The 72,089-nt window shown below is 38.5% G+C and overlaps 1 protein-coding gene and 1 pseudogene across 1 annotated transcript; one reads left to right on the top strand and one right to left on the bottom strand.

The window, feature by feature from the left end:
• Positions 1-27,744: 27,744 nt before the first annotated feature.
• Positions 27,745-28,404, bottom strand: LOC107633323 (protein FAR1-RELATED SEQUENCE 5-like). Its single transcript, XM_016336964.1, has one exon. The coding sequence runs from the start codon at positions 28,402-28,404 to the stop codon at positions 27,745-27,747; it is 660 nt and encodes a 219-aa protein (XP_016192450.1).
• A 24,604-nt stretch (positions 28,405-53,008) lies between these two features.
• On the top strand, positions 53,009-53,652 carry LOC148571534 (uncharacterized; annotated as a pseudogene).
• The last annotated feature ends 18,437 nt before the right edge of the window (positions 53,653-72,089 follow it).

Raw genomic sequence — 72,089 nt, forward strand, 5'->3', positions numbered from 1 at the left:
CTCAACTCAAAACCAAATCAAACCTGCTCAATCATCATAAAACACTACCACACCCAACATCTTACCATTTCATATCATTCTCTTCAATTTCACACCTAAATTACTCAACCATTACACCATATATCACTATCAATCCATAATTCCCAATTCAATAATAAATCCACACTCATAATCATCATCAACCAACAACAACCAAAACAACCAAAACAAAACCTCATCAATTCCGGTAATCATTACCAAACAATATCTAATATTAACCAAATCCATCATAAAACTCATCAACACCAATAACCAACAATCAAAGTCATCATCAATATTGATGAGCGGATAATTTATACGCTTTTTGGCATTGTTTTTAGTATGTTTTTAGTAGAATCTAGTTACTTTTAGGGATGTTTTCATTAGTTTTTATGTTAAATTCACATTTCTGGACTTTACTATGAGTTTGTGTGTTTTTCTGTGATTTCAGGTATTTTCTGGCTGAAATTGAGGGACTTGAGCAAAAATCAGATTCAGAGGTTGAAGAAGGACTGCTGATGTTGTTGGATTCTGACCTCCCTGCACTCAAAGTGGATTTTCTAGAGCTACAGAACATAAAATGGCGCGCTTTCAGATGCGTTGGAAAGTAGACATCCAGGGCTTTCCAGCAATGTATAATAGTCCATACTTTGCCCAAGTTTAGATGATGCAAACTGGCGTTCAACGCCAGCTCTCTGCCCAATTCTGGAGTTCAGCGCCAGAAAGGGATCGAAAACCAGAGTTGAACGCCAGAAATGGATCAAAACCTGGCGTTCAACTCCACAAATGGCCTCTGCACGTAGAAAGTTAAAGCTCAGCCCAAGCACACACCAAGTGGGCCCCGGAAGTGGATTTACGCATCAATTACTTACTTCTGTAAACCCTAGTAGCTAGTTTATTATAAATAGGACCTTTTACTATTGTATTAGACATCTTTGGACGCCTGGTTCTTAGATCAAAGGAGCTGGCCATTCGGCCATGTCTGGACCTTTCACTTATGTATTTTTAACGGTAGAGTTTCTACACTCCATAGATTAAGGTATGGAGCTCTGCTGTTCCTCAAAGATTAATGCAAAGTACTACTATTTTCTATTCAATTCATCTTATTTCGCTTCTAAGATATTCATTCGCACTTCAACCTGAATGTGATGAACGTGACAATCATCATCATTCCCTATGAACGCGTGCCTGACAACCACTTCCGTTCTACATTAGATTGAATGAATATCTCTTAGATCTCTTAATCGGAATCTTCGTGGTGTAAGCTAGAATGATGGCGGCATTCAAGAGAATCCGAAAGGTCTAAACCTTGTCTGTGGTATTCCGAGTAGGATTCAATGATTGAATGACTGTGACGAGCTTCAAACTCATGATTGCCGGGCGTAGTGACAGACGCAAAAGGATAGTAAATCCTATTCCAGCATGATCGAGAACCGACAGATGAATAGCCGTGCCGTGACAGGGTGCGTTGACCATTTTCACTGAGAGAATATGATGAAACCATTGACAAGGGTGATGCCTCCAGACGATTAGCCGTGCCGTGACAGGGCATTTAGATCATTTTCCCGAGAGAAGACCGAAAGTAGCCATTGACAATGGTGATGTATCACATAAAGCCAGCCATGGAAAGGAGTAAGACTGATTGGATGAAGATAGCAAGAAAGCAGAGGTTCAGAGGAACAAAAGCATCTCTATTTGCTTATCTGAAATTCTCACCAATGATTTACATAAGTATTTCTTTCCTTATTTTATTAATTATTTTCGAAAACCCCATTACTATTTTATATCCGCCTGACTGAGATTTACAAGGTGACCATAGCTTGCTTCATACCAACAATCTCCGTGGGATTCGACCCTTACTCACGTAAGGTATTACTTGGACGACCCAGTGCACTTGCTGGTTAGTTGTGCGAAGTTGTGAACCATGGTATTGGCATCATGTTTTTGGTGCCATTACCAGGGAAAGAAAGAGCGATGAATTTTACATAATCAAAGTGTAATCACAATTTCTGCGCACCAAGTTTTTGGCGCCGTTGCCGGGGATTGTTCGAGTTTGGACAACTGACGGTTCATCTTGTTGCTCAGATTAGGTAATTTTCTTTTTGTTTTCTTTTCAAAAATTTTTCAAAAATATTTCAAAATTTTCTCACCTGTTTTCGAAAAGAAAAAAAGAATTTTATTCAAAATTTTTAAAGAATGAATTCTAGTGTTTCATGAAGCATGTGAAGCCTGGCTGGCTGTAAAGCCATGTCTAAATTCTTTTGGACTGAGGCTCCCACTCATAAGTATATGAAGTTGGATGAAATATCAGCTGTTGTATACATGAGAGGTATCTATGTTTGCTGAAGCTTGGCTGGCCATTGGCCATGTCTAGTGTTTTGGACCGGAGCTTTCATTGAAAGCTTGGCTGGCTAGTGAGCCATGTCTAATTCCTGGACTGAAGCTTTAGACTAACATGGCAAGATTCTTGGAATTCATATTAAAAGTTTTGGAATCCTTATTTTTTCTTTTACAAATAATTTTCGAAAAAAAAAATCCAAAAAAAATTAGAAAAACATAAAAATCAAAAATATTTTTCTGTTTCTTGTTTGAGTCTTGTGTCATGTTATAAGTTTGGTGTCAATTGCATGTGCATCTTGCATTTTTCGAAAATTTTCATGCATTCATAGTGTTCTTCATGATCTTCAAGTTGTTCTTGGCAAGTCTTCTTGTTTGATCTTTGCATTTGCATGTTTTGTGTCTTTTCTTGTTTTTTCATATGCATTCTTGAATTCTTAGTGTCTAAGCATTAAAGAATTCTAAGTTTGGTGTCTTGCATGTTTTTCTTGCATTAAAAATTTTTCAAAAATGTGTTCTTGATGTTCATCATGATCTTCAAAGTGTTCTTGGTGTTCATCTTGACATTCATAGCATTCTTGCATGCATTCATTGTTTGATCCGAAATTTTCATGCATTGCATCATTTTCATGTTTTTCATAAAAATTCAAAAAAAATATCTTTCCCTTTTGCTCTCTTAAAATTTCGAAAATTAGATTTGACTTTTTCAAAAATTTTTAAAAATCTAGTTATTTTTATGAGTCAAATCAAATTTTCAATTTAAAAATCTCATCTTTTTCAAAATCTTTTTCAAAATCTTTTTCAAAAATCAAATCTTTTTCAAATTTCTTAGTTATTTTCGAAAATTCTAAAAATATTTTTCAAAAATATTTTTCTTATTTTTATATCAAATTTTCGAAAATAACATAATCAATTAATGTTTTGATTCAAAAATTTCAAGTTTGTTACTTACTTGTTAAGAAAGATTCAAACTTTGAGTTCTAGAATCATATCTTGTGATTTCTTGTGAATCAAGTCATTAATTGTGATTTTAAAAATCAAATCTTTTTCAAAACTAATTTCAATCATATCTTCTCAAAAATATCTTCTTATCTCACCTTTTTCAAAAATTTGATTTCAAAATATCTTTTCTAACTTCCTAACTTCTTATCTTTTCAAAATTTGTTTCAACTAACTAACTAACTTGTTGTTTGTTTTTTATCTTTTTCAAAACTACCTAACTAACTCTCTCCCTCTAATTTTCGAAAATATCTTCCTCTTTTTTCAAAATTTCTTTTTAATTAACTAATTATTTTAAATTTTTATTTTAATTTTCGAAAATTACTAACCTTTTTCAAAAACTATTTTCGAAAATCACTAACTCTTTTTTCAAAAATAATTTTCGAAAATTCTCTTCTCTCTCATCTCCTTCTAATTGTTTATTCATCTACTAACATCTTTACCTCACTCACAAAAAAAAAGAGGATCTCTATTATTATTATTTTTCTGTGCCCTCTTCTTTGTCATATGAGCAGGAGCAAGGACAAGAATATTCTTGTTGAAGCAGATCCAGAACCTGAAAGGACTCTGAAGAGGAAACTAAGAGAAGCTGAATTATAACAAACCAGCAAGCACCTGTCAGAAATTATCAAACAGGAAAAGAAGATGGCAGCCGAAAATAATAATAATGCAAGGAGGATGCTTGGTGACTTTACTGCACCTAATTCCAATTTACATGGAGGAAGCATCTCCATTCCTGCCATTGGAGCAAACAACTTTGAGCTGAAACCTCAATTAGTTTCTCTGATGCAGCAGAACTGCAAGTTTCATGGACTTCCATCTGAAGATCCTTTTCAGTTCTTAACTGAATTCTTGCAGATCTGTGATACTGTAAAGACTAATAGAGTAGATCCTGAAGTCTACAGGCTCATGCTTTTCCCTTTTGCTGTAAGAGACAGAGCTAGAGTGTGGTTGGACTCTCAACCCAAAGATAGCCTGAACTCTTGGGATAAGCTGGTCACGGCTTTCTTAGCCAAGTTCTTTCCTCCTCAAAAGCTGAGCAAGCTTAGAGTGGATGTTCAAACCTTCAAATAGAAAGAAGGTGAATCCCTCTATGAAGCTTGGAAAAGATACAAACAATTGACCAAAAAGTGTCCTTTTGACATGCTTTCAGAATGGACCATCCTGGATATATTCTACGATGGTTTATCTGAGCTATCAAAGATGTCATTGGATACTTCTGCAGGTGGATCCATTCACCTAAAGAAAACACCTGCAGAAGCTCAAGAACTCATTGACATGGTTGCTAATAACCAGTTCATGTACACTTCTGAAAGGAATCCTGTGAGTAATGGGACGCCTATGAAGAAGGGAGTTCTTGAAGTTGATACTCTGAATGCCATATTGGCTCAGAACAAAATATTGACTCAGCAAGTCAATATGATTTCTCAGAGTCTGAATGGAATGCAAGCTACATCCAACAGTACTCAAGAGGCATCTTCTGAAGAAGAAGCTTATGATCCAGAGAACCCTACAATAGTAGAGGTAAATTATATGGGTGAACCTTATGGAAACACATATAATTCATCATGGAGAAATCACCCAAATCTCTCATGGAAGGATCAAAAGCCTCAACAAGGCTTTAATAATGGTGGAAGAAATAGGTTTAGCAATAGCAAGCCTTTTCCATCATCCACTCAGCAACAGACAGAGAACTCTGAACAAAATACTTTTAATTTAGCAAACTTAGTCTCTGATCTATCCAAGGCCACTGCAAGTTTCATGAATGAAACAAGGTCTTCCATTAGAAATTTGGAAGCACAAGTGGGCCAGCTGAGTAAAAGGATCACTGAAATCCCTCCTAGTACTCTCCCAAGCAATACAGAAGAGAATCCAAAAGGAGAGTGCAAGGCCATTAACATAAGCACCATGGCCGAACCCAAAGAAGGAGAGGAGGACGTGAATCCCAAGGAGGAAGACCTCTTGGGACGTCCAGTGACCAATAAGGAGCTTCCCTCTGAGGAACCAAAGGACTCTAAGGCTCATCTAGAGACCATAGAGATTCCATTGAACCTCCTTATGCCCTTCATGAGCTCTGATGAGTATTCCTCTTCTGAAGAGAATGAGGATGTTACTGAAGAGCAAGCTGCCAAGTTTCTTGGTGCAATCATGAAGCTAAATGCCAAATTATTTGGCATTGATACTTGGGAAGATGAACGTCCCTTGTTCACCAATGAACTAAGTCATTTGGATCAACTGACATTGCCTCAGAAGAGACAGGATCCTGGAAAGTTCATAATACCTTGTACCATAGGCACCATGATCTTTAAGGCTCTGTGTGACCTTGGTTCAGGAATAAACCTCATGCCACTCTCTGCAATAGAGAAACTGGGAATCTATGGGGTGCAAGCTGCTAAAATCTCATTAGAGATGGCAGGCAATTCAAGAAAACAGGCTTATGGACAAGTAGAGGACGTGCTAGTAAAGGTTGAAGGCCTTTTACATACCTGCTGATTTCATAGTCCTAGATACTGGAAAGGAAGAGGATGAATCCATCATCCTAGGAAGACCTTTCCTAGCCACAGCAAGAGCTGTGATTGATGTGGACTGATGAGCGGATATTTTATACGCTTTTTGGGGATAATTTCATATAGTTTTGAGTATGTTTTAGTTAGTTTTTAGTCTATTTTTATTAGTTTTTAGGAAAAATTCATATTTCTGGACTTTACTATGAGTTGTGTGTTTTTCTGTAATTTTAGGTATTTTTCTGGCTGAAATTGAAGGAGCTGAGCAAAAATCTGATTCAGGCTGAAAAAGGACTGCTGATGCTGTTGGATTCTGACCTCCTTGCACTCAAAGTGAATTTTCGGAAGCTACAGAACTCGAAATGGCATGCTTCCAATTGCGTTGGAAAGTAGACATCCAGGGCTTTCCAGAAATATATAATAGTTTATACTTTGCACAAGGATAGATGACGTAAACTGGCGTTCAACGCCAGTTCTCTGCCCAATTCTGGCGTCCAACGCCAGAAAAGGATCAAAAGCTGGAGTTGAACGCCCAAACTGGCATAAAAACTGGCGTTCAACTCCACAAATGGCCTCTGCACGTGAATTGCTTAAGTCTCAGCCCAGCACACACCAAGTGGGCCCCAGAAGTGGATCTCTGCATCATCCATCATAGTCTACTCATATTTTGTAACCCTAGGCTACTAGTTTAGTATTTAAACAACTTTTAGAGACTTATTTTGTATCTCATGACATTTTAGATCAAAACCTTGTATTCTCTGATGGCATGAGTCTCTAAACCCCATTGTTGGGGGTGAGAAGCTCTGCTGTGTCTCGATGAATTAATGCAAGTATTTCTGTTTTCCATTCAAACACGCGTGTTCCTATCTAAGATGTTCATTTGCGCTTAACTGTGATGGAGGTGATGATCTGTGACACTCATCACCTTCCTCAAATCATGAACGTGTGCCTGACAACCATCTCCATTCTATATACGATTGAATGAGTATCTCTTAGATTCCTTAATCAGAATCTCCGTGGTATAAGCTAGAACTGATGGCGGCATTCATGAGAATCCGGAAAGTCTAAACCTTGTCTGTGGTATTCCGAGTAGGATTCAAGGATTGAATGACTGTGACGAGCTTCAAACTCCTGAAGGCTGGGCGTTAGTGACAGACGCAAAAGGATAGTAAATCCTATTCCAACCGGATCGAGAACCAACCGGTGATTAGCCGTGCTGTGACAGAGCGCGTGAGCGTAGTTTTCACTGGAAGGATGGAAGGTAGCCATTGACAACGGTGATTCACCAACACATATCTTGCCATAGGAGGACGTGCGTGCGTGAACAAGAAGACAGAGGAAAGCAGAGATTCAGAAGACAAAGCATCTCCAAAACTCCAACATATTCTCCATTACTGCATAACAAGTAACCTTTAATCCATGCTCTATTGTTTATTTGCAATTCAACTGATAAACATAATTGACTTCCTGACTAAGATTTACAAGATAACCATAGATTGCTTCAAACCAACAATCTCCGTGGGATTCGACCCTTACTCACGTGAGGTATTACTTGGACGACCCAGTGCACTTGCTGGTCAGTGGTACGAGTTGTGAAAAGTGTGATTCATAATTCGTGCACCAAGTTTTTGGCGCCGTTGCCGGGGATTGTTCGTGTTTGAACAACTGACGGATTGTTTTGTTGCTTAGATTAGGAAAATTTTTCTTTTTGGTTTAGAGTCTCTTATTATTGTTCTTGGTTAAAAATATCCTTCTTTAAAACAAGTGTTACATTTACTGCCTAGTTGGCTAGAGCATTAGTCCAAGCCCGTGGTAGTTGGGTACACTCTTTTTAAAAATCTTTTTCATAAATAATATTTTCTCTATTTAATCCTGTGCCAAACTTTAAGTTTGGTGTTTTCTTGTTGATTTTCCTTAAAATTTTCGAAATATTATTCTGGTTTTCTAAAAATTTTAAGTTTGGTGTTCTTCCTTTGTGTTTTTGTATCTTGATCTTAAAATTTTTAAGTTTAGTGTTCCTTGGTGTTTTCCCTCCAAAATTTTCGAAAATAAGGAACCCCAGATCTAAAAATTTTAAATCCTGCGTTATCTTATTGTTTTTCTCTCTCCTTCAAAAATTCAGATTTTTATTTCAAAATTTAAAACCTTTTTCAAAAATCATCATATCTTTTTCAAAATCTCCTAACTACTTTCTCTCTCCTCACTTTTTCAAAAATCTTTTACTCATTTTTATTTATTCTATTTTGATTTATTTTATTTTCGAAATAAATTAATAAATAAATAAATAAAAATATTTTTTCTATTTTACATCATCTCCCTTTCTCCATCATGGATCTAAGCGGAAATGAACAGTCCAAGAGGACTCTGGGGTCATATTCTAACCCTTCTACTGCTTCATATGGGAGTAGCATCTGCATACCCTCCATTGGAGTCAGTAGCTTTGAGTTGAATCCTCAGCTCATTATCATGGTGCAGCAAAGTTGCCAGTATTTCGGTCTTCCACAGGAAGAACCTACAGAGTTTCTGGCACAGTTTCTACATATTGCTGACACAGTACATGATAAAGAAATAGATCAGGATGTCTACAGACTATTACTGTTTCCATTTGCTGTAAAAGATCAAGCTAAGAGGTGGTTGAATAACCAACCTAAGGCCAGCATAAAGACATGGAAACAGCTGACAGAAAAATTCCTGAATCAGTACTTTCCCCCAAAAAGGATGACACAGCTAAGGTTGGACATCCAAGGCTTTAAGCAAGGAGAAAATAAATCTCTTTATGATGCCTGGGAGAGATACAGAGAGATGCTACGAAAATGCCCCTCTGAAATGTTTTCAGAGTGGGTTCAGTTAGACATCTTCTACTATGGGCTTGCAGAAGGAGCTCAGATGTCTCTAGATTACTCAGCTGGTGGATCTATCCACATGAGAAAGACAATTGAAGAGGCTCAAGAGCTCATTGATACAGTTGCCAAGAATCAGCATCTGTACCTAAGCATCAACCCTTCCAGGAATGAAGAGATTAAAACAGTAACTGCTGAACTCAGTCCTGTAAAACAAGCTGCTGAATTCAATCAGCAATTGGATTTTCTAACAAAGCAGCTAGTCGAATTTAAGGACAGGTTACAAGAGACAAGGATAGCTAATATACATATGGACGAACAGTTTAAGCAAACAAAGCAGCAGCTATCAAGGCAAATAGCAGAAGAATGCCAAGCAGTTCAATTAAGAAGTGGGAAAACATTAAATACCCCACCTCAAGGCATCAAAAATTCAAGAAATGAGCAACCCACCAAAGATTCACCTGAGGACAATAAGAGCCCAGGAAAAAATAATTCTGGCGCTAAAACGCCAGAAAATGGGTGGAAGGCTGGCGCTGAACGCCCAGACCATGCCCAAAACTGGCGTTCAACGCCAGAAATAAGGCAGAATTGGCGTTCAACGCCAGAAATGGGCAAGAATCTGGCGTTGGATGCCCAAATAGGGCAAGTTCCAGCGTTAAACGCCCAAAATGGGCATATTTCTGGCATTCAGGCGCCAGGAACAGGCAATGAGCTGGCATCTAACGTCACTCCAGCTTCTAACTCTGGAACTCAATTGCCAGTGAGAGATCAGACACACATAAATGCTGATAAGAATCCCTCTAAAAAGGCTTCTTCAACCACTTCTGTAGGCAATAAACCTGCAGCAACTAAGGTTGAAGAATATAAAGCCAAGATACCTTATCCTCAAAAACTCCGGAAAGAGGAGCAAGATAAGCAATTTGCTCGCTTTGCAGATTATCTCAGGACTCTTGAAATAAAGATTCCATTTGCAGAAGCACTTGAGCAAATACCTTCTTATGCCAAGTTCATGAAAGAGATCTTGAGTCATAAGAAGGATTGGAGGGAAACAGAAAGAGTTCTCCTCACTGAAGAATGCAGTGCAGTCATTCTGAAGAGCTTTCCTGAAAAGCTTAAAGACCCTGGGAGCTTTCTGATACCATGCATATTAGAAGATAATTGCACCAAGACAGCTTTATGCGATCTTGGGGCAAGCATCAACCTAATACCTGCATCCACTATCAGGAAGCTTGGCTTAACTGAAGAAGTTAAACCAACCCGGATATGTCTCCAACTTGCTGATGGTTCCACTAAATACCCATCAGGCGTGATTGAGGACATGATTGTCAGAGTTGGGCCATTCGCCTTTTCCACTGACTTTGTTGTGCTGGAAATGGAGGAGCACAAGAGTGCTACTCTCATTCTAGGAAGACCCTTCCTAGCAACCGGACGATCCCTCATTGACGTCCAACAGGGAGAAATAACCCTGAGAGTCAACGATGATGAGTTCAAGTTGAACGCTGTCAAAGCCATGCAGCATCCAGACACATCAACAGACTGCATGAAAGTTGGTCTTATTGACTCTTTGGTAGAAGAGATCAACATGGCTGAGAGTCTCGAATCAGAGTTGGAAGACATCTTTAAAGATGTTCAGCCTGATTTGGAGGATTCAGGGGACATGAAAGAGCCTCTGAACTTTCTTCTGAAAGAGGAAAAACCTCCTAAACTCGAGCTCAAGCCACTACCACCATCCTTGAAATATGCATTTCTGGGAGAAGGTGACACTTTTCCAGTGATCATAAGCTCTGCTTTAAATTCACAGGAAGAGGAAGCACTTATTCAAGTGCTAAGAACACACAAGACAGCTCTTGGGTGGTCCATAGGTGACCTTAAGGGCATAAGCCCAGCTAGATGCATGCACAAAATCCTATTGGAGGATAATGCCAAACCAGTGGTTCAACCACAGAGGCGGCTAAATCCAGCCATGAAGGAAGTGGTGCAGAAAGAGGTCACCAAGTTACTAGAGGCTGGGATTATTTATCCTATTTCTGATAGCCCCTGGGTGAGCCCTGTTCAAGTCGTCCCAAAAAAGGGAGGCATGACAGTGATTCATAATGAAAAAAATGAACTGGTTCCTACAAGAACAGTTACGGGGTGGCGCATGTATATTGACTACAGAAGGCTCAATACAGCCACCAGAAAGGATCATTTCCCTTTACCATTCATAGACCAGATGCTAGAAAGACTAGCAGGTCATGATTATTACTATTTTTTGGATGGCTACTCAGGCTATAACCAGATTGCAGTAGATCCCCAGGATCAGGAGAAAACAGCATTCACATGTCCATCCGGAGTGTTTTCTTATAGAAGGATGCCATTTGGGCTATGTAATGCGCCTGCAACCTTCCAGAGATGCATGCTCTCTATTTTCTCTGACATGGTGGAAAAATTTCTGGAAGTCTTCATGGATGACTTCTCAGTATATGGAGACTCATTCAGCTCCTGTCTTGATCACCTGAAACTTGTTCTGAAAAGATGCCAAGAAACTAACCTAGTTTTAAACTGGGAAAAGTGTCACTTCATGGTGACTGAAGGAATTGTTCTTGGGCATAAAATCTCAAACAAGGGAATAGAGGTGGATCAAGCAAAAATAGAGGTAATTGAAAAATTACCACCACCTGCCAATGTTAAGGCAATCAGAAGCTTTCTGGGGCATGCAGGATTCTATAGGAGGTTTATAAAGGATTTTTCAAAAATCGCAAAACCTCTAAGCAATCTGCTAGCTGCTGACACGCCATTTGTGTTTGACACAGAGTGCCTGCAGGCGTTTGAAACGCTGAAAGCTAAGCTGGTCACAGCACCAATCATTTCTGCACCAGACTGGACGTTACCATTTGAGCTAATGTGTGATGCCAGTGATCATGCCATTGGTGCAGTATTGGGACAGAGGCATGACAAGCTTCTGTATGTCATTTATTATGCCAGTCGCGTTCTAAATGATGCCCAGAAAAATTACACAACCACAGAAAAAGAATTACTTGCAGTGGTTTACGCCATTGACAAGTTCAGATCATACTTAGTAGGATCAAAAGTGATTGTGTATACTGATCATGCTGCTCTTAAATATCTACTCACAAAGCAGGATTCAAAACCCAGGCTCATCAGATGGGTATTGCTTCTGCAAGAGTTTGATATAGAAATAAGAGACAGAAAAGGGACAGAAAACCAAGTGGCTGATCATCTGCCCCGGATAGAGCCAGTGGAAGGGACGTCCCTCCCTTCTCTTGAGATCTCTGAGATGTTTCCTGATGAGAATTTATTCGCCATTCAGGAAGCACCATGGTTTGCCGATATTGCAAACTATAAAGCTGCAAGGTTCATACCCAAGGAGTACAACAGGATACAAAAGAAGAAATTAATTACTGATGCAAAGTACTACTTGTGGGATGAACCTTATCTCTTTAAGAGATGTGCAGACGGAATTATCCGTAGGTGTGTGCCTAGAGAAGAAGCACAGAGGATCCTGTGGCATTGCCACAGATCTCAATATGGAGGCCATTTCGGAGGTGAGCGAACAACCACCAAGGTCCTCCAATATGGCTTCTATTGGCCCACACTTTATAAAGATTCCCGAGAGTTTGTACGTAATTTTAACAGTTGCCAAAGAGCTGGTAACCTGCCTCATGGTTACGCCATGCCTCAACAAGGAATCTTGGAAATTGAGTTGTTTGACGTATGGGGAATTGACTTCATGGGACCTTTCCCACCATCATACTCAAACACTTATATTCTGGTGGCAGTTGACTATGTATCAAAATGGGTTGAGGCTATTGCCACACCCACCAATGATACTAAAACAGTGCTGAAGTTCCTCCAGAAACATATCTTTAGCAGGTTTGGTGTCCCTAGAGTACTAATCAATGATGGGGGCACTCACTTCTGCAATAAACAGCTTTACTCTGCCATGGTTCGGTATGGAATTCGCCACAAGGTGGCCACTCCATATCATCCACAAACCAATGGGCAAGCTGAAGTCTCTAACAGAGAATTAAAGAGAATCTTGGAACGGACAGTAAATACCCGTAGAAAGGATTGGGCACGGAGCTTGGATGATGCTCTGTGGGCTTACAGAACAGCATTCAAGACCCCTATAGGGACCTCTCCATACCAACTCGTGTATGGTAAGGCATGCCACCTGCCCGTGAAACTGGAACATAAGGCCTACTGGGCAACCAGATTCCTAAACTTTGATGCCAAATTAGCAGGAGAAAAATGATTGCTCCAGCTAAATGAGCTAGAGGAATTCAGATTCACAGCTTTCGAAAATGCCAAGCTTTATAAAGAAAAATAAAAAAAATGGCATGACAGAAAGCTTTCATCTAGAATCTTTGAACCAGGACAGAAGGTCCTGTTGTTTAACTCTAGACTCAGGCTATTCCCCGGGAAACTGAAATCCCGGTGGAGGGGACCATACGTGATTACAAGTGTATCACCATATGGTTATGTGGAGCTTCAAGATATTGATTCTGATAAGAAGTTCATTGTCAATGGACAGAGAATCAAGCATTACCTTGAAGGCAACATTGAGCAGGAATGCTCAAGGCTGAAGCTAGATTAAAAGCTTAGCAAGGTCCAGCTAAAGACAATAAAGAAGCGCTTGCTAGGAGGCAACCCAGCCATGGGGCAACAATCCTCTAAGCATTTTTGCCCTATTTCTATTTTTATTTTTATTTGTTTATGTAGAGTTCATTGACAACAAGGTAAATAATCAATAACAGAAGACCTCGGCACACAAAACAGAGAAAAAGAGCTCATTGGCAAGAAAACGCCAGTGAAAGTATATTTTGGGCGTTCAACGCCCAAAATGGGCATCCACTGGGCGTTGAACTCCAGTAATGGTAGCAATCTGGGCGTTCAACGCCAGAATGGGGCATCCACTGGGTGTTGAACGCCAGTAATGGCAGCAGCTGGGCGTTGAACGCCCAGGAGAGCAGCAATTGGGTGCTGAACGCCCAAAACAGGTAGTGTTTGGGCGTTCAAACGCCAGGAAGGCAGGGAGGAGCCAAATTCATTTTTTCCACACGTATTTCCATTTTAATTACAAATTTTATGCTTCAATGCATGATTTTTACATGAACATGTCAAGAACCCTGATTTCTAAAATCCTTAATTTCTAAAAATCCATCTTTCCAAATTCAATCCAACTCTTTTCAAATCTTTTCTGAAAACAAATCTATCTCTTTCACTCAAAAATCTTTTCAACTAATCCATATCTTTTTCAAATCTCCATATTATCTTTTTCAAAATTCAGATTTATCTTTTTCAAAAATCTATCATATCTTTTCAAAATTAAACTATATCTTCTATCTTATCTTTTTCAACTCAATCTTTTTATCTTATCTTTTCCAATTTTTCGAAAACCCACCCCCTCCCTTTAAATTTGGGTTCGGCCTCCCTCCTCCTCCATCAACAATTGCACCTAGCTCTCCTTCTACCCCTCTCCTTTCTTTTCTTTTGCTTGAGGACAAGCAATCCTCTAAGTTTGGTGTGTTTATCCGAGATCACTAAGATCATGGCTCCTAAAGAAAAACAACAAGCACAGGAGGATCCCATCAAGAAGAGAGCACAGGAATTCCTCTCAGAGATCCCTCAAGCTGAATACTGGGAGTATCTTGAGACGTCCGTCACTAAGATACGGGAAGCTATGGAGCAAATAATAAAAGAACAGAAGGAACACAGTCAAATGCTGACCTATATGTTTAAAGAACAAGAGGAGCAGGGGCGTGACTTAAGGGAACTGAAGCGCCAAAAGTCTTCTCTTGTAGGACCAAGCACCCCAAGGATCAGAGGAACCCCCGTGCCCCCAGAATAAAGGTTGTTAATTTCCAATTTCTGCCTTAACTCTGTGACAGTGTCCTTATAAAAGTTTACCTTAGAAGTCATATAGTAGTAATTAGTATCTATTTTGATTTTATCTCCAATTAAGCTATAGTTTATTTTTCTCATCATCAGCAAACATGAATAAAGTAGTAGATCTTTTGAATAAGAGGCAATAAAATTTCGAGTTTAATAAAAGAAATTCTAATTAGTTAAATGTGGTGGCAATGCTTTCTGTCTTCTGAATGAATGCTTGAACAGTGCATATGTCTTTTGAATTTGTTGTTTAAGACTGTTAAATATGTTGGCTCTTGAAAGAATGATGAACATGAGACATGTTATTGATAATCTGAAAAATCATAAAAATGATTCTTGAAGCAAGAAAAAGCAGCAAAGAACAAAGCATTCAAAAAAAAAAAAAGAGAGAAAAAGCAAGCAGAAAAAGCCAATGACCCTTAAAACCAAAAGGCAAGGGCAAATGAAAAGGATCCTAAGGCTTTGAGCATCAGTGGATAGGAGGGCCTAAAGGACTAAAATCCTGGTCTAAGCGGCTAAACCAAGCTGTCCTTAACCATGTGCTTGTGGCGTGAAGGTGTCAAGTGAAAACTTGAGACTGAGCGGTTAAAGTCAAGGTCCAAAGCAAAAAGAAGAGTGTGCTTAAGAACTCTGGACACCTCTAATTGGGGACTTTAGCAAAGCTGAGTCACAATCTGAAAAGGTTCACCCAGTTATGTGTCTGTGGCATTTATGTATCCGGTGGTAATATTGGAAAACAAAGTGCTTAGAGCCACAGCCAAGACTCATAAAGAAGCTGTGTTCAAGAATCATCACACTGAACTAAGAGAATCAATAACACTATCTGAATTCTAAGTTCCTATAGATGCCAATCACTCTGAGCTTCAATGGATAAAGTGAAATGCCAAAACTGTTCAGAAGCAAAAAGCTACTAGTCCCGCTCATCTAATTAGAATCTGAGCTTCAATCAAAAACTCTGAGATATTATTGCTTCCCAACCTATTAGTCTTCTATTTTATTTATCTAGTTGCTTGAGGACAAGCAACAGTTTAAGTTTGGTGTTGTGATGAGCGGATATTTTATACGATTTTTGGGGATAATTTCATATAGTTTTGAGTATGTTTTAGTTAGTTTTTAGTCTATTTTTATTAGTTTTTAGGAAAAATTCATATTTCTGGACTTTACTATGAGTTGTGTATTTTTTTGTAATTTCAGGTATTTTTCTGGCTGAAATTGAAGGAGCTGAGCAAAAATCTGATTCAGGCTGAAAAAGGACTGCTGATGCTGTTGGATTCTGACCTCCTTGCACTCAAAGTGGATTTTCTGGAGCTACAGAACTCGAAATGGCATACTTCCAATTGCGTTGGAAAGTAGACATCCAGGGCTTTCCAGCAATATATAATAGTTCATACTTTGCACAAGGATAGATGACGTAAACTGGCGTTCAACGCCAGTTCTCTGCCCAATTCTGGCGTCCAACGCCAGAAAAGGATCAAAAGCTGGAGTTGAACGCCCAAACTGGCATAAAAACTGGCGTTCAACTCCACAAATGGCCTCTGCACGTGAATTGCTTAAGTCTCAGCCCAGCACACACCAAGTGGGCCCCAGAAGTGGATCTCTGCATCATCCATCATAGTCTACTCATATTTTGTAACCCTAGGCTACTAGTTTAGTATTTAAACAACTTTTAGAGACTTATTTTGTATCTCATGACATTTTAGATCAAAACCTTGTATTCTCTGACGGCATGAGTCTCTAAACCCCATTGTTGGGGGTGAGGAGCTCTGCTGTGTCTCGATGAATTAATGCAAGTATTTCTGTTTTCCATTCAAACACGCGTGTTCCTATCTAAGATGGTTATTTGCGCTTAACTGTGATGGAGGTGATGATCTGTGACACTCATCACCTTCCTCAAATCATGAACGTGTGCCTGACAATCATCTCCATTCTATATACGATTGAATGAGTATCTCTTAGATTCCTTAATCAGAATCTCCGTGGTATAAGCTAGAACTGATGGTGGCATTCATGAGAATCCGGAAAGTCTAAACCTTGTCTGTGGTATTCCGAGTAGGATTCAAGGATTGAATGACTGTGACGAGCTTCAAACTCCTGAAGGCTGGGCGTTAGTGACAGACGCAAAAGGATAGTAAATCCTATTCCAACCGGATCGAGAACCAACCGGTGATTAGCCGTGCTGTGACAGAGCGCGTGAGCGTAGTTTTCACTGGAAGGATGGAAGGTAGCCATTGACAACGGTGATCCACCAACACACAGCTTGCCATAGGAGGACGTGCGTGCGTGAACAAGAAGACAGAGGAAAGCAGAGATTCAGAAGACAAAGCATCTCCAAAACTCCAACATATTCTCCATTACTGCATAACAAGTAACCTTTAATCCATGCTCTATTGTTTATTTGAAATTCAACTGATAAACATAATTGACTTCCTAACTAAGATTTACAAGATAACCATAGATTGCTTCAAACCAACAATCTCCGTGGGATTCGACCCTTACTCACGTGAGGTATTACTTGGACGACTCAGTGCACTTGCTGGTCAGTGGTACGAGTTGTGAAAAGTGTGATTCATAATTCGTGCACCATGGACAGAGGAGAATTAATCCTTCAATTGAATGAGGACAACCTTGTGTTTACAACTCAAGGATCTCTCTCTGCATCCATGGAGAGGAAGCATAAAAAGCTTCTCTCAAAGCAGAGTCAAACAAAGCCCCCACAGTCAAACTCTAAGTTTGGTGTTGGGAGGCCACAACCAAACTCTAAGTTTGGTGTTAAACTCCCATATCCAAATTCTAAGTTTGGTGTTGGAGAGTCTCCACAATGCTCTGAACATCTGTGAGGCTCCATGAGAGCCCACTGTCAAGCTATTGACATTAAAGAAGCACTTATTGGGAGGCAACCCAATTTTTATTTATCTAACAATATTTTTCTTAGTTATATGTCTTTATAGGTTCATGATCATGTGGAGTCACAAAATAAATATAAAAATTGAAAACGGAATCAAAAACAGCAGAAGAAAAATCACACCCTGGAGGAAGCATCTGCCTGGCGTTCAACGCCAGAACAGAGCATGGTTCTGGCGCTGAACGCCCAAAATGGGCAGTATCTGGGCGCTGAACGCCCAAAATGGGCATCATCTGGGCGCTGAACGCCAGAATGGCACCCTGGAGAAGAGCTGGCGCTGAACGCCCAGAACAAGCATGGTTCTGGCGTTCAACGCCAGAAATGGCCAGTAAATGGGCGTTGAACACCCAAAATGGGCACCAACCTGGCGCTGAATGCCCATAGTTGCGTGCAAGGGCATTTTGCATGCCTAATTTGGTGCAAGGTTGTAAATCCTTGAACACCTCAGGATCTGTGGACCCCACAGGATCATCTCAGGATCTGTGGACCCCACGGGATCATCTCAGGATCTGTGGACCCCACAGGATCACCTCAGGATCACCTCAGGATCTGTGGACCCCACAGGATCCCCACCTACCTCCACTCACTTCTTCTCATCCCTCACCACTCTCTTTCACACAATCACATCTACCCACTCTTCCCCATAAACCTACCTCATAAACTCCACCTACCTTCAAAATTCAAAACCAATTTCCCACCCAAACCCACCCTAAATGGCCGAACCTTAACCCCCCCCTATATATAGCCCTCCATTCTTCCTCATTTTCACACAACACAAACCTCTCCTCTCTACTTGGCCGAAACACACTTCACCCCTCTTCTCCATATTTTCTTCTTCTTCTTCCTCTATTCTTTCTTTTATTGCTCGAGGGCGAGCAATATTCTAAGTTTGGTGTGGTAAAAGCATAAGCTTTTTGTTTTTCCATTACCATTGATGGCACCTAAGACCGGAGAATCCTCTAGAAAGGGGAAAGGGAAGACAAAAACTTCCACCTCCGAGTCATGGGAGATGGAAAGGTTCATCTCCAAAGCCCATCAAGACCACTTCTATGATGTTGTGGCCAAGAAGAAGGTGATCCCCGAGGTCCTTTTCAAACTCAAAAGAAATGAGTATCCGGAGATCCGACATGAAATTCAAAGAAGAGGTTGGGAAGTTCTAACAAATCCCATCCAACAAGTCGGCATCCTAATGGTTCAAGAGTTCTATGCCAATGCATGGATCACCAAGAACCATGATCAAAGTAAGAACCCGGATCCAAAGAACTACGTTACAATGGTTCGGGGGAAATACTTAGATTTTAGTCCGGAGAATGTGAGGTTGGCGTTTAACTTGACCATGATGCAAGGAGATGAACGCCCCTACACTAGAAGGGTCAACTTTAATCAAAGGTTGGACCAAGTCCTTATGGACATATGTGTGAAAGGAGCTCAATGGAAGATTGACTCCAAAGGCAAGCCGGTTCAACTAAGAAGATTGGACCTCAAGCCTGTGGCTAGAGGATGGTTGGAGTTCATTCAATGCTCAATCATTCCCACTAGCAACCGATCTGAAGTTTCTATGGATCGAGCCATCATGATTCATAGCATCATGATTGGAGAGGAAATAGAAGTTCATGAAGTCATCTCTAATGAACTCTACAAAATAGCCAAAAAGTCATCCCCCATGGCAAGGCTAGCTTTTCCTCATCTTATCTGCCATCTATGTTACTCAGCTGGAGCTTTCATAGAAGGAGACATTCCTATTAAGGAAGAGAAGCCCATCACTAAGAAAAAGATGGAGCAAGCAAGAGAGCCCATTCATGGAGCTCAAGAGGCGCAGGAAGCTCATCACCATGAGATCCCGGAGATGCCTCAAATGCATTTTCCTCCACAAAACTATTGGGAGCAAATCAACACCTCCCTAGGAGAATTAAGTGCCAACATGGGACAATCAAGGGTGGAACATCAAGAGCACTCTATCATGCTCCATGAAATAAGAGAAGATCAAAAAGCAATGAGGGAGGAGCAACAAAGACAAGGAAGAGACATAGAAGAGCTCAAGGACATCATTGGTTCCTCAAGAAGGAAACGCCACCATCACTAAGGTGGATTCATTCCTTGTTCTTATTTCTTCTGCTTTTCGTTTTCTATGTTATGTGCTTATCTATGTTTGTGTCTTCATTACATGATAATTAGTAGTTAGTAACTTTGTCTTAAAGTTATGAATGTCCTATGAATCCATCACCTCTCTTAAATGAAAAATGTTTTAATTCAAAAGAACAAGAAGTACATGAGTTTCGAATTTATCCTTGAACGTAGCTTAATTATATTGATGTGGTGACAATGCTTCTTGTTTTCTGAATGAATGCTTGAACAGTGCATATGTCTTTTGAAGTTGTTGTTTAAGAATGTTAAATATGTTGGCTCTTGAAACAATGATGACAAGGAGACATGTTATTTGATAATCTGAAAAATCATAAAAATGATTCTTGAAGTAAGAAAAAGCAGCAAAGAACAAAGCTTGCAGAAAAAAAAATAGAAAAAGAAAAAGCAAGCAAAAAAAGCCAATAACCCTTAAAACCAAAAGGCAAGGGCAAATAAAAAGGATCCCAAGGCTTTGAGCATCAGTGGATAGGAGGGCCTAAAGGAATAAAATCCTGGTCTAAGCAGCTAAACCAAGCTGTCCCTAACCATGTGCTTGTGGCGTGTAGGTGTCAAGTGAAAACTTGAGACTGAGCGGTTAAAGTCAAGGTCCAAAGCAAAAAAAGAGTGTGCTTAAGAACCCTGGACACCTCTAATTGGGGACTTTAGCAAAGCTGAGTCACAATCTGAAAAGGTTCACCCAACTATGTGTCTGTGGCATTTATGTATCCGGTGGTAATACTGGAAAACAAAGTGCTTAGGGCCACGGCCAAGACTCATAAAATAGCTGTGTTCAAGAATCATCATACTGAACTAGGAGAGTCAATAACACTATCTGAACTCTGAGTTCCTATAGATGCCAATCATTCTAAACTTCAATGGATAAAGTGAGATGCCAAGACTATTCAAGAGGCAAAAAGCTATAAGTCCCGCTCATATGATTGAAGCTATGTTTCATTGATAGTTTGGAATTTATAGTATATTCTCTTCTTTTTATCCTATTTGATTTTCAGTTGCTTGGGGACAAGCAACAATTTAAGTTTGGTGTTGTGATGAGCGGATAATTTATACGCTTTTTGGCATTATTTTTAGTATGTTTTTAGTAGAATCTAGTTACTTTTAGGGATGTTTTCATTAGTTTTTATGTTAAATTCACATTTCTGGACTTTACTATGAGTTTATGTGTTTTTCTGTGATTTCAGGTATTTTCTGGCTGAAATTGAGGGACTTGAGCAAAAATCAGATTCAGAGGTTGAAGAAGGACTGCTGATGCTGTTAAATTCTGACCTCCCTGCACTCAAAGTGGATTTTCTGGAGCTACAGAACTCAAAATGGCACGCTTCCAATTGCGTTGGAAAGTAGACATCCAGGGCTTTTCAGAAATGTATAATAGTTCATACTTTTTCCAAGTTTAGATGACGCAAACTGGCGTTCAACGCCAGCTCTCTGCCCAATTCTGGAGTTCAGCGCCAGAAAGGGATCAAAAACCAGAGTTGAACGCCAGAAATGGATCAAAAACTGGCGTTCAACTCCACAAATGGCCTCTGCACATAGAAAGTTAAAGCTCAGCCCAAGCACACACCAAGTGGGCCCTGGAAGTGGATTTACACATCAATTACTTACTTCTGTAAACCCTAGTAGCTAGTTTATTATAAATAGGACCTTTTACTATTGTATTAGACATCTTTGGATTATATTTTGATCATCTTAGGATCTTAGGATCATCTTTGGACGCCTGGTTAGATCAAAGGGGCTGGCCATTCGGCCATGCCTGGACCTTTCACTTATGTATTTTTAACGGTAGAGTTTCTACACTCCATAGATTAAGGTGTGGAGCTCTGCTGTTCCTCAAAGATTAATGCAAAGTACTACTATTTTCTATTTAATTCATCTTATTTCGCTTCTAAGATATTCATTCACACTTCAACCTGAATGTGATGAACGTGACAATCATCATCATTCCCTATGAACACGTGCCTGACAACCACTTCCGTTCTACATTAGATTGAATGAGTATCTCTTAGATCTCTTAATCGGAATCTTCGTGGTGTAAGCTAGAATGATGGCGGCATTCAAGAGAATCCAGAAGGTCTAAACCTTGTCTGTGGTATTCCGAGTAGGATTCAATGATTGAATGACTGTGACGAGCTTCAAACTCGCGATTGCCGGGCGTAGTGACAGACGCAAAAGGATAGTAAATCCTATTCCAGCATGATCGAGAACCGACAGATGAATAGCCGTGCCGTGACAAGGTGCGTTGACCATTTTCACTGAGAGGATAAGATGAAACCATTGACAAGGGTGATGCCTCCAGACGATTAGCCGTGCCGTGACAGGGCATTTGGATCATTTTCCCGAGAGAAGACCGAAAGTAGCCATTGACAATGGTGATGTATCACATAAAGCCAGCCATGGAAAGGAGTAAGACTGATTGGATGAAGATAGCAGGAAAGCAGAGGTTCAGAGGAACGAAAGCATCTCTATTCGCTTATCTGAAATTCTCACCAATGATTTACATAAGTATTTCTATCCTTATTTTATTAATTATTTTCAAAAACCCCATTACTATTTTATATCCGCCTGACTGAGATTTACAAGGTGACCATAGCTTGCTTCATACCAACAATCTCCGTGGGATTCGACCCTTACTCACGTAAGGTATTACTTGGACGACTCAGTGCACTTGCTGGTTAGTTGTGCGAAGTTGTGAACCATGGTATTGGCATCATGTTTTTGGCGCCATTACCAGGGAAAGAAAGAGCGATGAATTTTACATAATCAAAGTGTAATCACAATTTCTGCGCACCAAATATCCATCTTCAAATCTCAACACACACCAACTCAACTCATCAATAATCATCATCTAACAATATGTATCTCATCACATTCAAATCCATTCTTCCTACTAATAGTCATCCACCATCAATCATAGCTCAACATCAATAATTCTTCCTCATGCAACATTAACTCAAAATCAATACCATTCAATATCATCACCAACCACAAGATTCAAAACCCACAATCATCATCATAATATATCATCACACATCATAATCATCAATATCCTTCAACAAGCACCATAAACATATATTATACATTCCAACAATCTCTATAATCCTCTTCATCATACAACATAATTTCATAAATAATTAGGCATACACCAACATCATTCAATCCTATCTTATGGTCCACTAGCCTAAGTTTCCAGAAACATTACATATTACATAAAGAAAATCAAAATCATACCTTGACTGATTCCTAATATGCACAAAACACCACTTTGAGTCCAAACAAGCTTCCAAAAAGCCAAGCCAACTCCAACAAGCACCAAAACTCAAACTAACATCATGTAACATACAAACATCAAGCCTAGGGTTTACAAAATAACTAAACACATGAGTTTAGTGAAACCTTACCTTGTCCAATGATATTAGGAGTAAAATCCAATAAGTACTCGCTACTAGAGATCACCTAAATAAGCAAAATCACAAAATCTACTCAAAAACCAAACCCCCAAAATGCAGAAAGTTAGGGCAGGAAATTAAGATGTGAGCTTCAAGTTCTTACCATATTTTCTTAGTTAGGATTGAAGAGCTCTACAAGAGCTTCGCGTGGCCGCAAACGGCTCGTAAATCGGAATTCCGTAGCTCAAGTTATGGCTCCCGAAAGGTGATGATGAATAGTAACATCACCTCTTCTCCTCTCTTCTCTCAAACCGCGCCTTTCTTTCTCTTTGGGCTGGAAAATGAGCTCAAAGCTCATTAAATGAGCATATATATGGTGAGCCTTGTGCCCAGTTTGGGCTCGGTCTAACTCGTTAGCGTTTTTGGTTCTTTGACCCACTTTGGGCCAAAACCTTTAAGATTAGTGCCCGATTTTCAATTCTAAATTATTTTTGTCCTTTCAAAACAACAAATCGATATTCAAAATCTTATTTTCCCAAAATACACGGTACTGGACGGATTAAAGCTGGTACTGCCAGCTTAGGCACCAGTACGCATTTTTTCAAAAACTTTTTGCAAAAGATACATTTTCCAACTTAGAAAAATTCATTGAAATCAAATTTCACCTTTATATTTTCAAATTAAAACTTCTAAATTTTGAATCTAGTCCGGGCACTTAAAAATTATTATTTCATCAAAACGGTTATGCCGGCTCTTACATTGAGGGCGAGAGTGGCGACGGAAGAGAGAGGTCAGATGGGTTCTGGTTTTGGGTTCGGGCACCGGCCAGGGGATGTAAGTGAGGGAGAGAACGACACTTTTCTTTTTTAAAAAAAAAACATAACCTGGTTCGGGTTACATGAACCGATCTGAATCACTGGTTTTTATAGAACCGGTCAGATCAAACCGATTTTTACCGGGTTCACTGCTTAAACAGTTCGGCAAGTGGCTCGATCCGGCTAGATAACTGGGTGATCGAATTTTCGATCGAATCAGCCGGGTCGAATTGAATTTGATAACTATGGTTGGGAGTTAGTATTTAAGATAAAGAGTTTGGAGTTTAAGATGTAGGAATTTGACTCTAAGGTTAGCATTTATAAGTTCATAATTAGGAATTTGACATTTATAGTAATATTTAATAATTAATAGTATCTTATAAGTAAATAATTTATTTTATCTTTTTTTTAAAGATATTCTATTAAATTACTAATACGTTACAACTTGATATATGATTAGAAAAATAAATATTAAATAATCTTATATATAAGAATAATGATGATCAATGATAATAAGTAAACAATTTATTTTATTTTTTTTAAAAAATGTCTTAATAAATTACCAATATATTACTACTTGATATATATGAATAATAATAAATATTAAATTATCTTATATATATAATAATTATGACAATGACTAAAAATAAATAATTTATTATTTTCTTAAAAATACCTTATTAACTTGCTAATACGTTACAATTAAGTTGTTATTACAAGGATAAATTACTCATTTAAATTGTTTGAAAATTATAATTATTAGAATATAACTTTTGAACATTGTAGACGTAAATACAATTTTTATATTATTATAGAAATCGTAGGAGGGTACAGTGATTTCAGAAATACACGTAAACTACTACAGAGGGTGTAACGATTTACTTTAGAATGCGTGTCAAGAGAAACTGCTACACCTTATAGCAGTTTTTTGAAGAAATGCAACAATAAAGGAACCGTGGTATCCCTATAGTGATTTCTTCACAAATGGCTCATTGCATAAACTGCAGTACCCCCTACAGCGGTTTACATGTGCCTATAAATTCGCCAGACACAGTAGCAAATTCTTCATTTCAATTGAAACTAAAAATTTGAGAGAGAGAGAGAGAGAGAGAGAGAGAGAGAGAGAGAGAGAGAGAGAGAGTTGTGAATTGAGAGAAGAAGGAAAAGACTTGGAAAGGATTTGACCACTTGAGATTCCTAGAGGCGCCATTTTCAAGCGAGACCATGGCGGATGAAGGCAACTTGTACCGATTCAATGGCGTTGTTCACATTACCGGTGGCATCAATGAAGAAGTAAGTTTATTTTCTTTTAAGTATTAAAGTTTATAACGTAAAATGTAGTATTTAGAGTGCAGGAATTAGAATACAGAATTTAAAGTTTGTAGCTTAGTATTTGAAATTTAAAATTTAAAATTAAGGATTTAAAATTTTAAATGTAGAAGGTTTGTCCTTTAGTATTTGAGATTTAGGATTCAAATTTTAAATATCGAGTTTAAGGTTTGTAGGTTAAAATTTTAAATATAGTATTTGAAAATTAAAATTTAAAATTTAAAATTTTTAATTTTAAATTTAGAAAGTTTGTAGTTTGGTATTTGAAATTTAAGACTTGAATTTTAGATATAGAATTTAAAGTTCGTAGTTTATTATTTAAAATTTAAGATTTAAATCTTAAACTTTAAATTTTAAAATCTAGGACTTATAAATTTAAAAGTTGGAGATTTTTTACTTGTTTTAAAGTACATTAAGATTTGTTTCAAATTTTTATGTAAAAGTTCATACGTATTATTTCTCTATTTTAATAAAATTAGTTTTAAAAATAATGCTAAGAGAACTATATCTAAAAATTTTAGTTAAGATTGGATAGATAAGACACTCTACTTATTATATCGGATTATAAATTATGGTTTAGACTTGTAAATATTAGAATTTAATTTAGGTGTGGTTATTGTTCTCACATCATACAACCAAGTAGGTGTATTTATAGCGTTCGAAGGCAACAGAATATGCCTTTTTCATGAAAGAATCATACCTTATTTGGAGAGGGCTGGTTTGATCTACTTGGCTAGGCTGAACACGCGTTGGTTCTGGTTGGATGAGCCACTGGTCAGCGCATTCATTGAGAGGTGGCGTCCTGAGATGCACACCTTTCATATGTCGTTCAGAGAGTGCACCATCATGCTGCAGGATGTGGCAAATCAGTCGGGGTTTTCCGTCGATGGAAAAGCTGTATCTGGGTGCCTCAAAGACTTTGACCAGTTTATGGAGGATGGCAGACCGGCTTGGGAGTGGTTTCAGGGGTTATTCGGTGAGTTGCCACCGCTGGATAAAGTCAAGAAGTTCACAGTCCACTTTCCATGGTTCCATGAGAGGTTCAGGATGCTACCAGTGGATTCGAGTGAGGATACTGTACGCATATACGCATGTTTTCCACTTAGTTGTTTGGGGACAAGAGTGAAAATCCGATACATATTCGGGGGTAACCATTTGTGGCGAGGCTTGATGAGATGGGCACTTACAGCTCATGTATTCACACTTCCGAAAAACTTCACTGACAAGGAAACAAAACATGCATATCTTCGTCCGACCCTGTCACAAATGTTTCATACTTCACACCAGTTGACACAACCGCAATAGGAATTTTATAAAACAACTTCTTCACCCATTTTGTCCCACACACCCCTACCTTTTGAAATATACTCGTTTTTAGCTCTGACAATGTATTTGATGACCGAACAAAAATACTCACTGGTTCTCTATCAGTAAACTTAACACCATGTCCTTTACTTTTTTGAATTTTCCCAGAATAATACAGTAGAACTAAAAAACTCTCTTCAATATTCATTTGTGAATTTGTGAAAATGATAATCTACTACTATACCATTGCCTCCTGCTTGGTATTTATAGGCATTTTTTATATGAAGAAACTGTTATAGGCCCACACAGTTTCAGGGCTAGCCATTTGTGAAGAAATCGCTATAGGGGTACCGCGGTTTCTTCATTATTACATTCCTTCAGAAATCGCTATATGGTGTAGCGGTTTCTCTTGACACGCGTTCGAATGTAATGTTAATGTGAATTCCTGAAACCACCATACCTTCTCGCAGTTTCTATAGTAATGTAAAAATATTTGCGTTTGCAATGTTCAAAAATTGTATTATGATAATTATGATTTTCAAACGACTTAAATGAGTAACTTGCCCTTATTACATTTATGAGATATGTATTTATTGTTCAACTAATTGCCTTATTGTCAACCCCGGAGATGAATTTGTGGTGAACAATCACTTTATTATTTAATTAATTCTTTATTATTTGAACTGGCAAAGAATTTTGACAAAAAAAATTTTCACCGTAATAATTGATAAAGCAATTTCAATAATCTAAACAAAGAAATTAATTTAGATAATTCCACTTATGAAACAATAAACATGTCATTATATAAGGCTAAATTTTTTTTGTATGTTCTTTATGTCTTTTGCAACCATTCATTCTCAAAAAACCCGTACTCAAATATCAAGTTATGCTATCTTCTCTCAAACTCTTTAGAAAAAATTTTTCATACATTAGGTGCTTTAATCCATCTAAGAATTTCAAATTCTTTATAGCTTCACAGGCATTGCGATATAGATGTCATACACAAAGACGATGTGCAGCATTTGGAAGAACTTCTTTTATTGCCTCCCTCATTGCAAGATCTCCATCTGTTACCATGGCTATAGGTTGTTTATTACTCATTATCTCCATGAACATCTTCAACACCAAAACATAGGTTTCACGCTTCTCATCGGATAATAAACCACAACAAAAAATGCATCTTTGTCCATGATGATTTGTGCATGAGAAGATAACCAATGGCCTATTATACTTGTTTTTTTGGTATGTTCTGTCGAAAGCCAACACATCACTAAAACATTAGTAATCAATGATGCTAGATCCGTCGGCCCACACTAAATTATTAAGCTTACCATCTTTTAAAATAAACTTCCCTTGCAATAGTGGGTCCTCATCTGCGTTAGAAATTAGGTAATTTAATGCTGCATGTGCATCACCATCTTTTATCTTTGCACGCCTCGATCTGTCAAAATGATTATATATACCTTTTTTTATGAATCCTGTCATGTTTGGACCTCTTTTTTGCGCCACCATGAACCCCATTATATGACATGTTCTAACACCATAAAAGTACAAACTATCAGCCTTTGCTTTATCAGTGTCGGTCATTGTTCGATATGCCAGAACAAACTGGATATACTTAGGTGGGATGAGGTCATGGTTGTGAGTCTCTTTAAATTTGGTGATTCGCCACTTTTGTAAAATCAAGTCATAATGAAATCTAATCTTTGCTTGACACATTACACGTGTGATTGGCTTATGATCCTTTTTTCTATTCTCCATCTCCAAGTACTTTTTTCTTCGTGTACCCTCTCTGTTACAAACCATCTGTCGCATATTAATGTTTCCATTGACATCTTGTCCTTTTTTGTCAAGCCTCGCAACAAAACCATACACTCTAGCATAATTTCTATGGAAATCACAACATTGATCAACGGTGTTAAACTCAATATCCCACATGTCATCATAGCTTTATTCGTTTAACTTCTTCTCAACTTCTTGAATTTTGTAGCTACAATTTGACACCTTTATAGATTCACTAACTTTACTCTCATTGTTGATAATATCTTCTGATAAAACCTAATTTTATAGTTTATCTTGTACTTAATTTAGGGGATTTTATCAACTTTTCTCACATTTATTCAATGAAATAGCATGGTTTTGTAATTCTCCCTAAATTTGTGCTTAAGTGTGAAAACATGCTTTTTAGGCCTTCAAATAGCTAAATTTAATTCACTTTAATTCCATCCGATGCCATGATATGTTTGTTAAGTGATTTGAGGTTTAGAAGGCAAATATTGGATTAAGGGAATGAAGAAAAAGCATGTAAAAAATGGAGAACTCATAAAGAAATGAAGGAATTGCAAAGCTGTCAATCATGACTTCTTAGTACTTAATCGATCATAACTTGAGCTACAGAGGTCTAAATGAGACGGTTTCAGTTGCGTTGAAAAGTTAACATCCGGGGCTTCAAAATGATATAAAATTTTCAGAGTTACCTTGTGTTTGGTGACGCGTACGTGTCGTTCTACATGCACACATCGCAGGATCAGCGTGACTCACTTAAGGCAACTCGTGGCCAGCAATTTCTGAAGCATTTTGGGTCAAATCCAACTCATTTCTGATGCTATTGAACCCAAGGATGAAAGGGGGATAAACTAAGTAGTCATAGTTGAGTTTCTATCATGTTTTAGATGTATAATTCTAGAGAGATAAGTTCTCTCTTCTCTCTAGAAATTAGGTTAGGTTTAGATTAGGATTTTCTTAGATCTAGATTTTAATTCTTGTTTTCATCTACTTTTCCTTTCAATTTCTTGTTGCTACATCTCTACTCTTATAGTTCCTTTTGTTAATTTCTTATTCTAGTCATTTTTATGTTCATGCACTTTTGTTTCCTTTAATTTCTATTTAATGCAATTTATGTTTCATGTTTCTTCTTGTTTAATTGATTTGTTGTTATTTCCTTGCTTGAGTAGTTGTAGATTTACATTTCTTGCGATTTTATCTCGCTTTCCTTTTATGCCTTCCAAGTATTTGATAAAATACTTGGTTGGGTTTTAGTGTAGATTTTTCTCCTCTTGGCTTTGGTTGAGTAATTGGAGACTCTTGAGTTATCAAACTCTTTTGTTGATTGATAATTGGAAGTTGCTAGTTGACTTGGATTTCACTAAAGCTAGTCTTTCACTATGATTTGACTAGGACTTGTGGACTCAAGTTGATTATATTCACTTGACTTTCCTTCATAATTAGAGGTTAACTAAGTGGAGCAATGGACAATTCTTTTCACAATAGATGATGATAATGAGGATAGGACTTCTAATTCTCACTCCTTGCCAAGAGCTTTCTTAGTTATTAGCTTAGTTCTCTTGTTATTTTCAATTCTTGTCTCTTACTACAAAAAATCCCAAAACATTCCTTCATAGCCAATAATAAAGCACTTCATTGTAATTCCTAGGGAGAATGATCCGGGATTAATACTCTCAGTTATTTTTATTGGGGTTTGTACTTGTGACAAACAAATTTTTTATGTGAGGATTGTTTGTTGGTTTAGAAACTATACTTGCAACGAGAATTTATTTGTGAAATTCTATACCATCAAATTTTCTCTCATCAAAATGGCGCCGTTGCCGGGAAATTGCATAGTGTTATGTTATTGGCTATTGTAAATATGTTCATATTGTGAGTATCTTGCTTTTTGGCTTTTTCTTGTTATTGCTAGTATCTAGGAGTTATTTCTTTCTTTATTTATTTTTGATATACTTTATCTTGATTTCCTCCTTTCTGTATGAATTCTCATTCTTGTTGTTTTGGATATGGTTATGACTATGTTGTAGGTAATGGAAACTTGAATGATGGCTCATATTATAGGAGAGATGAATTCTTGAGAAGGGAGCCATATCCATATGAGCACTCACCATGGCAACCTCCTCAACTAAGCTACTATGATTACAACCCCTCCTATAATGCATATCATTCCAATGAATATGATGGTTCTTATCATGATTATGCCACTCAACCACCATCATTCCATGCACCATACTCTCAATATAGTCCTCAAACACTATCATTCCAACCACCATACTCCCAATCCACATCCTATTTCCATCAATCACCTCCACACAATCCTAATCCATATCCTCTATATGCACAAACTTATAACCATTATGAACAAGCACCCATGAAACCACCACCACTTCAACATTATTACCCTCACAATCCTTCTTTTTCCTCCAACCAAGCCTCTATGGATGATACACTTGGTATCATTTCTCAAGAGCAAGAAGAGTTCCAAACCGTACTCACCGGTTTCACCTCCGCCCTCCAAGAGCTTATATCACGTATACCTCTATCTTCTACCAACAACCAAAATACCTTCCAACCTCCAAGCTTTGATGAACCTCCTTTTCAACTACATAATGATCTCTCCATCCCACCACCACCCTCTATGAAATAACATCCATATCCATCAATCTAAGAACAACATGATGCCAATTATGCGATTGACATGGACCAAGAGAGAAAGGATCGTCTTAGGGACTTAATGAATCGAATTTACGCATCTATACTTCAAGAGAAGCAAAAGGAGGCCCAAGAAGTGGAGGTAGTAGAGACTCTTGAAGATGAAGGAATAGTTGAAGAAGATTTAGGGGAGGTTGAACAAGAGAGGAGCTCCATCATTGAAGACAACTCTACACCAAGTGATAACGGTGATCTTGTTGAAACTTCTTCCATGAGGTGTGAAACCGATGTTAAGGAAGAATGTGCACAACCTCCAAGACATATTTTGATTAATGAGAAAGAGTTGGAAGAAGTTAGCACACAAGAGGAAATTGAAGAAAGTTGTCAAAAGATGAAAGTCATTAAGGAGGAACCAAAGGAAGTGGAGCCTACAATGACAAAACTATTGGATATCTTCCTTACTAAGTCACCATCCAAATTACAAGTTGAATGGGTAATCATCTCATCTTTCAATTTTCTTGGCCATATCAATATGCATTATTAGAAATGGATGGTCAACTTAAAGCTATGTGTGAGTTAAAAAGTAGAAAAGAGTTGGGTGTTGGTTGGAAACAAGAATCAAGGTGCATAGTAGATGGAAACTCAAATTTTAGGATTCATGGTTGGAGTGATGATGAGTCGGAGTCACAAGCAGAATTCAATAAGTTTGTCACCCGAATGGAAGCATGAAGATCAAGAAGAAAGAGGGTTGACAAACAAAGTATGGGACCCTAGAATATACATAGATAATCATCAACTTTGGGGCCTTGGTACTCGCTTGAGATCTCTTGGTAGCTTGGCGTGCTTAGTTTGGGATCCCGGAGGACATTGGAAATGCAAGAATTGGTGAGAATTCAAGGAAGGATTTAAGCATAAGCCACCATAGCAAAGTCCCTACCAAATGTCCAACTTAAGAACTTTAAATAAAAGTGCTAGGTGGGAAACACCCTACCATGGTAAACTCTTTCCATTCTCTGTATATATAATCAATGAATGAATTGGGTTACCATTGTTAGGTAGTTTTCTTATTTTCATACTTTAGCATATTTTGCTTTGATTACTAGGTTACTTGTTAGATTCATGTTTTGATTAGAATAGTTATTTTTGAATTGCATTTTGCTTGAAGTGCAAGTTTTGTTTGTTTTGTCTTTGAAAACTTTTCAAAAGAACTAAAAGATTTTTGTTAAATTTGAATTTTAGTTGATTTAGAATATTTATAGGTTAGGAGAGTGTTAAATTCTATTTTTATACTTCTAAAAAAAAAAGTCACCCCACGTGTAAGCATGGGCGACGCCTACGCATTGATGGCACTTCCGCAACTCCTGGTACAAAAACCAGAGAGTTGTGCCTACTTTGTGCTGGTGTGCCTATAGCATAATCTGAACCCATGCATACGCGTGGGCGACGCTTATGCGTCACTTGCACTTTTTGTATTCCACGTGTACGCATGGGCGACGCTTACGCATCGCTTGTCCCTGCTGCCTTCCACGCTTACGCGTGGGCGACGCTTACGCGTCGCTTCGCACCCTATTTCTTCTCCTTTCTCCTTTATTCTTCTTTCTTCTTTCCTTCTTCTTTCTTTCTACCTTTCTTCTTCTCTCTTCTTCCTTTCTTACTTTCTTGTTTTCCCTCTCTTTAAAAAAAATAAAAATTAAAAAAATTAAAATTAAAAATAAAAATAAAAATAAAAGTAAAAATACAATTAAAATTTTTTTCTCATCTTTTCTTTTCTTTTATTGGATTAGCATACTTTTATTCATTGCATTTTAATTTTGTTTTTATAGCTTGTTCTTATTTTCTTTTTTAAGTTCTTATTTTAATAATGGTGTTGAATTCTCTTACTCAATTGTTGAGAATTTCTTGCATTATTTTGGTGCTTCGTGACTTGTTTATCATTAATGGTCATATTTGTTTCACACACAAGATTAGTGCTTTAGTCCTTCCTAATTCATTATTCCATGTTTTTGTACCTCATTGAGTTAGTGATGAGCGGATATTTTATACGCTTTTTGGGGTTAATTTCATATAGTTTTTAGTTAGTTTTAGTTTATTTTTAGTAGTTTCTAGGCAAAATTCATATTTCTAGACTTTACTATGAGTTTGTGTATTTTTCTATGATTTCAGGTATTTTCTGGCTGAAATTGAGGGAGCTGAGCAAAAATCTGATTCAGGCTGAAAAAGAACTGCTGATGCTGTTGGATTCTGACCTCCCTGCACTCAAAATAGATTTTCTGGAGCTACAGAACTCCAAATGGCGCGCTTCCAATTTCTTTGGAAACTAGACATCCAGGGCTTTCCAACAATATATAATATTCCATACTTTGCTCAAGGATAGACGACGTAAACTGGCGTTCAACACCAGTTCCATGCTGCTATCTGGCGTCCAGCGCCAGAAACAAGTTACAAAGTGGAGTTCAACGCCAGAAACAGGTTACAACCTGGCGTTGAATGCCCAAAACAGCCCAGGCACGTGAGAAGCTTTAGTCTTGGCCCCAGCACACACCAAGTGGGTCCCAGAAGTGAATTTTTGCACTATCTATCATAGTTTACTCATTTTCTGTAAACCTAGGTTACTAGTTTAGTATTTAAACAACTTTTAGAGATTTATTTTGGATCTCATGACATTTTAGTTCTAAACTTTGTACCTTTTGACGCATGAGTTTTTAAACTCCATTGTTGGGGGTGAGGAGCTCTGCTGTGCCTCGATGAGTTAATGCCAGTATTTCTGTTTTCTATTCAATCATGTTTGTTCCTATCTAAGATATTCATTTGCGCATTATTATGATGAATGTGATGATCCGTGACACTCATCACCATTCTCAACCTATGAACGTGTGCCTGACAACCACCTCCGTTCTACATTAGATTGAATGAGTATCTCTTAGATTCCTTAATCGGAATCTCCGTGGTATAAGCTAGAATCCATTGGCAGCATCCTTGAGAATCCGGAAAGTCTAAACCTTGTCTGTGGTATTCCTAGTAGGATTCTGGGATTGGATGACTGTGACGAGCTTTAAACTCGCGAGTGCTGGGCGTAGTGACAGACGCAAAAGGATAGTAAATCCTATTCCGGTATGATCGAGAACCTACAGATGATTAGCCGTGCGGTGACAGCGCACCTGGACCATTTTCACTGAAAGGAAGGATGGTAGCCATTGCCAACGGTGATCCTCCAACACACAGCTTGCCATAGAAGGGACGTGCGTGCGTGAAGAAGAAGATAGAGAGAAAGCAGAGATTCAAAAGGCAAAGCATCTCCAAAACTCCAACATATTCTCATTTACTACATAACAAGTAACCTTTAATTCATGCTCTCTTGTTCATTTGCAAGTCAATTGATAGCCACTAATTAATATCCTGACTAAGAGTTGCAAGATAACCATACCTTGCTTCAAGCCAACAATCTCCGTGGGATCGACCCTTACTCACGTAAGGTATTACTTGGACGACCCAGTGCACTTGCTGGTCAGTTGTGCGGAATTACATAGTGTGAAGTAATTTTCGTGCACCAAGTTTTTGGCGCCGTTGCCGGGGATTGTTTGAGTTTGGACAACTGACGGTTTATTTTGTTGCTTAGATTAGGAAAAATTTTTCTTTTTGGTTTAGAGTCTTTTATTATTTATACATTGTTAAAATACTTTAAATTTATAGCTCAATTAGTTAGAGCGTGGTGCCTATGTTCTTGGTAATTGGCTATCCTATTTTTTAAAATCTTTTTAAAAAATAATCTTTCTTTGAATAAATTCTGTGCCAAACTCTAAGTTTGGTGTTTTCTTGTTGATTTTTCTTTGTTTTTCGAAAATTTTAAGTTTGGTGTTCTTTCTTCATGTTCTTGTGTTCTTGTGAGTCTTCAAAGTGTTCTTGAGTTTTCCTTGTGTCTTGATCTTAAAATTTTTTAGTTTGGTGTTCCTTGGTGTTTTCCCTCCAAAATTTTCAAAAACTAGGAGCATTAGATCTAAAAATTTTAAATCTTGTGCTATTTTATTGTTTTTCTCTTTCCTCACTAAATTCAAAAATATCTTTTCTCTCTTTTTTTAAAACAAATTTTCGAAAATTATTTTTAAAAATTCAGATTTTTTTTCAAAATTTAAAATCTTTTCCAAATCATATCTTTTTCAAAACTTCCTAACCACTTTCTCTCTCCTCAATTTTTTCGAAAATCTTCACCTATTTTTATTTATTTTATTTTAATTTATTTATTTTCTAAATAATTAAATAAATAAATAAATAAATAAATAAAAATAAATATTTTTTTTCATCTCCATTTCTCCATCATGGATCTAAGTGGAAATGAACAGTCCAGGAGGACTCTGGGGTCATATGCTAACCCCTCTACTGCTTCATATGGGAGTAGTATCTGCATACCTTCCATTGGAGTCACTAGCTTTAAGTTGAATCCTCAGCTCATTATCATGGTGCAGCAAAGCTGCCAGTATTCCGGTCTTCCACAGGAAGAACCTACAGAGTTTCTGGCACAGTTTTTACAAATTACTGACACAGTACATGATAAGGAAGTAGATCAAGATGTCTACAGATTATTACTGTTTCCATTTGCTGTAAAAGACCAAGCCAAGAGGTGGTTAAATAACCAACCTAAGGCTAGCATAAGGACATGGAAACAGCTGACAGAAAAATTCCTGAATCAATACTTTCCTCCAAAACGGATGACACAGCTAAGGCTGGACATCCAAGGCTTTAAACAAGGAGATAATGAATCTCTTTATGATGCCTGGGAGAGATACAGAGAGATGCTACGAAAATGCCCCTCTGAAATGTTTTTAGAGTGGGTTCAGTTAGACATCTTCTATTATGGGCTTACAGAAAGAGCTCAGATCTCTTTAGATTGCTCAGCTGGTGGATCTATCCACATGAGAAAGACAATTGAAGAAGCTCAAGAGCTCATTGATACAGTTGCTAGAAATCAGCATCTGTACTTAAGCAGTGACCCTTCCATGAAAGAAGAGGCTAAAACAGTAACTGCTGAACTCAGTCCTGCAGAGCAAGCTGCTGAATTCAATCAGCAATTGGATTTTCTAACAAAGCAGTTAGCTGAATTCAAGGATAAACTACAAGAGACAAGGATGGCTAATATAAATATGGAAGTACAATTAAAGCAAACAAGGCAGCAGCTGTCAAAACAAATAACAGAAAAATGCCAAGCAATTCAACTAAGAAGTGGAAAAGCATTAACTACCCCACTTCAAAGCAGCAGGAAACCAAGAAATGAGCAAACCACCCAAAATCCATCTGAGGACAATAAAAGCCCAGGGAAAAATAATTCTGGCGCTAAAACGCCAGAAGTTGGGTGGAAGGCTGGCGCTGAACGCCCAGACCATGCTCAGGACTGGCGTTCAACGCCAGAAACAAGCAAGGATCTGGCGTTGAACGCCCAAAAGAGGCACAGTTCTGGCGTTCAAACGCCAGGAACAGATGAGGAGCTGGTGTTTAACGTCACTCCAGCTTCTAACTCTGGCACTCAATTGCCAGTGAGGGATCAGACACACACAAGTGCTGATAACAACCCATCTAAAAAGGCTTCCTCAACCACTTCTGTAGGAAATAAACTTACAGCAACTAAGGTTAAGGAATATAAAGCCAAGATACCTTATCCTCAAAAACTCCGCCAAGAGGAGCAGGATAAGTAATTTGCTCGCTTTGCAGATTATCTCAGGACTCTTGAAATAAAGATTCCATTTGCAGAGGCACGTGAGCAAATACCTTCTTATGCCAAGTTCATGAAAGAGATCTTGAGTCATAAGAAGGATTGGAGAGAAACTGAAAGAGTTCTCCTCACTGAAGAATGCAGTGCAGTCATTTTGAAAAGCTTTCCTGAAAAGCTTAAAGACCCTGGGAGTTTTTTGATACCATGCACATTAGAAGGTAATTGCACCAAGACAACTTTATGTGATCTTGGGGTAAGCATCAACCTAATACCTGCATTCACTATCAGAAAGCTTGGTTTAACTGAAGAAGTTAAACCAACCCGGATATGTCTCCAACTTGCTGATGGCTCCATTAAATACCCATCAGGCGTGATTGAAGACATGATTGTCAGAGTTGGACCATTTGCCTTTCCCACTGACTTTGTAGTGCTGGAAATGGAGGAGCACAAGAGTGCTACTCTCATTCTAGGAAGACCCTTCCTAGCAACTGGACGAACACTCATTGATGTCCAACAGGGGGAAATAACCCTGAGAGTCAATGAGGATGAGTTTAAGTTGAATGCTGTCAAAGCCATGCAGCATCCAGACACATCAAAAGACTGCATGAAAGTTGATCTTGTTGACTCTTTAGTAGAAGAGATCAACATGGCTGAGAGTCTCGAATCAGAGTTGGACGACATCTTTAAAGATGTTCAGCCTGATTTGGAGGATTCAGAGGAAATGAAAGAGCCTCTGAAATTCCCTCTGGAAGAGGAAAAACCTCCTAAACCCGAGCTCAAACCATTACCACCATCCCTGAAATATACATTTCTGGGAGAAGGTGACACTTTTCCAGTGATCATAAGCTCTGCTTTAAATTCACAAGAAGAGGAAGCACTTATTCAAGTGCTAAGGACACACAAGACAGCTCTTGGGTGGTCCATAGGTGACCTTAAGGGCATAAGCCCAGCCAGATGCATTCACAAAATCTTATTGGAGGATAATGCTAAACCAGTGGTTCAACCACAGAGGCGGCTAAATCCAGCCATGAAGGAAGTGGTGCAGAAAGAGGTCACCAAATTACTGGAGGCTGGGGTTATTTATCCTATTTCTGACAGCCCCTGGGTGAGCCCTGTTCAAGTTCTCCCCAAGAAAGGAGGCATGACAATGGTTCATAATGAAAAGAATGAACTGGTTCCTACAAGAACAGTTACAGGGTGGCGCATGTGTATTGACTACAGAAGGCTCAATACAGCCACCAGAAAGGATCATTTTCCTTTACCATTCATAGACCAGATGCTAGAAAGACTAGCAGGTCATGATTATTACTGCTTTTTAGATGGCTACTCAGGCTATAACCAGATTGCAGTAGATCCCCAGGATCAAGAGAAAACAGCATTCACATGTCCATCTGGAGTGTTTGCTTATAGAAGGATGCCATTTGGGCTGTGTAATGCGCCTGCAACCTTCCAGAGATGCATGCTCTCTATTTTCTCTGATATGGTGGAGAAATTTCTGGAAGTCTTCATGGATGACTTCTCAGTATATGGAGACTCATTCGGCTCCTGTCTTGATCACCTGAAACTAGTTCTGAAAAGATGCCAAGAGACCAACCTGGTTTTAAACTGGGAAAAATGTCACTTTATGGTGACTGAAGGGATTGTCCTTGGGCATAAAATTTCAAACAAGGGAATAGAGGTGGATCAAGCAAAAATAGAGGTAATTGAAAAATTACCACCACCTGCCAATGTTAAGGCAATCAGAAGCTTTCTAGGGCATGCAGGATTCTATAGGAGGTTTATAAAGAATTTTTCAAAAATCGCAAAACCTCTGAGCAGTCTGCTTGCTGCTGACACGCCATTTGTATTTGACACAGAGTGTCTGCAAGCGTTTGAAACGCTAAAAGCCAAGCTGGTCACAGCACCAGTTATTTTTGCACCAGACTGGACATTACCATTTGAGCTAATGTGTGATGCCAGTGATCACGCCATTGGTGCAGTGCTGGGACAGAGGCATGACAAGCTTCTGCACGTCATTTATTATGCTAGCCGCATTTTAAATGATGCCCAAAAAAATTACACAACCACAGAAAAAGAATTACTTGCAGTGGTTTATGCTATTGACAAGTTTAGATCATACTTGGTAGGGTCAAAGGTGACTGTGTATACTGACCATGCTGCTCTCAAATATCTACTCAGAAAGCAGGATTCAAAACCCAGGCTCATAAGATGGGTGTTGCTTTTGCAAGAGTTTGATATAGAAATAAGAGACAGAAAAGGGACAGAGAACCAAGTGGCTGATCATCTGTCCCGGATAGAGCCAGTAGAAGGGACGTCCCTCCCCTCTCCTGAGATCTCTGAGACTTTTCCGGATGAGTATTTATTTGCCATTCAGGAAACACCATGGTTTGCAGACATTGCAAACTATAAAGCTGCAAGGTTCATACCCAAAGAGTACAACAGGCAACAAAAGAAAAAATTAGTTACTGATGCAAAGTACTACTTGTGGGATGAACCCTATCTCTTTAAGAGATGTGCAGACGGAATAATCCGGAGATGTGTGCCTAGAGAAGAAGCATAGAGGATCCTATGGCATTGCCATGGATCACAATATGGAGGCCATTTCGGAGGTGAGCGAACAGCCACCAAGGTCCTCCAATGTGGCTTCTATTGGCCCACACTCTATAAAGATTCCCGAGAGTTCGTACGTAACTGTGACAGTTGCCAAAGAGCTGGTAATCTGCCTCATGGTTACGCTATGCCTCAACAAGGAATCTTGGAGATTGAGTTGTTTGACGTATGGGGAATTGACTTCATGGGACCTTTTCCACCATCTTACTCAAACACTTATATTCTGGTGGCTGTTGACTACGTATCAAAATGGGTAGAGGCTGTTGCCACACCCACCAATGATACTAAAACAGTGCTGAAGTTCCTCTAGAAATATATCTTCAGCAGGTTTGGGGTCCCTAGAGTACTAATCAGTGATGGGGGCACTCACTTCTGCAACAAACAGCTTTACTCTGCCATGGTCCGGTATGGGATTCACCACAAGGTGGCGACTCCATATCATCCACAGACTAATGGACAAGCTGAAGTCTCTAACAAAGAGCTAAAAAGAATCCTAGAACGGACTGTAAGTACCCGTAGAAAGGATTGGGCAAGAAGCTTGGATGATGCTCTGTGGGCATACAGAACAGCATTCAAGACTCCTATAGGGACCTCTCCATACCAACTTGTGTATGGTAAGGCATGTCACCTGCCCATGGAACTGGAACATAAAGCTTACTGGGCAACCAGATTCCTAAACTTTGATGCCAAATTAGCTGGAGAAAAAAGATTGCTCCAGCTAAATGAACTAGAGGAATTCAGATGCACTGCTTTCGAAAATGCCAAGCTTTATAAAGAAAAATAAAAAAAATGGCATGACAGAAAGCTGTCATCTAGAATCTTTGAACCAGGACAAAAGGTTCTGTTGTTTAACTCCAGGCTCAGGCTATTCCCCGGGAAACTGAAGTCCCGGTGGAGGAGACCATATGTGATTACAAGTGTATCACCATACGATTATGTGGAGCTTCAAGATATTGATTCTGATAAGAAGTTCATTGTTAATGGACAGAGAATCAAGCACTATCTTGAAGGCAATGTTGAGCAAGAGTGCTCAAGGCTGAGGCTAGATTAAAAGCTCAGCAAGGTCCAGCTAAAGACAATAAAGAAGCGCTTGCTGGGAGGCAACCCAGCCATGGGGCATCACTTCCTCTAAGAATTTTGCCCTATTCTTGATTTTATTTGTTTATATAAAGTTCATTGATCATAAGGTAAAGATTCAATTGTATAAGTTCACAGGATTACAGAAGGATTCTGCACGCAAAAAAGAGAAAAAAAGAGCTCACTGGCAAGAAAATTCCAGTAAAAGTCTGTTTTGGGCGTTCAACGCCCAACAGAAGCATCCACTGGGCGTTGAACGCCAGTAAGGATAGCCATCTGGGCGTTGAACGCCAGAAAGAAGCTCTTTCTGGGCGTTTAACGCCAGATTTACAGCGTCTGGGCGTTCAGAAAAATGCCCAGTAACAAAGGACTTCCTGGCGTTCAACACCAGAAATAAGCAGCAGCTGGGCGTTGAACGCCCAGGAGAAGCAGCATTTGGGCGTTGAACGCCCAAAACATGCAGCGTTTGGGCGTTCAAACGCCAGGATGGTGGGGAGGAGGTAAATTCGTTTTTTCTTCATATTTTTCATTTTAATCCTAATTTCCATGTTTCAATTCATGATTTCTTGCATAAACATGTTAAGAACCCTGATTTCTAAAATCCCTAATTTCTAAAAACTCTTCTTTAAAAATATTAAATATATCTTAATCCATAAGCACAAATCCTTTTTTTCAATCCAACTCAACTCTTTTTCAAAATTTTCAAAACAAATCTCTCTCTTTTCATTCAAAAATCTTTTCAACTAAGCAATATCTTTTTCAAATCCCCATACTATCTTTTTCAAAATTCCAAATCTATCTTTTTCAAATATCTTTCATATCTTTTCAATTTTAAACCATCTCTTTTCTTATCATATTTTTTTCTAAAAATCATATCTTCTATCTTATCTTTCTCCCTATTTTTTCGAAAACCCACCCCCCTCCCTTTAAATTTGGGTTCGGCCTCCCTCCCCTCCCATCCACCATTGCACCTAGCTCTCCTTCTCTCCCACTCCTTTCTTTTCTTTTTGCTTGAGGACAAGCAAACCTCTAAGTTTGGTGTGCTCATCCGTGATCACTAAGATCATGGCTCCTAAAGGAAAACAACCCACTCCAAGAGGCAAGAAAGAGAGTGTTCCAAAACCACTTTGGAATCAAGGGAAGTTCTTAACTAAAGAACATTCAGACCATTATTACAAAATAATGGGTCTAAGATCAGTGATCCCGAAAGTCAGATTCGATCTGAAAGAAGATGAATATCCGGAGATCCAGGAGCAAATTCGAATCAGGAACTGGAAGATCCTAGCCAATCCTGAAACGAAAGTGGGAAGGAATATGGTCCAGGAGTTCTATGCTAATATGTGGCATAAAGACAGGCAAAGACTATCTGGATCTGATATCTATGACTATCAGACCATGGTCAGAGGAAAGATTGTTCATACCCACCCTGACAAGATCAGGGAGATCTTAAAGCTACCTCAGCTGAAAGATGATCCAGACTCCTTCAATAGGAGAATGATGAGAACAGACAAGGGCCTGGATAAGATTCTAGAGGACATATGCATCCCGGGAGCCAGGTGGACCACCAGTCCGAAGGGTGTTCCTAATCAACTCAAAAGAGAAGATCTCAAACCAGTCGCCAGAGGATGGCTGGATTTCATTGGGCATTCTCTGCTGCCCACTAGCAACCGTTCTGAAGTCACTATCAGAAGAGCAGTAATGATCCATTGCATCATGATGGGAAAAGAAGTGGAAGTTCATCAACTGATTTCAACTGAATTTTACAAAATTGCAAATAAAAATTCCAAAGATGCCAGGTTGGCTTATCCAAGCTTGATTTCTATGCTCTGCAAGGACGCTGGAGTAAGGATGGGAATAACTAAATACATCTCAATTGAGCGACCAATCACCAAAGCATCAATGGAAAAATAACAAGCACAGGATGACCCCATCAAGAAGAAAACACAGGAATTTCTCCCGGAAATCCCTCAATCTGAATACTGGGAGTATCTTGAAACATCAGTGACCAAGATGCAAAAATCTATAGAACAAATAATAAAAGAACAGAAGGAATAAAGTAGCATTCTTTGCTATTTGATTAAAGAACAGGAGGAGCAAGGGCGCGACTTAAGGGAATTGAAGCGCCAGAAATTATCTCTTGAAGGACCAAGCACCCCACAGATTAGAGGAACATCCACTCCCCAGAACAAAGGTTGTTAAATTCCAATCTTAGCCTTAACTCTGTGATAACTATTCTTATTCTAGTTTTACCTTAGGAGTCATATAGTAGTAATTAATATCTATATCTTTTTGATTTTATCTCCAATTAAGCTATAATTCAATTTTCTCATCATCATCAAACATGAATAAAATAGAAGAATTTCTTTAGAATAAGAAGCAATAATTTTCGAGTTTCTAATAAGAACATTCTAATTATTTACATGTGGTGGCAATGCTTTCTGTCTTCTGAATGAATGCTTGAACAGTGCATATGTCTTTTGAATTTGATGTTTAAGACTGTTAAATATGTTGGCTCTTGAAAGAATGATGAACATGAGACATGTTATTGATAATCTGAAAAATCATAAAAATGATTCTTGAAGCAAGAAAAAGCAGCAAAGAACAAAAGCATGCAGAAAAAAAAAAAGAAGAGAAGAAGAGCAAGCAGAAAAAGCCAATAGCCCTTAAAACCAAAAGGCAAGGGTAAACAAAAAGGATCCCAAGGCTTTGAGCATCAGTGGATAGGAGGGCCTAAAGGAATAAAATCCCGGCCTAAGCGGCTAAACCAAGCTGTCCCTAACCATGTGCTTGTGGCGTGAAGGTGTCAAGTGAAAACTTGAGACTGAGCAGTTAAAGTCAAGGTCCAAAGCAAAAAGAAGAGTGTGCTTAAGAACCCTGGACACCTCTAATTGGGGACTTTAGCAAAGCTGAGTCACAATCTGAAAAGGTTCACCCAATTATGTGTCTGTGGCATTTATGTATCCGGTGGTCATACTGAAAAACAAAGTGCTTAGGGCCACGGCCAAGACTCATAAAGTAGCTGTGTTCAAGAATCAACATACTGAACTAGGAGAATCAATATCACTATCTGAATTCTGAGTTCCTATAGATGCCAATCACTCTGAGCTTCAATGGATAAAGTGAGATGCCAAAACTGTTCAGATGCAAAAAGCTACTAGTCCCGGTCATCTAATTAGAATCTGAGCTTCCCTCAAAAAATCTGAGATATTATTGCTTCTTCATTTATCTGTATTCTATTTTATTTATCTAGTTTCTTGAGGACAAGCAACAGTTTAAGTTTGGTGTTGTGATGAGCGGATATTTTATACGCTTTTTGGGGTTAATTTCATATAGTTTTTAGTGTGTTTTAGTTAGTTTTTAGTTTATTTTTAGTAGTTTCTAGGCAAAATTCATATTTCTAGACTTTACTATGAGTTTGTGTGTTTTTCTATGATTTCAGGTATTTTCTGGCTGAAATTGAGGGAGCTGAGAAAAAATCTGATTCAAGCTGAAAAAGGACTGCTGATGCTGTTGGATTCTAACCTCCCTGCACTCAAAATAGATTTTATGGAGCTAAAGAACTCCAAATGGCGCGCTTCCAATTGCTTTGGAAAGTAGACATCCAGGGCTTTCCAACAATATATAATAGTCCATACTTTGCTTAAGGATAGATGACGTAAACTGGCATTCAATGCCAGTTTCATGCTGCTGTCTGGCGTCCAGCGCCAGAAACAAGTTACAAAGTGGAGTTCAACGCCAGAAACAGGTTACAACCTGGCGTTGAACGCCCAAAACAGCCCAGGCATGTGAGAAGCTTTAGTCTCGGCCCCAGCACACACCAAGTGGGCCCCAGAAGTAGATTTTTGCACTATCTATCATAGTTTACTCATTTTCTGTAAACCTAGGTTACTAGTTTAGTATTTAAACAACTTTTAGAGATTTATTTTGGATCTCATGACATTTTAGATCTAAAATTTGTATCTTTTGATGGCATGAGTTTCTAAACTCCATTGTTGGGGGTGAGGAGCTCTGCTGTGCCTCGATGAGTTAATGCCAGTATTTCTGTTTTCTATTCAATCATGTTTGTTCCTATCTAACATATTCATTTGTGCATTATTATGATGAATGTGATGATCCGTGACACTCATCACCATTCTCAACCTATGAACGTGTGCCTGACAACCACCTCCGTTCTACATTAGATTGAATGAGTATCTCTTAGATTCCTTAATCGGAATCTCCGTGGTATAAGCTAGAATCCATTGGCAGCATCCTTGTGAATCCGAAAAGTCTAAACCTTGTCTGTGGTATTCCTAGTAGGATTCTGGGATTGGATGACTGTGACGAGCTTCAAACTCGCGAGTGCTGGGCGTAGTGACAGACGCAAAAGGATAGTAAATCCTATTCCGGTATGATCGAGAACCTACAGATGATTAGCCGTGCGGTGACAGCGCACCTGGACCATTTTCACTGAAAGGAAGGATGGTAGCCATTATCAACGGTGATCCTCCAACACACAGCTTGCCATAGAAGGGACGTGCGTGCGTGAAGAAGAAGATAGAGAGAAAGCAGAGATTCAAAAGGCAAAGCATCTCCAAAACTCCAACATATTCTCATTTACTGCATAACAAGTAACCTTTAATTCATGGTCTCTTGTTCATTTGCAAGTCAATTGATAGCCACTAATTAATATCCTGACTAAGAGTTGCAAGATAACCATAGCTTGCTTCAAGCCAACAATCTCCGTGGGATCGACCCTTACTCACGTAAGGTATTACTTGGACGACCCAGTGCACTTGCTGGTCAGTTGTGCGGAATTACATAGTGTGAAGTAATTTTCGTGCACCATTTAGGATGGGACCAAATGCTTTCATGCTTATCACTAATCTTATTTTTGTCAATTCATGCTTGAACTTGATGCAACATGCTCTTCATGTCATTTATTTATGCTTTGACTTTACTCTTGCATCAAGTATTAGTTAATATGCCTTAGCAGCTTATATTGTTTTCTCACTCATATGTTGTAGCTACCATATAGTTGAGAACCTTATTCTTATTTGGTATTAGCCCCGCCTATGTTCTATTTGCTTTGCCATCTTTGTTGTAGGCCTAATTTCCCCCCTTTTTCTCTCCTTTTAGGCTGGCCACCAAGAAGGGAGAAAAGAAAAAGCTTCTAAATGAGGCAACAAATAAGTCATCCACACAACCTTTCGAAAAAGCTCATCAGTTGTTTCATTCTGTCCACCTTGCTCTTCTTTGCATGCACCGAGGACGGTATAATCTTTAAGTGTTGGGAGGTCATCCGCCGATCTCCATGGGTAACAATTTCTTTTTTTAACACCAATTTTTAACTTTCTTTGTTAGCCAGTTGTTGCAGTGCATGATAGTTAGAATTTGTATATATTTTACCACTCTTGTTAGAACTACTTGGTTAGGGTGATGATTTCTTTTACAAGAAACTGTTTTTAGGGCACCTACCAATTTGAGAAAAATTTTTTTATTGAACTTGCTTGAAGAATTTATTTTGGAACATGGTTTTTGAGCTAAGAACACAAGCATGTGAGTTTTGAGCCTAATTGTGTGGTTACATCTTATAACCACTTATTTCCATTCTTGTGTGCATTGTTCTCTTTCTATGATTGTAATCTTTGATTTGCTTGATTCTTTATGTCCATTATTTTGTGTATGAATGCATATATATGATTGAGGCCATCATTTTATTTAGCTCACTTACCCAAATATCCTACCTTTTATCTTCCATTGTTAGCCAACTTTGAGCCTACTATTGACCCACTTTGTTCTTAATATTAGCACATTACAAACTTTAAAGCGAAAAACAATAAATGTCCTGTATTTGGATCTTTGATTAGCTTAGGCTAGTGAGTATGTATCATTCAAGTGTAGGGAAACATGGGACATTGGTTGAGGTAAGATTGTGTTTATATTTTCATTGAAGATCTTGAAAATTGGGTACATATTCATGCATTAAATGTGAAGCCATATGCATTGATGCTCTTCTATATTTTTGTAGTTCAAAAAGAAAGAAAAGAAGAAAAAAAATATACAAAGGAAAAATAGAATATATATATATATATATATATATATATATATGTATGTATATATATAATTAGAAAGAAAGAAAAAGAAAAAGAAAGAAATAAAAGGGGACAAAATGCCCCAAAGTAAGGTTCAATAATAATCAATGCATATAAGATGTAATAAAAAAGGAAAATGTATGAGTGTGTGAAAAAGTGAAGAATGGGTAGTTAGGCTTGTATTAGATTTTTATAGGTTGTTATATAGGTTAGGTGGGAAGCTTAGGTTATTCAAAGATTCAAATTTCAAGCTCACTTGACCATATGCATCCTTACCTTTACCCTAACCCCATTACAACCTATGAATAAGTCCTCATGATATATGTATGCATGCATTGAATAATTATTGATCATTAGATGAAAAACAAATCTTGGAAAGCATGATTAGAAGAGAATTGAGTGATCAACCCTAGACACTTGAGTGACTAGAGTGTAAACACTTTTGATGAGGGTTTCATGCTCAATTCCTTGTTCCCAGCTTTCATAAGATTTCTTCTTGCAAGTCTATTTGAACTTCATTTTGATATTTGAATTGGTAGAGTTCATGAGTTATCATACTACTTAGCCCTACTTATTCATATATATTCTTGGAGATTGATTTACTTTTGACCAAGTAGGTAGAAGCATTTTGCATTTAGTTGCATTCATATAGATAGGTGCATATAGTTTCTTTGCATTGAATAAATGTTCATACCCTTTTTCGTGTCCTTCTTTATTCTTAGCATGAGGACATGCTTGGTTTAAGTGTGGGGAGATTTGATAAACCCCAATTTTGTAGTTTATCTTGTGCTTAATTTAGGAGATTTTATCAACTTTTCTCACATTTATTCAATGAAATAGCATGGTTTTGTAATTCTCCCTAAATTTGTGCTTAAGTGTGAAAACATGCTTTTTAGGCCTTAAAATAGCTAAATTTAATTCACTTTAATTCCAACCGATGCCGTGATATGTTTGTTAAGTGATTTGAGGTTTAGATGGCAAAGATTGGATTAAGGAAATGAAGAAAAAGCATGTAAAAAATGGAGAACTCATGAAGAAATGAAGAAATTGCAAAACTGTCAATCCTGACCTCTTAGTACTTAATCGATCATAACTTGAGCTACAGAGGTCCAAATGAGGCAGTTCTAGTTGCGTTGAAAATCTAATATTCGGGGCTTCAAAATGATATAAAATTTTCCAAAGTTGCCTTGCGTTTGGTGATGCGTACGCATCATTCCATGTGCACGCGTCGCAAGATCAGCGTGACTCACTTAAGGCAACTCGTGGCCAGCGATTTCTGAAGCATTTCGGGCCCAATCTAACTCATTTATGATGCTATTGAACCCAAGGATGGAAAGAGGATAAACCAAGTAGTCATAGTTGAGTTTCTATCATGTTTTAGATGTAGAATTCTAGAGAGAGAATTCTTTCTTCTCTCTAGAAATTAGGTTAGGTTTAGATTAGAATTTTCTTAGATCTAGATTTTAATTTTTATTTTCATCTGCTTTTCCTTTCAATTTATTGTTGCTACATCTCTACTCTTGTAGTTCCTTTTGTTAATTTCTTATTCTAGTCATTTTTATGTTCATGCACTTTTGTTTCCTTTAATTTCCATTTAATGCAATTTATGTTTCATGTTTCTTCTTGTTTAATTGATTTGTTGTTATTTCCTTGTTTGAGTAGTTGTAGATTTACATTTCTTCCAATTTTATCTTGTTTTCCTTTTATGCCTTCCAATTGTTTGATAAAATGCTTAGTTGGGTTTTAGTGTAGATTTTTCTCCTCTTTGCTTTGGTTGAGTAATTGGAGACTCTTGAGTTATCAAACTCTTTTGTTGATTGATAATTGAAAGTTGCTAGTCTTCTCCTTATTAGAACTACTATCACCTAAAACACAATTTATCACATTCGAGAGACTCTTCCAAAAATTTATTGTCATCGATGTTCATGTTTATGATGAAATTCTATTTAAAAAATAAATCATAAAAATAATTAATTAAGATACTAACAAACTTTATAAAAAAAAGTTAAAAAAATAAAAAATCATAAATTAAGCAATTATAATTTGTCAGATTCAAAAACCCCTATAACAAAAATACTCAAATACAGCAGAGGATATACATATCCATTATAAATGGGATCTAATGCCCCATGAGACGCATAAAATATTTTATCCCAACAAGTTAATTACCAAATTTTTAAAAGTTTAGAAAAAAACTAATAACTATTTAAATGATTTGGTATAATCATCTGCTATGCTATTGTTACAGAAGGTGTGGAACTAAATATAAAAATATAAAAGAATAATTAATATAAAAGATTCCTTAATTTAAATAAAATCGGATATGAAGATACAAACTAAATAAGAGGGTTGTCTATCTCAATCTATACAGGCATATAGATAAAAAAATTGTATTCATCAAACTAAAAAAGATGAGTCACTTTCTATCATCGTTAGTCATCTAATTGTAATTGAGAACACATTAAATTAACAGTAGCAAGGTTAATTCATAAATTAAATGTGATGCAATGCTAATAATTGATTTGATAATTACCAAGAGAGAGTCAACAAAATATAAGTCATGGTTTGAATAGAAGATGCAAGTAAAACAAGTTCAAATAATAGCCAAAATAAGTCCAGAGAATATTTTGAAGAATGAAAACCTAATCCAATATCAAAGTTGGCTCTGTGCCCCTAGTTCAGGAGGGAGAAATAGACTGCTGCCGGCAGTGATGGCGGACGTAGTGGCCACAACGAGACGTGACGACGCTATTGCAGGAGCCGGATGCGAGCGATGGGAACAGGAGTCACGGACGGACGTGACAAATGGTGATAGAGACGCGAAGACTCTGGTGGATAAGAAGAGGTGGACACACAGGGGTCACAGAGTTGTTAATGGTGGTAGAAAAGTGGAGGTGGTTGTTTAAACAGTGGCAGAGAGAAAATGGTGATTGTAGTGGTGATATTTTGTGGTAAGGGCAATGTTGACATTTTATAAAGAGTTAATTTGTTGTTGTGTCTTGTGCTTACTTATCAAACAAATTAAAAAAATACGTGTATCACTGTGTCTATGTTTTCAATGTCTATGTATTTGTGTCTATGTCTCAACTACACATAAACCAAACACAGTTTGAGAGATGGTGGCGAGACGCCACGGCGCTGGTAGAGGAAGTGGACCCAGGAGAAGTGGAATCAGGTCATAGAGACTAAGGACGCGATGGACGATGATAGAGATAGATAAAAGAGTGAAAGACAGAGAGAATGTATCGGTACATATAAAAGATAAATAAAAAAATGTACCATGTAAATCATATATATCTATATCAACAAAATAATTATGTTATTAGATATAAAAAATACTCTCATAAATAATTATAAAAAATAAATATATTCTTATAATTATTTTTATTAAATAATTAAATAATTTTTTATTTCTATAACAAAATACCATTCTTCAACTAAAATTAAAATTAAAATCAAATCAATCTAATAATTTAAAAAAAAAAAAACAAAATCAAAATCAATAAATCAAAAAAACAATTCCAACTTGAAAATATATGGACTTACTCTTTTTATTCTTTCACTATCAAATTGTCCTAAAAATATTAAACAAACTCTAATAGGGAGGGAGAGCTTAGGGATGATTCTAAGCTTTTGCTTAGGTTAGGGTTTGTTTAACATTTTTGGGACAATTTTAATAATAAAAAAAAAAAAAATAAGTCCAACTATTTTTAAGTTGAAATTGTTTTTCTAGTTTATTAATTTTGATTTTGTTTTTTTTTAAATTATTAGATTGATTTAATTTTAATTTTAATTTTGATTGAAGAATGGTATTTTTTATAAAAATAAAAAGAATTATTTAATTATTAAAATAATTATAAAAATATATTTATCTTTTTATAATTATTTATGAAGATATTTTTTATATCAAATAACATAATACTTTTTAAAAATTAAATAAAAAATAAATGCTGATAAAATAAATATAATCTGCATAATAAATATTTATTTATTTATCCTTTATATCTTACTGATATGTATAAATTAACGGTTGTACCAAAACTATCTCCAACATTATATTGCCCGGTGATGTAATATGTTGAAGCATTTATTATATGTTTTGATGAAACCAAAAAATCAAATGAACTTTTCAAACGAATAGGTGGGTGTTATGATACATCGGATCTCTCATTTTTGCTGATTCTCAGTGCTTTTACACAGTTGCAATTTCAAATTTAAAATTCCCGTATAAATGTAAATAAAGTTTATGCTTCAAACTGTGGGTTGGCTCACTCCAGGATATAATTCTCATATCATGGATTTATATAATTTTGTCCAAGTATCTAACGTTATAAGCGCGTTAAATAAGACCATTGCATGTGGGCAAAATACAATGGAAAAATGAGTGTTCCTTACTTCTATTTTGATAATGCTATTTTTTATTTTTATAAATTTAGGGCAATTTACGCAAATAAAATGATTGAGGAAAACGTTTACGCAAATACAATATTGGCAATTTCCAGACGCAAATGCAACAAACGCAACTATATATAATCTGCTACACCCTGAAGCGGAATTTAATTGCATGTAATCCGCTACAGGATCTCGCGGATTACGTGGAGAGCGAGGTAACTCATAAACCGCTACACCCTGTAGCGGTTTATGACCAAATACCCTGTAGCGGATTATGTGTATAGTGGTGTGTCTATATATACCGCGTGAGGCTGTAGCGGAAATCATTTGAGTTTTTTTGGAAAAAAGTTAGAGAGAGAAAGTAGAGAAAAGGGAGAGAAATTTTAAAATATTTGAGTGGTTTGGAAGAATGGAGGATGAACGGCGGTTGTACCGGCTCGACGGCATTGCTCACGTAGCCGGAACCATCGATGCAGAGGCAAGTGTCTGTATTTCCAAAGACTATTTTAATAAATGTATATTTTATTCAATCTTAAGGAAGTAATTCATTAATTAGATAGATAGAGACTTAGTTTAGGTTTTGGTATGTAAATGAAAATTTGAAATATAAACTTTGACATGTAACAATTAATAGTCAAGGTAGAGAGGTAAATTAGTAATTTCAAAACCCAAGTAGGTTAAGACTAGAGATACAAGCTATAGTTTAGTTGTTGATGTTATTGTTAGAAATTATTTAAGGTGTTCTTTATTTCTGAAAATGCAGCCAACTCGATGTGTGTATAGCGTCCGTAGGCAACAGAATATGCCATTACATGATAGGATCATACCTTACCTAGAGAGGGCTGGGTTGTACCACCTGGCTAGGCTGAACGCGCATTGGTTCTGGTTGGATGAACCTCTGGTCAGCGCATTTATTGAGAGGTGGCGGCCTGAGACCCACACTTTCCATATGCCATTCGGAGAGTGTACTATCACACTCCAGGACGTGGCATACCAGCTCGGGCTGCCCGTGGATGGCCAGGCTGCTTCCGGGTGCATGACAGACTTCCACATCCACATCGAGGGGGCCAGATCGGCATGGGAGTGGTTCGAGGAGTTATTTGGTGAGCTTCCGCCACCTGATAAGAGAAAGTTATACACAGTCCACTTCACATGGTTTCATGATCGGTTCAGGGTGTTACCAGCGGATGCTTCGGAGGAGACTGTGCGCATATATGCACGCGCATATATTATGATGCTTCTGTCTACACAGCTGTTTATGGACAAGAGTGCTAACCGAGTCCACCTTCGCTGGTTGCCTTTTGTGGCGAGACTTGACGATATGGGCAGCTATAGCTGGGGCGCCGCTGCATTGGCGTGGCTGTACCGATGCATGTGCAGGGTGGCAAATAGAAACGTCACCAACTTGGCTGGACCCCTACAGTTGCTACAGTCATGGATCTTTTGGCGGTTCCCCATGCTGAGGCTGCCGGGTTTTGATGCTTTCTCTTTTCTGTTAGCATCCAGGTATACTTTAATTCATTCCTTCTTTCAAGTTCATTACGTTCTATATTTGAAATTACATACTTACGTGCTATTTCTGCTACTCAGATGGGCCACATATTTACCCTCTTCTGATGGAAAGGAACGGCGTATTATACATTATCGTCTGGCATTGGATCGACTGACTCATCGAGATGTAAGTATTCTGTTTTTCTTTGTTGTTATTTTAATTTTTTTTTTACACTTACATGTATACATTGGTATAATTCTGAACTTGCCTCATGTCTATCAGATTGTCTGGGAGCCTTACGGTTCACTGGATGTACTGGCAGTCATCCATCTGGAGATACTGACGGAGGAGCACAGCCGGTTATGGCGGGCTGTCACCAGCCTGATCTACTCTGCAGTTATTGAGTGGCATCAGGTAGACAGCGTCTTCCCACAGCTAGGGGGCGTACAGCATTTGCCTGAGCCAGCGCTCAACATAGAGTATCTTCATAGTAAGGACGGCAGGGGTGGAGATAGATGGTTCCCCACTTACTATAGGACATGGCATCAGCATTGGGACGAGCGAGTCTGTTCTGTGTTGAGTGTCCATAGAGTTCCTGATCCTGGTCCATCCCCTAAGTACCTGGACTGGTGGCACCGTGTTGCACATAGGATTCTTTCACCAGGAGTTGCTTTTGCTGACCCCAGGCCGACCCAGGTTCCGGACGATGCTATACTCAGAGGATCTTCCCAGGCGCCGACTAGAGTTCCAGCGTCCGATATGCCGGATAACAGACGTTTGGAGTGGAGACGACGCATCGGCACACGTGCCACTAATCGCGACTGGCGCTGGCTAGACGACATGATGCAGGAGGAGCACGTTGGTGGTGATGACAGAGGCCAGGCAGATCATCGCCTTCGTCGATCTTCTGCTAGACGACGAGTTGCTCGTGGTGGAGGAGCACCTCCCATCCACCACGGTGACGAGGCAGGATCATTCCGTCAGCACCCTACAGACACTCATGCTGGTGGCACCGCGGAGGCTAGTATGGGTGGTACACCTTTTACCCACGTCTCTAGCTCTCAAGTACTACATGGGTGTAGCACACAGCTGTTAGCCGATCAAGCTACCACTTCTTTCACCATGGATCTGAACGATCAGTTGGGTGGACCCCAGTTCTATACGAATTTTGCTGAGATCATACGGGGTGACGACGTTCATCAGTACCAGAGCCTGATCCCAGGCGGTTCTTCAGACCATACGGAGTATAGGCCACCGCCAGCGGATATGCCTGAGACCCAGGTTCCTGAGACGCAGCTCTCGGTCGACTTGAATGAGCTCGCAGGCAGCCCGTACGACACTTGGTTCGGGATGGGGGGGACGCCACCATCTGCATTTGGAGTTGCGGCACAGGAGGATGGTAAAAATGAGGAAGGGGATATATGTAGTGGAAAGAAAGGGTAAAAATGAGGATGGTAAATGGAGGTAGGGTGAAAAGAAATGAAGAAGTGGATTATAGAAAAAGGGGGTGGGTGTGGTTCTAGTGGGTGAAGGTGGGTAAAAGTTGAAAATGATTAGTGGAGGGAGAGAGGGGTATGGCTTCAGTTAGAAAAGGAATGAAATGAAGAAGGAGAATGGTGAAAGAAAGAGAGGGAATGAAAGTTGGTGGAGGTAAATTATGGTAAAAGGGGAGTAAAATTGGGGTTTATATAGAGAGTGGGGAGGGGGGGAGATACGGTTATAGTGTGAAGGGTGGGAGTTAAATGGAATTGAATGTGGTTAAGTGGGATGGGAATAGGTGAACATGGGGAATAGGGAGGTGAAAAGATTGATAGGATTTGAGACGTTGATGGAAGGTGTGTAACGAGCCAATTTTCAATATGTCTAGATCATACCGGAAACTGAGTGCTACCAATTTGTCCTCCTAATTATTATCTATTATTTATCATATGAGCCTGATTCGTTGTTAAAAGCGTAGTTAATTTGCGAAGTATTTTTTTTGGAAAACGTTTGGATTAAAAGACGAAATCACTCATAATCAATTCACAAGTAATAACAGATAAAACAGTTATAAGCAACCACACATAAATACATCGCAAGTAGCTAGCAACATTCAGTGATCCAGCCCTTATTAGAGTATAGACCTTTAGTTAGAACACCCCTAGATATAGCTAGATAATAACTATATACGTATACATACATACAACATCCCAGGTCCTGACCTGTTCAAGAAGTCCCTAAGCTGGCGCCCAGGCTAGCCTAGACTCTATACTCACCTAGTCCCTCTAAACTACTAAAGCGAGGGAAAGTACGTTCTAGGTCTTCAAAACTCAAGTCAGGTGGATCGTCATCAAAAGGTGGAAGGTTGTCTACTAATCCTCTGCACGATCATATGTCATCAAAGAGCGTCTCTCAAGTACTTCATCGAGTGGCCACATAACAGCAACATCGTACGGAGGACTTAGGTTAAAGTTTGTAGATAAGCAGGGTACAGACGTTGGCTGGCCTCACAGTATATACATATAAACAGGTAACGGAGTTCACTATAGACTCAGAAGACTACCTAGAGCGGAATCCTCTTTGCAAAACAGTCATAAGCAAACTACGGAAGGGTACTCATGCTTCCCTCTGAAGGGGGAAGGAAGAGAGAAGGGGTAAGAACTGGAGAGTTCTTAGTAGGGCCGGGGTTATTAGTTACGTTCATTAAATCCGTGTTGTTTAGCAAATAAATAGCAGAATACTGAGAAGCAGTAGACAGAAGAAATAGATAAATAGAGAAAATAGAGAAAACAAAAAGCAAAACACAAACAAAAGAATACGAGAAAACAAAACACAGACATAGAGAATAGAATGAAAACAAAGAAAGCATACATTCAAACAACAATCATAACAGAGGAAATGCGCAACCAAGTATGATGCATGTCTGTCCTATGCAGGCCATGAGCTCACGTGTCGGTTTACACCCTGCAGCCCGACATTACCTAGGAACTAGTCCTAGATATGGCTTATTTTCTATAGGTGAACTTTGGCCTACAGAAATAGCACTCTCGTAAGTGAACTTCGGCTTACAGGAATAGTCTAAACACAATACAACAACTTTCTGTAGGTGAACTTCGGCCTACAGAAATAACACCTCTGTAAGTGAACTTCGGCTTACAGAAATGGTGCCCCTGTAAGTGAACTTCAGCTTACAGGAATAATATAAACACAACACAAACACAATTAATCAAGATTAAATTCGTCAAACCCTACCTTGATTTGTTGCTCCAAATCCGGTCACTCTTTGAAGTGTTGTTAAAGCACTTTTTCCTCCTAAAACACATCAAGAACAACTTTAAAACTCTAAACCATCAACTAAACGAACTTTAGCAGCATCTTAGGAAGGTTATCCTCACCTTAAACGTGCAGGAAATCAAAGATCCTTGGCCCACAAGTCAAGCTAAGCAAGAGATCTAAGGAAGAACATCATGAAAATACTTGTTTAAGCATGTTTCTTTGAAAATCGAATTGAAGAGGGAGAGAGACAGCCATCTCACCTTATTTCCAGCCTTGATATGTTATATGTTTATGTAGAGGAAGAAGAGATGATCATTTTGGTGAAATCGGAGTTTTGATTTGAGTTGTAGTTCAGAAGAAATGAAGCTTTGAAGATTAAGTGTTCATGAAAGTTTCTCTCTTTTCTCTCTTATTATTTTCAGCCAAAATGATAAAATGAGACAGCCTTGGAGGTCTTGGGGGTGTAAGGTGAGTTGTGATTGGTTGGCTTGGAGGTGGATTAAAATAATATTAAAATATCTCTGGTGTACAACTACTAAAACTAGGTGTATCAGAACACTCATAAAAACATCTCTAAAAATTATTTTCTGAGCTACTAGCATAAATGACACTAGTAACATATTTATTATGAGAATAGAACATGTATGATGAGGCCTTAGCATTGCTAAAGTCATCAGAGAGTGCTGGTGCTAAGCTGCACCAGTAAACTGTGAACCCGGTTAAACCGATTTCCTGTTTTTAACTAAAACAGACCAGGTAACCTTATAATATCATTCAATCATCTTCTAATACAAATATAATACTAATATTATACTATTATTACTCTTCTATCATGAATCGAGTCCGGTTCGTCAAACTGAGACTACTTACGAAAATCAGAATTAAAACTCCTAATCGGTATGGTTCAAAAACTAGGTTCTTCGTGATTGCGTTATCGAGCTTGCCTCAGAAGAGGTTCTAGCTTAAGGATGACATAATGACAATGAGGATCGAGATACTTGTTGATATAGAAGAGGTGTTCCCTTTACTGATCTTTCGGAGGAATTCGTGCCTTTAGAAAAGATCTCGCGTACTCGAAAATCAGGGTTGTTACATTCTACCCTCCTAAAAGAAAAATTTGCCCTCAAAATTTCAGCCGCGTGCAAGAATCCTTCTTCAAGCGGTCTGTTTCCTTCAAGCCATCCTAACGAAGAGATCGGTTCGTTCCTTACAACATCCAAATCTCACACAGCCATATCCATGAAGATCATAACAGCTATGAAGATAGCTGTGGCTCACGTCGATTCATTGTTTGGAACTCGATTAAACCATGCATATTCACAGTCATTGAGGTCTTATCCGCACCAAACAATCAACATTAGGGTGATCAGTCTTAATATCTCAAGCTAGGCATGAACATTCCCAAAATGAGCGCTCATAGACATTCATACCAAATGTATCTTAAAGATACCCTAACAGCATGAGACACACAATAGAGTATGCAATGAAGCATAGTCAGTCCACTCCCCAGGCTCTACTGGGAACGTACTGCTCTGATACCAAATTGTAACGACCCAATTTTCAATATATCTAGATCATACCGGAAACTGAGTGCTACCAATTTGTCCTCCTAATTATTATCTATTATTTATCATATGAGCCTGATTCGTTGTTAAAAGCGTAGTTAATTTGCGAAGTATTTTTTTTTTTGAAAACGTTTGGATTAAAAGATGAAATCACTCATAATCAATTCACAAGTAATAACAGATAAAATAGTTATAAGCAACCACACATAAATACATCGCAAGTAGCTAGCAACATTCAGTGATCCAGCCCTTATTAGAGTATAGACCTTTAGTTAGAACACCCCTAGATATAGCTAGATAATAACTATATACGTAATTATACATACAACATCCCAGGTCCTGACCTATTCAAGAAGTCCCTAAGCTGGCGCCCAGGCTAGCCTAGACTCTATACTCACCTAGTCCCTCTAAACTACTAAAGTGAGGGAAAGTACGTTCTAGGTCTTCAAAACTCAAGTCAGGTGGATCGTCATCAAAAGGTGGAAGGTCATCTACTAATCCTCTGCACGATCATATGTCATCAAAGAGCGTCTCTCAAGTACTTCATCGAGTGGCCACAAAACAGCAACATCGTACGGAGGACTTAGGTTAAAGTTTGTAGAAAAGCAGGGTACAGACGTTGGCTGGCCTCACAGTATATACATATAAACAGGTAACGGAGTTCACTATAGACTCAGAAGACTACCTAGAGCGGAATCCTCTTTGCAGAACAGTCATAAGCAAACTACGGAAGGGTACTCATGCTTCCATCTGAAGGGAGAAGGAAGAGAGAAGGGATAAGAACTGGGGAGTTCTTAGTAGGGCCGGGGTTATTAGTTACGTTCATTAAATCCGTGTTATTTAGCAGATAAATAGCAGAATACTGAGAAGCAGCAGACAGAAGAAATAGATAAATAGAGAAAATAGAGAAAACAAAAAGCAAAACACAAACAAAAGAATACGAGAAAACAAAACATAGATACAGAGAATAGAATGAAAACAAAGAAAGCATACATTCAAACAACAATCATAACAGAGAAAATGCGCAACCAAGTATGATGCATGTCTGTCCTATGCAGGCCATGAGCTCACGTGTCGGTTTACACCCTGCAGCCCGACATTACCTAGGAACTAGTCCTAGATATGGCTTATTTTCTGTAGGTGAACTTTGGCCTACAGAAATAGCACTCTCGTAAGTGAACTTCGGCTTACAGGAATAGTCTAAACATAATACAACAACTTTCTGTAGGTGAACTTCGGCCTACAGAAATAATACCTCTGTAAGTGAACTTCGGCTTACAGAAATGGTGCCCCTGTAAGTGAACTTTGGCTTACAGGAATAATATAAACACAACACAAACACAATCAATCAAGATTAAATTCGTCAAACCCTACCTTGATTTGCTGCTCCAAATCCGGTCACTCTTTGAATTGTTCTTAAAGCACTTTTTCCTCCTAAAACACATCAAGAACAACTTTAAAACTCTAAACCATCAACTAAACGAACTTTAGCAGCATCTTAGGAAGGTTATCCTCACCTTAAACGTGCAGGAAATCAAAGATCCTTGGCCCACAAGTCAAGCTAAGCAAGAGATCTAAGGAAGAACATCAAGAAAATACTTGTTTAAGCATGTTTCTTTGAAAATCGAATTGAAGAGGGAGAGAGACAGCCATCTCACCTTATTTTCAGCCTTGATATGTTATATGTTTATGTAGAGGAAGAAGAGATGATCATTTTGGTGAAATCGGAGTTTTGATTTGAGTTGTAGTTCAGAAGAAATGAAGCTTTGAAGATTAAGTGTTCATGAAAGTTTCTCTCTTTTTTCTCTTGTTATTTTCGGCCAAAATGATAAAATGAGACAGCCTTGGAGGTCTTGGGGGTGTAAGGTGAGTTGTGATTGGTTGGCTTGGAGGTGGATTAAAATAATATTAAAATATCTCTGGTGTACAACTACTAAAACTAGGTGTATCAGAACACTCATAAAAACATCTCTAAAAATTATTTTCTGAGCTACTAGCATAAATGACACTAGTAACATATTTATTATGAGAATAGAACATGTATGATGAGGCCTTAGCATTGCTAAAGTCATCAGAGAGTGCTGGTGCTAAGCTGCACCAGTAAACTGTGAACCCGGTTAAACCGATTTCCTGTTTTTAACTAAAACAGACCAGGTAACCTTATAATATCATTCAATCATCTTCTAATACTAATATAATACTAATATTATACTATTATCACTCTTCTATCATGAATCGAGTCCGGTTCGTCAAACTGAGACTACTTACGAAAATCAGAATTAAAACTCCTAATCGGTACGGTTCAAAAACTAGGTTCTTCGTGATTGCGTTATCGAGCTTGCCTCAGAAGAGGTTCTAGCTTAAGGATGACATAATGACAATGAGGATCGAGATACTTGTTGATATAGAAGAGGTGTTCCCTTTACTGATCTTTCGGAGGAATCCGTGCCTTTAGAAAAGATCTCGCGTACTCGAAAATCAGGGTTGTTACATTCTACCCTCCTAAAAGAAAAATTTGCCCTCAAAATTTCAGCCGCGTGCAAGAATCCTTCTTTAAGCGGTCTGTTTCCTTCAAGCCATCCTAACGAAGAGATCGGTTCGTTCCTTACAACATCCAAATCTCACACAGCAATATCCATGAAGATCATAACAGCTATGAAGATAGCTGTGGCTCACGTCGATTCATCGCTCGGAACTCGATTAAACCATGCATATTCACAGTCATTGAGGTCTTATCCGTACCAAACAATCAACATTAGGGTGATCAGTCTTAATATCTCAAGCTAGGCACGAACATTCCCAAAATGAGCGCTCATAGACATTCATACCAAATGTATCTTAAAGATACCCTAACAGCATGAGATACACAATAGAGTATGCAATGAAGCATAGTCAGTCCACTCCCCAGGCCCTACTGGGAATGTATTGCTCTGATACCAAATTGTAACGACCCAATTTTCAATATATCTAGATCATACCGGAAACTGAGTGCTACCAATTTGTCCTCCTAATTATTATCTATTATTTATCATATGAGCCTGATTCGTTGTTAAAAGCGTAGTTAATTTGCGAAGTATTTTTTTTTTAAAAATTTGGATTAAAAGACGAAATCACTCATAATCAATTCACAAGTAATAACAGATAAAACAGTTATAAGCAACCACACATAAATACATCGCAAGTAGCTAGCAACATTCAGTAATCCAGCCCTTATTAGAGTATAGACCTTTAGTTAGAACACCCCTAGATATAGCTAGATAATAACTATATACGTATACATACATACAACATCCCAGGTCCTGACCTGTTCAAGAAGTCCCTAAGCTGGCGCCCAGGCTAGCCTAGACTCTATACTCACCTAGTCCCTCTAAACTACTAAAGCGAGGGAAAGTACGTTCTAGGTCTTCAAAACTCAAGTCAGGTGGATCGTCATCAAAAGGTGGAAGGTCGTCTACTAATCCTCGGCACGATCATATGTCATCAAAGAGCGTCTCTCAAGTACTTCATCGAGTGGCCACAAAACAGCAACATCCTACGGAGGACTTAGGTTAAAGTTTGTAGATAAGCAGGGTGCAGACGTTGGCTGGCCTCACAGTATATACATATAAACAGGTAACGGAGTTTAATGTAGACTCAGAAGACTACCTAGAGCGGAATCTTCTTTGCAGAACAGTCATAAGCAAACTACGGAAGGGTACTCATGCTTCCATCTGAAGGGGGAAGGGAGAGAGAAGGGGTAAGAACTGGAGAGTTCTTAGTAGGGCCATGGTTATTAGTTACGTTCATTAATTCTGTGTTGTTTAGTAGATAAATAGTAGAATACTGAGAAGCTGTAGACAGAAGAAACAGATAAATAGAGAAAATAGAGAAAACAAAAAGCAAAACACAAACAAAAGAATACAAGAAAACAAAACACAGACACAGAGAATAGAATGAAAACAAAGAAAGTATACATTCAAATAACAATCATAACAGAGAAAATGCGCAACCAAGTATGATGCATGTCTATCCTATGCAGGCCATGAGCTCACGTGTCGATTTACACCCTGCAGCCCGACATTACCTAGGAACTAGTCCTAGATATGGCTTATTTTTTGTAGGTGAACTCCGGCCTACAGAAATAGCACTCTCGTAAGTGAACTTCGGCTTACAGGAATAGTCTAAACACAACACAACAACTTTCTGTAGTTGAACTTTGATGGTGTGAAAACGAATTTCAACATCCAATCTAACCGGCAAGTGTACCGGGTCGCATCAAGTAATAATAACTCACATGAGTGAGGTCGATCCCACAGGGATTGAAGGATTGAGCAATTTTAGTTTAGTGGTTGATTTAGTCAAGCGAATCAAGTATTGGTTGAGTGTTTGTGATTAACAGAAACTAAATTGCTTAGAATGTAAAAGGGAAAGGGAGAATTGCAGTAAACTAAAGAGCAGGAAAATAAAGAAGCTGAATCTTAAAGAGCAAGTAAAATAAAGTGCAGAAACTTAGATTGCAAGAAATGTAAATAACAGAAGCTTAAAGTGCAAGAAATGTAAATTGCTTTAATCATAAAAGGAATTGGGGATTGGGATTGCAGAATTTGAACAAGGAACAAGTAAATGGCATTAAACATAAGAGAGAAAATTTAAGTGCAGTGGAGTAGATCTTAACAGAAAAGTAAAATGACTTGAGAATTTAAAGAACTAGAAAGCAGTGCTTAAGTTGCAGCAAATTAAAAGGGGTTGAGATCTCAGGAGTGGAAGAGACTAGATAACAAGTCTAGATCTCAAATCCTTCCTTGATCCAACAAGAGCAATTGCAAAAGAAGTAAAGAAAAGTAAATTGCAGAAACAAAGTAAATGAAGAAGCACTAAACAGTAATCCAAATTCAATTATGCAGAAAGAAAACAAACAAGGATCTCAAAGTGAGATTGAAACAGAATTTCTTCAATTCTCCACTCAAAATCCAAAGCAAGAAAATAAAAGAGAGTTCAAGCAAGAACAGGGAAGAAGAGAATTCAATTCTCCTTCCCAATTCTCCACGAACAGAAAAAATGCAGAAGCCAAAGCTCAAAATCAAAATGCAAGTAAAAAAAAGAAAATTCAAAATGAAGTCTCAAAGTTCCTCATTACATCAAACTAACTCCTATTTATTCACTTTCTATTCTTGGATATTGGAATTTGGATGGGCTTTTAATTTTGTGAAGAATTGAATTAAATTGGAATTTTAAATATCAATTTCAGCCCAAATGCATCTCCCAGGGGAGTGCTCAGCTCACAAAGTGAGCTGAGCTTTGACACTTAGTGTGAGGAATGGTAGCGTGCTTGTTGCTGGGTGCATCAGGGGAGAGCTCAGCTCACTTTGTGAGCTGAGCACTAGTGCTAATGTGTGTGCGTTGTGTGCTGCCCAGGGACCGTGTCTTGTTGCGCGCTCCCCATCCCTTGGCCGTGTCATGCGTGCCTCATTGCTCCAAGGGGTAGCGCTCAGCTCACTTTGTGAGCTGAGCTTTGGTCCATCCAAGGAAGGGTCCTTGGTTCGAAACTTGGAGGAAGCATGCGCTGGAGCTTCTCCTTGGTTTTCTTATGATGCCTTGCTTCCTTGCTTCCTCATGGTGGTGAGTTCGAACCTTGAAGAGTGCCTTTGGCCAATTTTGGCTTATTTTCCATATGAGTAGCGCTCCACACTCTCCCTTGGGTCATGGGTTCAAACCTTGGAGTATGCATTTGCAAATCATTTTCTTTGAATTTCTCCTCTAGTGCTCTCGATAATGCTCACTTTGTGAGCTGAGCTTGGTTCCTCATTTCCTTATTTCTTGGCCTTGTGTTGTGCTCAGCTCACAAAGTGAGCTGAGCTTTGTGCCTTTGTCCCTTGGAAGTGAGTGTAGCGCTCTCTTAGTGCTTGGTGCTCCTGGAATGAGTTCCATGGTTTGTTGCACCACACTTCCTCCTTTGTTGGCCACACTTCCTATTCCTTGAACCACGCTTCTTAGGTCACGCTTTTCTTCTTTTCTTCACCTACAATTAATCAAAACAACCAATCAAAGCATCACCAAATTCACAAGGTTTACAAATCATAAAAATGCAATTAAATTTGGCCTAAACCTCATGATTTAGTATCAATTATATGGTGGTTGTTTGATTAAGAGAAGTTATGCAATTCCATTCCAAATTACTTACTTAGAGTACAAGAAAGTGTATAAAACCAAATGAAAATGAAGGAAAAGACTATGAAAAAGGGTATATGATGACTTGTCATCACAACACCAAACTTAAAACTTGCTTGTCCCCAAGCAAGCATCAAACATAAGAGAAGATAGAATGAAATAGATAAGTGTATATGTTCTTATTAGGCAGATAGTTGAACTTGGTCTATGGGGCTTTATGCAGATCAAAAGTAGCTCATTTATTACTTGCTGTCAAAACAAACAATGTTCCTCTAAGGGTTCACCAAGGTTGCTGCTATAACTTCTCACTTTTTGCTCATTTCCCTTGTTAGCTTTTCTTTTTCTTTTGCTTTATAGAGCTTATTTCTTATTACAAGCTTGGTGTCAAATGTTGCAGTGGCCTTTGGCCTAATTTTACTCAACATTTCTTCACCACAGACACATGGCTCACCTTTTTCCTCCTAGGATCATTGATGCCCAGCATCTCTTTGGATAACTAAATGTTTTGTGGCTAGGTTGCTCTTTATTGTGGACTTTCAGTTGGCAATCCCAAATCAGTTGTTCTAAGTTGCCAAGTTTTAAAATACTCCTTAGAACCTACTTGTCCAAGCATATCCTAGTACAAAAACACCACAGGCATGTGTCCTAGGGTCCAAGCTATTGGTGTCTAGCCTTATTGTTTATTTCTTTGCCAACTTTTGGCTTTTCTTCTTCTTTTTCTTTTTGTTTTGGTTTACTTCCAAGGGATTTTCAATAATTGAGAGATCATAACAGCAAACTAGCTTTGTCTTCCAGTAACAAGTCATTTCCCAACATTTATTCTATGAGCTATCAATTAAATCAAACACATATACCACCACTAACTTTTATTCTCACTTCTGCAACATTGAACCATTACTTTTCTAAATCAAACATCTCTCTTTTATTCACACAGCAAGGGAAAACAAAACAAAGTATTCAAGTTGATGAATGATGACAATTATTATGCAGATAACTTTCAAGCAAAATTTATGCAGATAGCTTTCTTCAACATGTACTTCCACTTGCAACTAAATGATCATTATAGCCAGACATAAAGGACTCTGAATTAAATCATTACACAACAACAAGGATCAAGTATAAATACAACCTGTTGGGTTGCAGCCTTTTCATTCTTCCTTCTGTTTGTTCCTTGTAAGTCATAATATAGATGTTCCCTGATTTGTTGGCTATTTTCCTGCATACTCCTCAAATGTTGCTTGCTTTTCAACTCCTTTAGGTATTCAGCTAATCTGCAAGACTTATTTGTGGGCTCTTGAACTTACTTTGGTGTGTGAACACCAAACTTAGTTCCTTGCCAATGCTTCTTATGCAACAAATTAGCTATATGCAAAATCTCTCTTCTTTCTTTTTTTTTTTTTTTCAAAAGCACTAATAACTAGAAAACAGCAGAATAATCAACTAGTTTATCTGAATGCTTGAAGCTGGCTTTGTGCAGGAAGTGAGAATGTGTTTTATGATGGGATTTTAGTGGAACACCAAACTTAGAATCCTTCATTCTCTCTTATATTGTTTTGGTGTGCAACACCCAACTTAGCTTCTTGTAATACAGATAAAGCTAATTGACCTTTTTATTAAGATAGCTATGAAAAGAAAACTACCTCAGGTTGGGTTGCCTCCCAACAAGCGCTCTTTTATTGTCACTAGCTTGACATCCTCTGTGTTTGGTCAGTTCAGATATTGAACTTCTTTTTCCTTGTCCCATTGCCCTCCTAAGTAAGGCTTTGCTCTATGCCCATTTGCTGTGAAGTGACTCTGTGTAGCTTCATCTAGCAGCTCAAGACTTCCATAGGGAAAGACTTTTGTTACTAGATACGGCCCTGTCCATTTGGACTTTAGCTTGCCAGGGAAGATCTTGAGCCTTGAGTTGTACAGAAGCACTTGCTGTCCTGGCTTGAATTCTTTCTTTAAGATCTTCTGGTCATGCCACCTCTTAGCTCTCTCCTTGAATATCTTAGTATTCTCATAAGCTTCCAGTCTAAACTCATCCATCTCATTTAGTTGTAGCATCCTCTTTTCTCCTGCTGCTTGAGAATCAAGGTTGAGGAGTCTAGTGGCCCAAAAAGCTCTATGTTCAAGCTCCACAGGGAGGTGACATGATTTTCCATATAATAACTGAAATGGGGACTTTCCAATGGCCGTTTTGAAAGCTGTCCTGTATGCCCAAAGTGCATCTTCTAACTTCCTGGCCCAGTCTTTCCTTGTCTTGTTTCTCGTCACTTTCCTTTGGTTTCTTGACTGCTTCTTCATTTCTCACCAGGGTCTTGCCACTCCTTAGCTGTATTGCCTTGCACTCCTCTTTTGGATTAGGAATAGTGTCACTAGGTAGTGAGCTTGATGGCCTTTCAATGGTGATCTTTTTGGAGAGTTGACCAATTTGCCTTTCCATATTCTTCAGGGAGGCTTCCTAGTTCCTTGTGGTCATCTCTTGGTTCTTCATCAATTTTTCCATTAGGAGCTCCAGGTTGGTAATTCTCTGAGAATCTTGTGAAATGAGTTGAGTGTGGGGTGTTGATGGTTGAGGGTAAGTGTTTTGGTTAGAGGCTTGGTTGTGGGATGGGTACTGGTTAGAGTTGTGGTAGGTATTTTGTGGTTTTCTGTATGTGTTTTGGTTAGAGGCCTGGTTGTTGTAGTTTGTGTTTCTCCAATTGTTTTGGGTGGAGTTTCTTTGCCATGGCTGCTGAGGTTGACTGTGGTTATCTCCCCACCTAAGGTTGGGATGATTCTTCCAAGAGGGGTTGTAGGTATCACCATATACTTCATTTGGTCCAAAATTTTGGTTGTGCATGTACTGGACTTGCTCTTGCTGTTGCTCCTCTTGAGTTTCTTCATTTTGCTCCCAAGTGGTTGATGGTTGGCTTGTGTTGACTGCTGCAACTTGGAGATTATCAATCCTCTTGGCCATTTGCTCAAATTGTTGTTGAATTTGATGCTGCATCATTTTGTTTTGAGCTAAGATTGAATCCACTCCGTCCAACTCCATTACTCCTCTCCTTTGTGATGGTTGGCGTTGTCTTTGATGAGCAAAGAAGTATTGGTTGTTAGCCACCATGTCAATGAGATTTTGGGCTTCCTCTGCAGTTTTCATGAGTTGCAACGAGCCTCCGGCTGAATGATCAAGTGCCTCTTGAGCCTTTAAAGTGAGCCCTTCATAGAAGTTCTGCAGCTTGTCCCACTCAGTGAATATCTCTGGTGGACATTTCCTCAGCAGAGCCTTATATCTCTCCCATGCTTCATACAGATTTTCAGCATCCATTTATGTGAATGTCTGCACCTCAGTCTTTAACCGGATGATCCTCTGAGGGGGATAAAACTTGGCAAGAAACTTGCTCACCAAGTCATCCCAAGTGTTAATGCTTTCCTTCGGGAATGTTTCTAGCCATTGAGTGGCCTTGTCCCTGAGAGAGAATGGGAATAACAACAGCTTGTATATGTCAGGGTGCACTCCATTGCTTTTAACTGTGTCACAGATCCTCAAGAAAGTGGATAAATGTTGGTTCGGATCCTCCAATGGTCCTCCTCCAAAAGAGCAGTTGTTTTGGACCAATGTGATGAGTTGTGGCTTCAGTTCAAAGTTGTTTGCATTGACATTAGGGGTAAGAATGCTGCTCCCACAATGTCTAGCATTTGCAAATGTATAGGAGGCCAGTACTCTCCTCTGCTGTGGGTTATTATTAACCCCTCCTTCTTGATTAGATGGATCTCCTTCCATCTCGTGATATTCTTCCTCAGATTCTTCCTCTCCAACAATGCCTTTCCCTCTTTCAGCTCTTCTCAATCTCCTTAGAGTTCTTTGGTCAGCTTCAGATAAAACATGAACAACTCTCCCTGTACCTGACATACAAACAACATAACAGGGAACACAACCAGTGATACTTTAATCTATTGCTAGAATGAAGTTTTAGTTAGCTTAAGCAAAAATTCAAACAGTTAGTGTGTTAGTCAAAGAATTAAAGAATAGAAAAGAAAAAGTGCTTGATCTAGACCTCCACTTCACTTAATCATTGTCAACCTATTTCAATCCCCAGCAACGGCGCCAAAAACTTGATGGTGTGAAAACGAATTTCAACATCCAATCTAACCGGCAAGTGTACCGGGTCGCATCAAGTAATAATAACTCACATGAGTGAGGTCGATCCCACAGGGATTGAAGGATTGAGCAATTTTAGTTTAGTGGTTGATTTAGTCAAGCGAATCAAGTATTGGTTGAGTGTTTGTGATTAACAGAAACTAAATTGCTTAGAATGTAAAAGGGAAAGGGAGAATTGCAGTAAACTAAAGAGCAGGAAAATAAAGAAGCTGAATCTTAAAGAGCAAGTAAAATAAAGTGCAGAAACTTAGATTGCAAGAAATGTAAATAATAGAAGCTTAAAGTGCAAGAAATGTAAATTGCTTGAATCATAAAAGGAATTGGGGATTGGGATTGCAGAATTTGAACAAGGAACAAGTAAATGGCATTAAACATAAGAGAGAAAATTTAAGTGCAGTGGAGTAGATCTTAACAGAAAAGTAAAATGACTTGAGAATTTAAAGAACTAGAAAGCAGTGCTTAAGTTGCAGCAAATTAAAAGGGGTTGAGATCTCAGGAGTGGAAGAGACTAGATAACAAGTCTAGATCTCAAATCCTTCCTTGATCCAACAAGAGCAATTGCAAAAGAAGTAAAGAAAATTAAATTGCAGAAACAAAGTAAATGAAGAAGCACTAAACAGTAATCCAAATTCAATTATGCAGAAAGAAAACCTTGGAGGAAGCATGCGCTGGAGCTTCTCCTTGGTTTTCTTGTGATGCCTTGCTTCCTTGCTTCCTCATGGTGGTGAGTTCGAACCTTGAAGAGTGCCTTTGGCCAATTTTGGCTTATTTTCCATATGAGTAGCGCTCCACACTCTCCCTTGGGTCATGGGTTCAAACCTTGGAGTATGCATTTGCAAATCATTTTCTTTGAATTTCTCCTCTAGCGCTCTCGATAATGCTCACTTTGTGAGCTGAGCTTGGTTCCTCATTTCCTTATTTCTTGGCCTTGTGTTGTGCTCAGCTCACAAAGTGAGCTAAGCTTTGTGCCTTTGTCCCTTGGAAGTGAGTGTAGCGCTCTCTTAGTGCTTGGTGCTCCTGGAATGAGTTCCATGGTTTGTTGCACCACACTTCCTCCTTTGTTGGCCACACTTCCTATTCCTTGAACCACGCTTCTTAGGTCACGCTTTTCTTCTTTTCTTCTTTTCTTCACCTACAATTAATAAAAACAACCAATCAAAGCATCACCAAATTCACAAGGTTTACAAATCATAAAAATGCAATTAAATTTGGCCTAAACCTCATGATTTAGTATCAATTATATGGTGGTTGTTTGATTAAGAGAAGTTATGCAATTCCATTCCAAATTACTTACTTAGAGTACAAGAAAGTGTATAAAACCAAATGAAAATGAAGGAAAAGACTATGAAAAAGGGTATATGATGACTTGTCATCACACTTCGGCCTACAGAAATAACACCTCTGTAAGTGAACTTCGGCTTATAGAAATGGTGCCACTGTAAGTGAACTTCCGCTTACAGGAATAATATACACACAACACAAACACATTCAATCAAGATTAAATTCGTCAAACCCTACCTTGATTTGCTGCTTTAAATCCGGTTACTCTTTGAAGTGTTCTTAAAGCACTTTTTCCTCCTAAAACACATGAAGAACAACTTTAAAACTCTAAACCATAAACTAAAAGAACTTTAGCAGCATCTTAGGAAAGTTATCCTCACCTTAAACGTGCAGGAAATCAAAGATCCTTGGCCCACAAGTCAAGCTAAGCAAGAGATCTAAGGAAGAACATCAAGAAAATACTTGTTTAAGCATGTTTCCTTGAAAACCGAATTAAAGAGGGAGAGAGACAGCCATCTCACCTTATTTCCAGCCTTGATATGCTATATGGTTATGTAGAGGAAGAAGAGATGATCATTTTGGTGAAATCGGAGTTTTGATTTGAGTTGTATTTCAGAAGAAATCAAGCTTTGAAGATTAAGTGTTCATGAAAGTTTCTCTCTTTTCTCTCTTGTTATTTTTGGCCAAAATGATGAAATGAGACAGCCTTGGAGGTCTTGGGGGTGTAAGGTGAGTTGTGATTGGTTGGCTTGGAGGTGGATTAAAATAATATTAAAATATCTCTGGTGTACAACTACTAAAACTAGGTGTATCGGAACACTCGTAAAAACATCTCTAAAAATTATTTTCTGAGCTACTAGCATAAATGACACTAGTAACATATTTATTATGAGAATAGAACATGTATGATGAGGCCTTAGCATTGCTAAAGTCATCAGAGAGTGCTGGTGCTAAGCTGCACCAGTAAACTGTGAACCCGGTTAAACCGATTTCCTGTTTTTTAACTAAAACAGACTAGGTAACCTTATAATATCATTCAATCATCTTCTAATACTAATATAATACTAATATTATACTATTATCTCTCTTCTATCATGAATCGAGTCCGATTCGTCAAACTGAGACTACTTACGAAAATCAGAATTAAAACTCCTAACCGGTACGGTTCAAAAACTAGGTTCTTCGTGATTGCGTTATCGAGCTTGCCTCAGAAGAGTTTCTAGCTTAAGAATGACATAATGACAATGAGGATCAAGATACTTGTTGATATAGAAGAGGTGTTCCCTTTACTGATCTTTTGGAGGAATCCGTGCCTTTAGAAAAGATCTCGCGTACTCGAAAATTAGGGTTGTTACAAGGTGAGGTTGGGGAATGGGTTTATGAATGTGGATGGTATAGTGGGTAAAGGGAAAGAGATGGGGTTGATTTGAATGGTCAAAGAGGGGGGGGAGGGAAAGGGGTATTAACCATTGGAAATGGTAAAGCTTGCTTTAAAAATTCGAAAATTTATGTTGCTGGCACTAAACGCCAGCTCCAGCATTTAGCGCCCCAACGTGTGATTGTCCCTGCCAATCTGGGCATTAAATGCCACCCCTGGCGCTTAACGGCTGACTTGGATCTTTTTTTTGGGACGAGGCTTGGTGCTAAACGTCCAGCTGGCGTTCAGCGCCCTAGGAGGTATGGTTTCCTTGAAAATTATGCCCATTGTGGGCGTTGGTGTTTAACGCCGGGTCCTTTCTGCCCTTCAGAGCGCTAAACGCCCTTCTTGGCGTTTAACGCCAGCTCTACCTGGGTGTTCAGCGCCAGTGCACTTGAGTGACATGCTCTCTAGGGTGTTCTGTTTCTCCTCCAGAGTCCTCCGGTCCCTGTTCTACACACTTTGCATGACTATAATCATCAGAAAACCAAGGAAAACTATGAATACTAATAATAATAAAAATCAAAGATAAAGAAAATAAACTAAAAGAAAAACCAAAGGTTACTCAGTATTGGGTTACCTCCCAACAAGCGCTTCTTTACCGTCACTAGCTTGATGGTCAGCTCTCTTAAGGAGGGGGTGATCATAAGCCCTTATCTCTTCACTTCTCACTGTGAACTTCTTTCCTGTGCTCTCATGGATTAACTCAATATGCTCAAGAGAAAGGATCCTGCTCACTGTATAAGGTAGGATTGAACTTTTAGTAAATACCACCTTCATTCCTGGTAAGAAATCTTCAGTGAGAATCTTCTTATTCCTCCAACCCTTGGGCACCTTCTTCTTGGGGTCCCCCTCCTTGGTGGATGATGCACATCTAACATCAAACTTAGGTTTGATATCAGGAAGAATGGTATTGACTCCCACCAAACGAGGTTTGAGCTGTGCACTCTGCTCTGCTTCAGCTAAGGATACTTGGAGGCTTGGATTAGAGCCTCCTTCCTCAGAGTGAGTTAATGGTTTAAAAACCTTGAATACCAAGTAATCCTCACGCATCTTCAGAACCAATTCTCCTTGTTCGACATCAATTAGAGCTCTTCCAGTGGCAAGGAATGGTCTTCCTAGGATGATAGATTCATTCTCATCCTCCCGCATGTCAAGGATGACAAAGTCTGCAGGAAAGAAAAGTTCTCCAACCTTGACCAAGACATTTTCCACTATACCATGTGTCAGTTTCAAAGCTTTGTCTGCCATTTGTAGTGCTACCCTTATTGGCTGTGCTTCTTGGATTTGTAGCATCTTCATCACAGACAATGGCATCAGACTAATGCTTGCACCAAGATCACATAGAGCTTTGTCAAAAGTGATGTTCTCATAGTACAGGGGATATGAAAGCTCCCAAGATCTGGCATCTTTCTTGGCAGCTTGCTCTGAATTATTGCACTATATTCCTTGGTTAGGACCACTGTCTCATCTCCCTTTAAGGTCTTTAATAAACCCATATTTTATGATGTATTTTGTGCTCAATTTAAGTGATTTACTCAATCCTTCACCCACTCATTCATGTAAATTGCATGGTTTTACTTTTCCTTCCTTACTTTATGATATATGTGAAAACATATTTTCTTATGCTTTAAAAATATTAATTTTTAATTATCCTTTATTACCATTCGATGCCATGATTTGTGTGTTAAGTATTTTCAGGTTTCATAGGGCATGAATGGCTTAGAGAACAAAAAGGAAACATACAAAAATGGAAGGAAAGCACAAAAATGGGGTTTTGAAGAAAAGGCAGCGACGCGAACGCATGGACGACGCGGCCGCGTGCCTAGCGCGAAAAGGCATCGACGCGCACGCGTGACTGACGCGGACGCGTGCCTTGAGCAGAACGCAAATGACGCGTATGTGTGATCGACGCGTACGCGTGACAAGAAAAACTCCCAGATGACGTGAACGCGTGACCCACGCGAATGCGTGACAAACGCCACGTACCAGAATCTGTAGAAAACGCCCCCAGCGATTTCTGGACCCTTTTTCGGCCCAATTCTG

The sequence above is a fragment of the Arachis ipaensis genome, chromosome B3, assembly GCF_059453495.1.
Source record: "Arachis ipaensis isolate K30076 ecotype BB chromosome B3, ASM5945349v1, whole genome shotgun sequence".
NCBI lineage: Eukaryota > Viridiplantae > Streptophyta > Magnoliopsida > Fabales > Fabaceae > Arachis > Arachis ipaensis.

What these genes read in the sequence shown, in the direction of transcription:
- LOC107633323 (XM_016336964.1), bottom strand. Translation starts at nt 28,404, where the DNA reads ATGTGGGATATTGAGTTTAACACCGTTGATCAATGTTGTGATTTCCAT.